The 72,089-nt window shown below is 34.6% G+C and overlaps 4 protein-coding genes and 1 long non-coding RNA gene across 8 annotated transcripts; 4 read left to right on the top strand and 1 right to left on the bottom strand.

Annotated features, from left to right (window-relative positions):
- The first annotated feature begins 25,931 nt into the window (after positions 1 to 25,931).
- LOC120077128 (putative magnesium transporter NIPA6) lies at positions 25,932 to 29,450 on the top strand. 3 transcript variants are annotated; one of them, XM_039031026.2, is made up of 11 exons: positions 25,945 to 26,442; positions 26,614 to 26,636; positions 26,743 to 26,879; positions 27,241 to 27,297; positions 27,386 to 27,476; positions 27,572 to 27,732; positions 27,819 to 27,946; positions 28,030 to 28,167; positions 28,279 to 28,371; positions 28,473 to 28,590; positions 28,982 to 29,450. In XM_039031026.2, the coding sequence occupies exons 4-11, from the start codon at positions 27,288 to 27,290 to the stop codon at positions 29,071 to 29,073; spliced, it is 831 nt and encodes a 276-aa protein (XP_038886954.1). In that variant the 5' UTR covers positions 25,945 to 26,442; positions 26,614 to 26,636; positions 26,743 to 26,879; positions 27,241 to 27,287; the 3' UTR covers positions 29,074 to 29,450. The 3 variants fall into 3 exon arrangements, with proteins under 3 accessions (XP_038886953.1, XP_038886954.1, XP_038886956.1); XM_039031028.2 differs by lacking the exon at positions 26,743 to 26,879 and having other exon boundaries at positions 25,961 to 26,442; XM_039031025.2 differs by lacking the exons at positions 26,614 to 26,636; positions 26,743 to 26,879 and having other exon boundaries at positions 25,932 to 26,442.
- Positions 29,451 to 31,010: 1,560 nt separating this feature from the next.
- LOC120077882 (eukaryotic translation initiation factor 4B3-like) lies at positions 31,011 to 33,343 on the top strand. Of its 2 annotated transcripts, none has more exons than XM_039031977.2 (2): positions 31,011 to 32,437; positions 33,091 to 33,343. In XM_039031977.2, the coding sequence occupies exons 1-2, from the start codon at positions 31,308 to 31,310 to the stop codon at positions 33,143 to 33,145; spliced, it is 1,185 nt and encodes a 394-aa protein (XP_038887905.1). In that variant the 5' UTR covers positions 31,011 to 31,307; the 3' UTR covers positions 33,146 to 33,343. The 2 variants fall into 2 exon arrangements, with proteins under 2 accessions (XP_038887905.1, XP_038887904.1); XM_039031976.2 differs by lacking the exon at positions 33,091 to 33,343 and adding an exon at positions 32,595 to 32,876.
- Positions 33,344 to 33,914: 571 nt separating this feature from the next.
- On the top strand, positions 33,915 to 37,740 carry LOC120077881 (putative amidase At4g34880). The gene is made up of 5 exons (XM_039031975.2): positions 33,915 to 34,801; positions 34,880 to 35,094; positions 36,222 to 36,467; positions 36,858 to 37,056; positions 37,235 to 37,740. Exons 1-5 carry the CDS (start codon positions 34,160 to 34,162, stop codon positions 37,604 to 37,606), a joined length of 1,674 nt encoding a protein of 557 aa, XP_038887903.1. The 5' UTR covers positions 33,915 to 34,159; the 3' UTR covers positions 37,607 to 37,740.
- Positions 37,741 to 41,429: 3,689 nt separating this feature from the next.
- On the bottom strand, positions 41,430 to 44,050 carry LOC150036311 (uncharacterized). The gene is made up of 2 exons (XR_016529612.1): positions 43,330 to 44,050; positions 41,430 to 42,783 (listed from the first exon to the last, which is right to left on the bottom strand). It is a non-coding gene; the product is annotated as an uncharacterized LOC150036311 (long non-coding RNA).
- LOC120077566 (putative amidase At4g34880) lies at positions 41,514 to 43,839 on the top strand. The gene is made up of 5 exons (XM_039031496.2): positions 41,514 to 42,444; positions 42,541 to 42,755; positions 42,833 to 43,072; positions 43,206 to 43,404; positions 43,483 to 43,839. Exons 1-5 carry the CDS (start codon positions 41,899 to 41,901, stop codon positions 43,837 to 43,839), a joined length of 1,557 nt encoding a protein of 518 aa, XP_038887424.1. The 5' UTR covers positions 41,514 to 41,898.
- Positions 44,051 to 72,089: the final 28,039 nt, after the last annotated feature.

The raw sequence follows: 72,089 nt of genomic DNA, 5'->3' as shown, positions 1-72,089 counted from the left end.
ATCAGTTATTGGTAATCTAATGTATGCGATATTATGTATTAGACCTGATATCTGTTATACAGTAGGGATAGTAAAGTAGATATTAGTCTAATCCAGGATTTGATCACTGGACCATCATTAAGAACATCCTCAAGTATCTTTAAAGAATGAGGGACTACATGCGTATGTATGGTTCTAAGGATTTGATCCTGACAAGATACACGGACTTTGATTTCCAAACTGATAAGGATTCTAGGAAATCCACATCAAGATCAGTGTTAAACCCTTAACGGAGGGACAGTAGTCTAGAGCAGGACCAAATAGGGGTGAATTGTTGACTCCATTATGAAGGCTGAGTACGTAGTGGGTTGTGAAGCTGCTAAGGAAACTGTGTGGCTTAGAAAGTTCCTGACTGATCTAAAAGTGGTTCAAGACATGTCTAGGCCCATCACCCTTTATTGTGATAATAGTGGTGTTGTGGCTAATTCCCGAGAGCCTAAGAGTCACAAGCGCGGGAAGCACATAGAGTATGAGTATCATCTTATTCAAGAGATTGTGCATCAAAGGGATGTGATCGTCATGCAGATAGCTTCAGAGCATAACATTGTTGATCCATTTACAAAGGCCCTCAGAGCTAAGGTGTTTGAGGGTCACCTGCAGAGTATGGGTTTACAGGATAGGACACATCTAGTCTAGGACAAGTGGGAGATTTTGTACTGGGTACGTATTATGCCCTAGTTTACTATTTTGTGTACTTTTATATTAATATGACTTTTATGATGTACACTTCACTAGCTTTAGGATAAGTGGAAGATTGTTAGGGTTGATGCACTAAATCTCGTGGGTCTTGTAGTTCGTAATTGTGATATACAAACAATTTATTTATTTAATAAAATATGCAATATATTCAACATTTAGTCTCATTAACCCACAAAACCAATAAACTAACATCCAAGGTCATCTTCTGTAGCTTAAACATGTAGAGACATACAGGTGGATCACTTTTAAGTGATAACCTAAATAGTCTGTAGTAGATGGATAAAATTAGATATCTTATCTTGGTGACACTACGAATATGACCTGCTTTGTAGATGTTACAATTATTGTAAAGTGCTACAAGTGATCTGATCCTGATCATTCATGTGGAGACATATGAGCGAGAGTGTTCTATGCAAAAAGGTTTGTATAAAATCGGACCACAAAATGAATAGTCTCATTATATAACGATGTTAATAATAGACTTACATTTCATCAGGATGATCATAGATGATATGACTTGAATCCTGAATGAGTTGTGAAGTCCTACCTATGAAGTGTTGGCTTTTATGCCCTAAAACTTGTAGATAGTGAATGTAATTAAATTACTGTCATTAATAAATAGTTATTAATGTTTTTATTAATAAGTGCTATTGATGTTTTATTTAATTTTGTCTTATTAACTCTAAAATCCAATAAACTAAAATCCTAGGCTATCTCATGAGTCTTGAACTGTATGTAGAGACATATAGGGATCAATGTTCAAGATACAACCTAAAGGATCTATAATATAGGGATAAGGTTGGATACCTTATCCTGGTAACACTATGGATACGACCCACTTTGTATTTGATACAAACGCAGTGATCCAACGCGTTCGTGTAGGAGACACGCAAGTAGGGGTATCCTATGCAATGAATAGGCATAACACCGGACTGCAAAATAGTAACCATTAGATATAACTCTGTTGACTAGTTAGGTTTCTATTTCAATAGGATGACCTAGGCAACTCAGTCTTACTCCTGATTATATTATGAACTCCTGTTCACGAGGGATTATCCTTTGATTTGTATGGGTAAGAATGGTTAGTTTGTCGACTCAATAAGCTTACCATTTTGGGGATAAGATCGAGTGGGTATCTAGGAATACAATCATACAAGGATTTCACTCCTTCCCGACTTTAGGGTAAATAGATGGGTGTTCCCTTAAGTGGTGTCTCCGAGACTTGAATAAAAGGTCCTATCCTACCCTCTCACTGGCCTGAAAAGGGTTTCTGTTTAATGGTTGGACCATAAGAAGGTTGTTCATTAGAGGAGCACATGTACTTAAGGATGTAAAGGTAACCTAGGGGTAAAACAATAATTTGACCCAGTTGGTGTTACGAACACTTGTGAAGGATTAACTTACTGTTATTGGTCTATATCTGTGGACATAAAAACATTTATGTAGTGAGAAAAGTGCAACTGTGAGTTTTTAGTGGAGTGTACCCACAGTTAACGAATATTGATTAATTTGGCTAATGAATTTATCCAATTAATCTCACATTGTTGGAGCTTCTAATCTGCAGGTTCATTAGGTCCCCTTCTTAGCTTGTAAAAGGTATTGAGGTAAATTGTCATTAAATTAAATTTGAAATATTCAAATTCAGAATTGGAAATTTTTTAATTTATGTTGATATGTTTAATATAAAGTTTAATTTTAGACTTTATAATTAATTTTGGATAGGATTAAAAATTAATAAATGAGAAAACGAAACATTTGAAATGAGTTCAAATATTAATTTAATATGAATAAGATTCATATTGAAAACTATAAGTTAAAAATAATGTGCATTGGATGTGCATTAAAACTATAGGTTAAATGAGAGAAATGTTTTTTAATATGATTCAAATGGGAAATTAAATTAAATATGTGATATTTAATTGGATGATTAATTAACTGAAGAATTAATTAATTTTGAATTTAATTAAATTGATTAAATCAAAATTATATGTTAAATTTAATGTACATTAGATGCACATTAAACTACAAATTATGTGAGTCGATAGGGAAATAAGTTGATAACTAACTACCTCTCATCAAATCATCAAGTCATTAAATTTAATGTACATTAGTTATCAACTTACAACTAATTACCTCGCTCTAATTTTAATGTGCATCAAATCATGTACACCTATCAACTTATCTTCCTCTTCCCAAAATACACAGAGTCCACTCTCCTGTAATTCTCATCCCCTACAGAGAATACAAAGGATTGTCTTTTTGTAATGCCCAAAGTGTTGGATGTTTGGTTCTTTGGTTCTTTGTTTGTGACCTTCAAAGGGTTCGTGATCATGGTTGTTCGTGACCAGAGAGGAGGAATTACATGAAACGAATTTGTTCTTCGAGGGTAAGTCAAATTCTAACCCTTTTCTCTTTCCCCTCTGTTTTGCATGCTGTAAATTTTATGTTTATGCATAATCCAACATTTTGTATAATTTTAATCTATGTAAAAAATGATATTGGGACGATCCCACTTTCGTAGTAGACCTCACGGTTCCTTTAATACATGTCTTACAATATACTTGATGTACATTAGATACTGGTCAAGATAGACATGATGCGAGGTAGTTTGTTGTTTGGGATTCATACAAGAGACGTTGTACTTGGCTGGAGTTGGAGTGTCATTTAGCGGTCATGTGTACAATTGTGCCCATGTTACTTCAAAAAATAAGTGTGATGTTGGCTCTCCCTAAACTACCACTAACTCCTTGAGAGGTGGAGAGAGTTGAGTATGCACCGCAACAATCAGTTAGCAGAGATTGTGGTATATTTTGTGCCAAAATGTTTGAGTATGTTGTAACTGTGGTAGTCCACTCTGACCCAATCAAATATGAATTTCTCCAGATGTCCGTTTGTTGTATACATGAACAAAGTTATTTATTAGTGCATTTGTTTATCTTCAAGGGTGTTTGTTTTCGACGCCTTCTTTTGATACTTCGCTTGAAATAATTAAATATTACACGGTCACATTAATTTAATTACAAGATGTTACACCATAAAATAACCCTATCAAATTTTAACATAAATTGGATTCAGATCATTGTCAATGGTTATCAGTAAGTTACTTGACTGTGGCCACGCATATTGCACCTAGTACATTTATGTATATGAGTGACCTCTCCTGCAAACGGTATTCTTATCTTATAGCGGCGGCCAACTTAAGCAACACGCATCGATGGCAATATCTGGATGTCTTTGTCATCCCCTTGAGGCCATTCTAAAATAGGACTTGCTGGGAAAATAGGTTCCGCATATGATCCGTAAACAGCCTAAATGTTGTAACAAGGGGAGCAACGTGTGTATGGACCATGTTTCAATAACGTGCTGCTGCAATCACATGGGAGCATGGAATGTCTTAATAATCAAAATCCTTGCACGTACATGTACGTGTATTCAAATCAACAACTCCACTAAGGTGATTATCAACGACTTTAAAAATATGTTGATTAACCAGTCTCACAAAATGTCTTCTAGATCTATACTCTGCCTTCACCATTTCACCTCCACATAATCTGAAAGCATCATTTGACGACTCGATATGTAGGTTCTTTTCCGATGAAATTAGTCTTGCAATAGACCCCTTATGTGATCACCAAATTTAGTTATTGCAGTGTTCTAGTATCCTTCAATATAACGTTCAAACTCTCGGTCACATTTCTAGTCATTTGATCAAACCTTCGTCCACTTGAAATGCCCTGGCCCACTTTTCAAATCCAATCTCCTCCAAGTATTGACCAACTCCTCTGATTGGGATAATTTTGGCCTAATGTACTTGAAAAGTAGTCTTATGGGGTGACTTTGTAGCTAGGAAGAAATCGAGGAGGGGAACTTTTTTCTCGAAATGCTTAAATAGGTTTAGACTTATATGATGAATGTAGAAAGAATGGAAGGTAGAAGGAATGCCTTATTGATTGCTTTCCAATGCTTACTTTACGATCTGATACAATGACAAGTTTAGATATAGCCCCAACCGCTTCCTTAACTTGCTTAAAAAACCTTGTCCAAGCCTCTTTCGTTTCACCATCCATAACGAAAAAATGAACTAGATGTATTTGACCATTCTTATCTATCGAATTTGTGCTTAACGTGACATCCTTAAACTTACCTCGTAAGTGTGACTTGTCAACAACCAAAACACACCATATGTAGTTTAAGAAACCTCATATCGATGGATGGACCAAAATCCATGAAGACGTACTTGAAGTACTAATGGCGGGAAATTAGATGTCAATTTACTCAACAACTAAAATTCCGTGGACACAATATGCGATGCATGTCTTAAGGAATGCGTTGATTTTCATGTGTCGATGGTCATGCATTGGAATGACTATACATTAACGAATGTATGTGATGACCATGCATCCTGTCACAAGTTTTCTTATACTCACGCCAAGTATAACGCAAAGCCTATGCCTGCCTAAACCTTCATAACCCGCTCACGTGCTCTTGCCGCATGAGCGTGCAAGTCGCATACCACTGTATCCTATTTCCTGGACGCATGCAATATCCTATCTATAGGGTGCATACGCTGTGTGATAGCAAACGACGCTTATCTCTAAGTTCCCCATTCTTGTTTATGCGTTCCAATCCATTCTCTCAAGTCTTAGATTTGGGTTTTAGACTACTCTCTCAAGTATGCCTAAATGATGAATGAAGCACTCATAAGACAAGGTAACCACATAAACTTTGCTGACATAAGATTATTCCTATCTCTAGTGAACAATAGCTTACATTGCTTAATGCGACCAACCACTTACCCTCTCGAGCTGTTAGTTGTTGTTGGCTTTACTCATAGACAAACGTTGCATCCGCCTATAAACAGATGTTGCTATAGCTTCACACTAAGCAAATAAGGTTTACTCACACACTCACGCCACGCACACCTCTTGATGGTTTGCTACATGCTTCATATCCCTAATCCACATGACTATGTATGTGATACTCTATAAATCTCACTAAGTGATGAAATGAAAGTTAAAGATGCTAAGTAAAGAAGATGGAGTTGGAGTTGAAGGAAACACAAAAATGGATTGAACACATCATGTATTAATTCCTTAATCACAAAATGTATACAATATAATATAAGAAAAAAAGAGAAAATGAAATAACCTACTAGAAGCAATGACTTGCTTCCAGCGGATATGCATCAAGGCTGTCGGTGGTTCCATGGATGGGCGAAGGAGTTGACTCTCTCAAGATCTAGCTCTGGTCGAAGGCTCCAGTCGTCACTCGTAATGGATGAAGGAAGTGAAGTACTCTCAAGCTTCTTCTCATGCATTTGTCTGGATCGTAGGGATAAACCCTGGGTTGTAAGGATAATCCCCGGACTAGTTAGAATTCTACTCATCTGCTTCTTTATATAGAGCCTGGATTGCCGATAGCATTAATGGATTGCTCTGATTCTGACATTCACGGCACCTTTAGTCCTTTCTGAATCTCTACTTCTAATGGCGTGGTAGGTTAAATGTCAACATCATTTTTTGATTTTCCCGAGATGTACATTGATGCGTTCATTCTACCAACCTTGCGTTGATCCCATTAGTATGCATTATCGTGTAGCCGCAATCATGCAGTGATCGCATTCGCTTAATACCGCAACTCTACATGATAACCGTAATCGCTTGACGAGCGCAACTCCCATGCGATGGATGCATGCGGACCGCAACACCCATGCGTTGATCGAACGCATTCGCCTTTGTGATGGAGAGTTTCTTCGCATGCGATCATCTATACGGTGTCCGGCTTCCGCGTTTGCGTCCTATTCCTGTGTTAACTACAAAAATAGAACATTGAACGCATAATATGGGTTAGCCGAGATTCTTAATGTTGAACAACGCGAGCTAATTTTCTCATGAATTCCTAACATAATTGCCACATATTCTGCTTATCAACCTTCACAATTCTAAATAAAGGCCTAAGATGACAAGCATTTCTGCATGACATCACACCTCCAAACTTAGAATCATGCTTGTCCTTAAGCATGCGTTATACTCAAGAAATTCTAACTCATCTTCTTGCTTTCCTTTGCAATGACCAGCTTCTCAGAATATAATTTATTCATACCTCTAACCATTGCCGCAATGCTCTCCTCCACTTTGGCAACTTCTTCAAAAAGATCTTTTCTAAGTTTAGATCCGATAAGCCTTTGCTCAAAAACTTTTTATTCATTCACCGTTACTTTGCGTTTAGCTTTTGAGACTTCGTTCATTCAAAACACTTCAAAACTTTGCGATTACTTATTCAAATGCGGCGTTGAACCTGGTTACGCCATTCGTTTTGGCTTACCCCCACGTGTATCATGCAAGCATCCAACTAGGTTGTGTTCCATATTCAACTCAACTCTTGTCTTGCTTGATTTGGCTTGTGCCGGACAGAGAAGTTACGCTTATTCGTTGATCCTGGCGACTTACCTTCATTTTGGTTTGCCCCCACGTGTGTCATGCGGATATCCAACTATGGGTAAGTGCCTTTCATAACTTAACTCTTATCAACATGGGTTTCCCTATTGTGTTGACAGTGGAGTTATTATTCTCAAAATTCTCACTTCTTTCTCTCTTTTTTTTTTCAAATGATCGCAATGCAATGAACGCAATTCTCCGAGACCGCTGCCACCCCCAAATTTAGAGGTTGGCAGCGTTCTCATCGCAAAACTAAAAGAAAAATTACAGAAATGCGGTAACAAACGTTTGAGTGAAGGTTTGCAAAAAATAAAACTTAAGACCTTCAAAAATTGAAGAAGCTAAAAAAGTAAGGAGTGTCTTGTGATGATTAATTAGAAGATGTGGTGAATTATACGTACCATCATAGAAATACCACAAAGCAACGCAATCGAGAAAGAAAGAATTTCAAAAGGATAATGCATAAAGGATAACAAGAAAAGAACCTTAGGCGTAACAACGCATGCGATTATGCGTTGGAATCCACGTGATCGAAGCCATGCATTGAAGGATGAAAGGAATTCTTCCGTCGTACTGCGCACTGAGGAGACTTATTTTTGCACCTACAAAGAGCAAACATACTACAACCAAGAAAGCAACCATATATCCAAAATAATAATAAAAATAACCTAAACTAGGAAAGCAAGTTAAAGATAAAGTAAAAGACGTCCCTGAAAAAAAAATAGGAGTGTTGTCACCGCAAGGAGTCTTCCATGCAGGAGATTACTCTCAACTGCTTGGGTCAAGGAGCTTACTTTGACCATTGGAACTTCCGGAAATTGTTGGGCTCATGTTAGCCACCATTGCTTAGAATTACCTTCAGCTCATGCGATTGATTGTCCTTCTACCTTGTGGTCAATATTGGCTTCCGGTGCATCGTCTACACTTCAATATTGTTTGCAACCTGGTCGCACAAGCTGCAATACTCCCAAGATAAAAAGGTTGCTTGCAGAGACACAAAACTCAACAAACAATTAGCTGCTAAGTCCTCGGCAACGGTGCCAAAAACTTGATGGTGGGAAATTAGATGTAAATTTACTCAACAACTAAAATTCCGTGGATGCATTATGCGATGCATATCTCAAGATATGTGTTGATTGTCATGCGTCGATGGTCATGCGTTGGAATGACTATGCGTTAACGAATGTATGCAATGACCATACGTCATGTCACAAGTTTTCTTATGCTCACGCCAAGTATTACGCGAACGCAAGTTTCTCGGGTGATCCGAGGTCGAACTCAGGGACTTGTAGCTAGACGAATGCGGTAATGTGCATGCGGCGGTTGAATAAAAGAATGGATGGGAGGTTGCTAAGCTAACACTACTTCTACTCCTAGCTAACAGACAACACAAAGAGAATATGAAAGAGAGGTAGATACATGACAACTCATGACATGAAATAAATGAATGGGAAAATAGATAAAATGTGGAGATGATTTCATTACAACCTTTAAGAGTGACCGCAAGGGCAACCTTAGTCAATGCAAGCCATGCAATCATGCTACACACACTTGAGCCTAACTCTAGGACGTATGTAGTGTATCTGCAATATTGCCAGAAAGCCTATGCCTGCCTAAACCTCCATAACCTGCTCACGTGCTCTCGTCGCATGAGTGTGCTAGCCGCATACCACCGTATCCTACTTCCTGGACGCATGCAATATTCTATCTGTAAGGTGCATACGCTGTGTGATAGCAAACGACACTTATCTCTAAGTTTCCCATTCTTTCTCGCTCTCTCGATTCTTAAATTTGGGTTTTAGACTACTCTCTCAAGTATTCCTAAATGATGAATGAAGCGCTCATATGACAAGGTAACCGCATAAACTTTGCTGACATAAGATTATTCCTATCTCTAGTGAACAATAGCTTACATTGCTTAATGCGACCAATCACTTACCCTCTCGAGCAGTTAGTTGTTGCTGACTTTACTCATAGACAAGTGTTGCGTCCGCCTATAGACAGGCGTTGCTATAGCTTCACACTAAGCGATTAAGGTTTACTCACACACTCACGCAACGCACACCTCTCGGTGGTTGGCTACATGCTTCATATCCCTAATCCACATGACTAAGTATGCGATACTTTAGCAATCTCACTAAGTGATGCAATGAAAGTTAAAGATGCTAAGTAAAGAAGATGGAGATGAAGTCGAAAGAAACACAGATATGCATTGAACACATCATGTATTAATTCCTTGATCACAAAATGTATACAATACAATATAAGAAAAGAAGAGAAAATGAAATGACCGGCTAGAAGCAATGACTTGCTTCTAGCGGAAGGCTGCCGGTGGTGCCATGGATGGGCGGAGGACCTGACTATCTCGAGATCTAGCTCCGGTCGAAGGCTCCGATCATCACTCGGAATGGATGAAGGAGGTGAAAAACTCTCAAGCTTCTTCTCACGCATTTGTCTGGATCGCAGGGATAAACCCTGGGTTGCAAGGATAATCCTCGGACCAGTTGGAATTTGACTTATCGACTTCTTTATATAGAGCCTGGATCGCTGATAGCATTAATGGACTGCTCTGATTCTGATATTCTCGACGTGTTTAGTCATTTCTGAATCTTTGCTGCTAACGGCGTGGTAGGTGAAATGTCAACATCATCTTTGATTTTCCCGAGATGTATGTTGATGCGTTCATTCCACCAACTTTGCATTGATCCCATTAGTATGCGTTATCATGTAGCCGCAATCATGCAGTGATCGCATTCGCTTAATACTGAAACTCTACACGATGACCGCAATCGCTTGACGAGTGTAACTCCCATGCGATGGACGCATGCGGCTGATTACCGCAACACTTATGCATTGATCGAACACGTTCGCCTTTGCGATAGAGAGTTTCTCTGCATGTGATCGTCTATGCAGTAGTCCGGCTTCCGCGTTTGTGTCCACTTCCTGCATTAGCTACAAAAATAGAACATTGAATGCATAATAACGCGTAATAATGGGTTAGCCGAGATTCTTAATGCTGAACAACACAAGCTCATTTTCTCATGAATTCCTAATATAATTGCCGCATATTCTGCTTATCAACCTTCATAATTCTAAATAAAAGGCCTAAGATGACATGCATTTCTGCATGTCATCAAGTACCTATCATCCTGAAGCTTCAATTTGTAAATAGTATGGGGGTTCGTTATCTTTAAAACTTCCAAATAAGCATGTAACTGGCCAAAAGACTCCTCCGGCCTACCTCGAACCATTACTAATGCCTCTTCTCTAGACCACCAAGATTTCGTATAACTAATACTGACAATATATCCCTCCTACATATCCTGCATGATATCCTTCAGCCTATATGTCTTACCAACGTTTATGAACTTGGACTTGAATAGATGACCAACTAACGTACTTCTAGTTTGATAGTGATCATGATCCATTAATTGCTGTGAGCATGTATGGACACCTTGATACCATATTATTTTGAACAACTCTGAATTCTTAAGATTTTGAGCTCAAATCCTCAAATGGAAGACATTATGTCTACACTTAACAACCAGTAGTGATTTCGTGAATTTGTCAACCCTATGTTCAAAATTCTGGCGTATAGCGAAGAAGGACAATCCGAATGAAAGTTCTCCTTTTGAAGGATACATTTGCCCTACCTTAATATCAATGTCCTCGTTCTCAAACATCTAACCTGACACAATCACTGCCACTTTAGGACATGCACTCGGAGGTTCCGCATGAGTATTTCCCACGTACAGGTTGGTATCTTCGCATTGACGGTTCCTACACTCACCCTTCATTCGAACGTCCCTGTCATCCTCTTCAATCAATGTTAGGGTTGATGCCTTAAATCTTGTAGGGTCCTATAGTTTGTAAACCTTGTATGAACAAACTTTTATGTGATTAATAATATTTGATATTTTATTCACTTTGTCTATGAAATATGTGATATTTTAGTTGCATTGTAACTTAAACATATATGTGGAGATATATAGGTGGATCATGTTTAATTGATAACCTAAATGGTCTGTAGTATATGGATAAGGCTGGGTACCTCATCCTGGTGACATTACGAGTATGGCTCGCTTTGTAGATGTTACAAATGTTGTAAAGTGCTACAAATGATCTGATCCTGATCACTCGTGTATTAGACATACGAGAGGGATATCTATACAAAGGAGCTTACATAAGACTGAATCACGAAATGTATAGTCTCATTATATAACACCGTTTACAATGGAGACTTTCATTTCACTAGGATGACCATAGGTAACATGACCTTAATCCTGAATGAGTTGTGAACTCCTGCCTATGAAGGCGGTCCTTTGACTTGTATGGGTGAGAGTGGCCAAATCGCCAACTCAATAAGCCTACCATTTTGGAGATTCATTTGATTGGGGAGTTGGGAACTCAGCTACACAAGATGAAATTCACTCCTTCCCCGAAGCAGGTGTAAGTAGATAATATGCTCCCTTAAGGGCTAATCCGGGTCTTAAATAATGTAACACCACACCCTCTACTGGCCCGAGAGGGGTTTAGTCATAGTAGGGCTAAGATCTATTATTCATTAGATGGATCAGTGGTACTTAAGGAGTTTGATGTAACTACAGAGATAAAAAGGTAATTTGGTTCAACTGTACTTAGAGCAATTTGTAAAGGATCATCGTACTATTGATTGGTTATATCCAATGGACACAAAAATATATTTGTAGTGTGAAGAGTGCAGCTATTGGTCTTTAGTGGAGCGCCCGACAGTTAACAGATGGTAGATAATGTAATTAAAGAGTTTAATTAATTAGTCATACACCGTTGAAGCTTCAAGCTACAGGTCCATAAGGTCCCCTTAGTACCTCAAAAGGATTTAGTTGAGAATCAATTTTTTGATTAATTTGAATTGTTCAAATTAATAAGAAGGAATATAATTATATATGATATAATTAAATTTATTTAATTATATATGATATAATTGACATAATGTATTTGATGTATTATAGTTTAATTGGAGGAATAAATATTTGAATGTGATTCAAATATATTTTTTATGAATGAGATTCATAGTTGTCAAATTTAATATAAATATGATTTATATTAAATTCCATAAAATAGAGAAAAAGAACTGTAGTTTATATTGTATATGATGCAATATTAAAACTATAGCTTATAAATATAATATGATAAGTTGGTTATCATATTTATTTATATTATTTATTATTTTGAATAACAATCCTATTTTCTCTCCAACTACTTTAGTGGGTGGTTAGTTGGTTTTTTATGAAAAAAATTGAATAAAAGATTTTATGATTAATTTCTTCAAAAAAAAAGACTACACGACATAAGAGACATTAAATGATTGAAGCAGAAACTATATGATAGTGCTTCTTCCTCAATCGTCTTCTTCCTCCAAACTCTCAAACTCCCTCCTAACCAAAATAGTCAGAGCCCATAACTCCTGGGTTCTCGCCCCGAATATACCGAGGAATCCAAGTGGTTTTGTCTACTTTTTGGTTCATGAGTTTCTTGAAGAAAGTTTTCAAGTTTGTTGTTGTGTTCAAGTTCGTGGCCGTTCGAGGAATTCACAAGAAGAAGCATTTTCAAAGGTATAATCTCTTGACCTATGTATCTTGTTTTAAAAAGCATACTGTAATTTACTTAGAATGCATAATCTGTTTGTTTTACTATAAATGTATATTTTCAATCGAAATGGAGTTTGGACAATCCGCTTCCGCTCATGGATCTCTTGTAAACAAGTTCCTTCGGTCCGATCATCAGACTCATCAGAATCATTAGACTCATCATCCAATTTCTCTGGTAATTCCCATTCGTAGTCTAAATCGTCTTCAACTATGCTCTCCTTTGGGTTCACGTTCTCCTCTCCTACACCATGCTAAAAAACCCCTTCAACACATACATTTTCAACTTCCATCTCATTCCCCTCACTTACATTATACGCAAACCCTCCGTCTACACAACCAATATCCTCATCACCATATAATGAGGATGATGGACCATTATCCTCGGGATTGTATGGATAAACCAAGAAACTGTCATCAGATAGGTTATATAGGGCAACATTATTATCTAAAGAGGTTAGTAATGTAGCATAGTTTAATGGATAACTTTGTTCGAAGGAAGGTTGGTAGGATAATAAGAAGTTGGATATTCTTGAGCTAAATTGTATGGAAAGCTTAGTTGGTATAAGTAACTGGGGTTCTTTAATTCAATGTCGCCTTAAATAGTTTTGGATTTCGTTGATAAATAGATAGAGGGCCTATATGCGTCCTCACCATTTAAAAAGAACCTAAGTTCTTGATCATTTCGTATCAAATACGTAGGAACTCTGGATCCAAAATTATATAGATATCTTAGGGTGAGATCGTGGTTGACCCACTTAGATTATACAACTCCAACAAGAAGTTTTGAAAGCAAATGTCACCTCTTACATCCAAACACCTTAGATTATCGGCTGCCTATTCTCGTTCATCTTCATTCCAAATACCACTATAGCAAACAAATACGTGAGGCATTGTACAAGTGAAGATAAAACTTACTGGCTAGAAGAAAATGTATACATAAATATTTTTTATAAAAAAAAAAAAAAAAAAAAAAAAAAAAAAAAAAAACTTAGGAGAAAGTTGACTTTACGAGAGAGTTGACCTGGTCAACTTCACGAGAAAGTTGGCATGGTCACTTCACAAGAAAGTTGACTTAGTCAATTTTACGAGACATCTCAATTGCTTCAACTGTGCAAGACAAAAGTTGAATAAAAGAGTAGTCGTAAAGTTGGACAAAGTCATCTTCACGAAAAAGACAACTTCACGAGATATTTGCTTTGAACTTCACGAGAAAAATCACAAAACACTAGCAATAACTATCCCACGTTCAATCATGTTCTAGTACTTTTCATTTGTCAATTTTCTCTTCACTCTTTCTCCTAAGAGGTAACAATACTCCTTTATAACGTATTCAAGTGAAAAAGAAGTAAGAATTTTGTTGCTTTCTGAAAACTTTCTTTAAAAAGTAAGTTTTTGGATCCATTTTCATGACTTTCTGAAAAAATAAAAAACTACTTTTCAAGGAAAGAAATTGTTCTTCTGAACCTGGACCCTCTAAACCCTCACCGTACGTAAACATTTCTATTATTGAAAACAAAATGTGAAACTGAAGATTGAAGATATGTGAGTTAGGTAAGTTAGGTGATTTTATATTCAAGGCAATTGAATGACTATTTATTGAGGAGCAAAATTGTCTTTTTACGTGGTGGGTCCCTCCACTTAAAGTCAGAAACGTTGGAGAAAGGGTTAAAAAAGTATATTTTAAAGATGAAGTTACTTTTGAATAGGGAAAAAGTTTTTGAGTCAAAATCGGTAATTTTCGTGGCTTAATTTTTAGAAACAAAAACAAAAAAAAATCAAATAGATATCAAAAGGGACCTAAATATTTGAACATTGGAATTTAGAATAGAGGTATATATGTTAGAGACCAAACCGAAACGGCACCATTATGGAAATTTTAACCTAAATGTCATTCAACTATGGCTGAATTTTATAACTTTCACTATCAATATTTGAACTTTCAAATTTGTTTCAAAATAGCTCTATCAGTTTTTTTTTATATATATATTATAAAATGTATTTATGGATGTAAAATAAACACCGACATATCTATGAATTATATATATCTGCGTCTTCTTCATTTCAATTATTGAAATAAAAAATATTGAAAAGGTAAGTGGATTATCAAAATCAGCTTAAGAGTAATTGACATTCACCTATTCTTTGAGATTAGAGATTCAATCTTCACCCTTACGATTGTTTTACTAAAAAGGTTATTGGATTTTGACTTATTTTACTCTCTAGTTTGAATGAATTGGTTAATTACACGTGCTTTTGAAATTGTTTAATTAGATCTAATTTACAATCACGTTCATCAATTGGTAATCAAAATTGGTGTAATCGTAATGAGATTTCATTGATGGATCAATCATAATAGGCCTCAATCGTAAACATAATTGGAATGCTTTGATTACATTTACTTGAAATTATGACTCTTTCATATTTATTGTTACTGTTGTCATTACCATTGTTGTTTGACCCTAATAGTAATAGTAAAAGTACGTAACAATAAACGTGACATATTCATAATTCACATATTGTTACAATAAAATTATATATTAATAGTAAAGGTAGTGAGTCTCTCATAATTTTTTAAGCACAATTTGATTGAACATCTTTTGTTCATCAATCAAGTTACGTCTTTTGGTTATTGATTTAGAAATGGATTTCATATGTTATATGTAGAATACAAGTAAACGACACCAAAATAATGTAATAGGAGTCACTTTCCATATTGCCATTAATTTATTACATTTCAAGTTGCATAATTGTTGATTAGTGCCATCTGAATAAATCTATTTCAAATTTAAAAAATTAAATCGTCTTTAAATATCAATGATAAATTGGAGAAAAAGAAAAGTAAATTCTTTTTATTGGAAGAATTGGATTCTTTTTTTAAAAAAAAAAAATAAATTGGATTGACAGGATACCAATAGGATGAGATACCAAAAAGATTAGATAGTGATATCTTTTGAAGAAGTTGGATTTATAGGAACAAGTACTTGTTTGGAGGAAAAAAACCAATTCATTAGGAAAGTTTGATAACCATTTGATTTTTTATTTTTGTTTCTGAAAATTAAGACCGTTTTCATTTATATTTCTTGCAATACTTTGCATATTTTTTAAGTACAATGATTAAATTCTTAGCCAAATTTCAAAAACAAAAACAACATTTTGAAAACTAATCTTTTTGTTTTCAAAATTTGGCTTGGTTTTTTAAACCATTAGTGAAAAAGTAGACAATAAAGAAAGAAATTTGAATGTGAAAAATAGTGTTAATAGACTTACTTTTCAAAAATAAAAATTAAAAAATGGTTACCAAACAGGACTATTTTTTGTATTTTCAAATTTGTAATAAGTTTAGTTTCATATATCAATTTAAACTCTAAACTAATAATTGTATCAATTTAAACCTTGAACTTAGGAATTGTATCCATTTAAACCCTAAACTAATAATTGTATCAATTTAAATCATGAATATTAATTTAAACTATGAACTTTCACAATTGTATTAACTTAAACCCTCCATTATGTTTCATTTAGATACACTTATGAATGTTCAGTGTTTAAATTAATATATTTATGAAAGTTCATGATTTAAAATTGATATAATTATTAATTTGGGGTTTAAATCGATACAAATCTCAAAATTTAGGGTTTAAATTGATACAACTCAAAATTTAAAATTTAAATTGATACAATTTCCAAAAGTTAGAAATATAAATTGATATTTGTCCTGAACTTTATCAGTAAACCATTCTCTCTTAGTTGTCTATAAACACATTTGATCCCAAAATCAAAATATTTTTCATGATGGGCTAAAATATTATAAATTTTATAGTGCTGACATGATAAGTAGATACTAAAGTGTTATAATATAAAATATATATAAACTAGGTTATTCTCATTATAAACTAAAATTCATAGATGAAATTGTTATTTCCTGAAATTACAAAAACTGAAAAGTTGCTGGGTTATCACAGATTAAACATTCCTTAAAGAAAATTATAAGGTAAAGAATAATGTATGTTTGCCTAAAAATATGGTATTTTCAACAATTATCCTTTTTTTCTATTGTTTTCACTTTTGTTAGACTTTAGAATTAAGTAAAGGATATATTAAAAACTTAGGCCTCACTTAATAATAAATTATTGTTATTATTATTTAGAAGTTGATAACTAATTCATGTTTTAGTTTTAAGGTTTTTTTTTTTTTTAAAAAAAAGAATACAGTGGGATTGATAACATTTTTATTTTTCTTTTTCTTTTTTTTTTTTTAACTTTTTAGAAGTGAAAAAACTTTTTAAAAGATCTTTTGTGGTACTATTTGATAACGATTTGATTTTTAGTTTTTTTAATTTTGAAAAATTAATCTTGTAAACATCACCTCATCCATGATTTCCTTGTTTTAAAATCTATATTATATGAATGTTTTAAAAATAAGCTAAAATTTTAAAAGTAAGATCTTGTTTAATAATTATTTTGGTTTTTTTATTTAAAAATTAAATCTATAAATATAAATTCCATCTATTAACTTATATGTTTTGTTACTATCTTTAGGAAATATTTACAAAATCAAAACCAAAATTTGGAAAACTAAGAAAAAATGACTTTCAAAGTTTTTTTTTTAAAAAAAAAAAATTCAAATGTTTACGAAAATATAAAAACTGTGATTAAGAAATTGTGTGAAAACAATGACCGTTTTTAAAAACTAAAAAGAAAAAGAAAAATAAAATAGGTATCAACAAAAAAAAAAAAAAAGTTTTTCAAAACTCATTTTTATTTTTTAAATTTAGCTAAGAATTCCAATATAGTTAGAAAAGAGGAAATCCCTATCCCTATGTTTATTAACTAATTTCTTTATTTCTTTATTTTTTTATTATTTGGAAAAGACTTTACCATTTATTTTTTAACATCGACTCATTAACTTGTTTAAACATATATTCTCAACAAAATGGCAAAATGTTAAAACGAAAACAAAAAAAACAAAAAAACATCAACAACAATTTTCTTTTGCTTAAAAACAACATATTTTACTAAATTTTTAAATTTTTAAAATTTTGCAAGAATTCTAAAAACATTTTTATATATCGTTTATAACGATTTGCGAATGCAATTTAATTCAATAAAACAAACTATACAAAAGTGGACAAAAATAAAAATAAAGATTCCATAAAATAAAATTAAAAAAGAAAAAGAGAATTATGTTCATTTATCCTCTTATTGTTCTTACTTTTCTAGTAATCATTCCGTTGTTGTTACTATTCTTATTATTGTTATTATTATTATCATTATTTGGAAAATACACATTTTCATTGTATTTTGTTTTCGTTTGAATTTAATTTCATCAAATCAATTAAAATTTTCCCTTTTTATCTAAATTTTCTTATATAATAGTACTATTTTGGGTCAGTTGAGTCTCATAGGAAGGAATATGAATCTTTTTTTTAGATACATATTCAAATTGTTTCTGAGATTAAATTGATTGTTTTTTATGGTTTAATTCGTGACATCATAATTTTTATCTTAATTATTATCTTAATATATTTTTGCATGATTTAATAGTTGGTTTGAATTCAAATGGATGAAAGAATTGTTTAAATGTGGTGGAGATTATAAAAATTAGCCCATTGGTAAAATTTTGTTTTTATTTATAATGAAGTCAAGAGGAAGAATTTCAATGAGATGGCTACATATTTTATTTAGTCCCTGACCATTGAAAATTTGTGAAGCAATTCAAACGTTTTGATTTTGTTTTAAATAATCAATTCTTAAAATGTAATTGAAACTGCCAAAGAAACTAAATAGAGATTAGAAGAAAATTCAAACATTAGAATTAAAATAAATATTTGGCCTAATTTTGCTCAAAATAGGGACAAAAAAAACTAATTCATACCCATAACTTTGGTGTTGTATTAATAATTAATTAAAACTCAAAATAATAATTATATCAATTTTGAACCTAAAATTTTTAGGAATGATTCACTCTAGACCATTTGTTGGTTAATATAAATATCTCCAAATTTAAAATGGGAAATTGGTACTGATGATCCTATTTAGAGTCATCTCAAAATTTGACCTCACTTTTTAAGTTACTCGATTTTTTTCCTTCTGCTAATGTCGTTACTCTGTAAATTTACCAACTCTTCTTTCTTCTTCCTTCTCTTTTTTGCAGAAATTTTGTCACCTTTTTTTATGCCTTTTTTCTTCTTCTTTTTTTCCTTTTTTTTTTTCTTTTTTAGTGATTTCTTCTATTTATGACTCGCTTTGTTTTTCAGGTTTCTTTTTCGAAAATTTATGTTTATGTCGCTCTTTTTTTGTTTTGTTTTTCTTACGAGATTTATTTTCTACCCTCTTTTCCTCATTTTCCGATGATTTCTTCCGTTTATGTAAACGTCTTCTTCTTCTCGAATCAAAGATGTAAGTTGAAGCATGAATCAGAACGAGAGGTAGAAACGAAAGTGAGACCAAGAAACGAGATGAAGAAGCAAGAGTGAAAATTCAAATGAAGGCAAAAAAACTCAAAAGAAAAAACTACAAAATTGACGAGAAAGAGGCTAGAGGGAGTAACGAGAAGAAGAAGCGAGAGGAAGAATTCAAAAGAGAGGAAAAAATCAAGGAAAAAAATGAAGGAGAGCAATGTGAATTGGGGAATGATATGAAGGAGCAAGAGGAATGAAATGATGGAACGAGAGGAAAGAGCGAGAAATCTGGGTTGCGCTTGGCCTGGCACGCGTTTTGGGATTAAAACGATACTTTCACACGTGATTAACAGAAGGTCAAATTTCGAGTGTTTTTTAAGATGAGACCAAATTTCGAATGGCCCTTAAATAGGAGACATTCTAATAAAATTATGATTTAATTACAAATAGTTCTTGGACTTTCCAATTTGTGTCTATTTGGTTTATAACTTTCAAAAATATCAAATAGGCTCAAATTAAAATTTTTTTGTTTAATAGAATCCTAGACTTTCACTTTTATGTTTAATTTGTAGACTTGTGAATTTAAAAAATTTGAAAGTTCAATACTAATTTTTTAACTTTGAAAGTTTAAAAACAAGATAAACTTAAAACTCTAAGGGGTGTTTGACTCTTCAACATAAGTTCGAGTTGAGTTGGTATGATATATCAATTCATTGTTTGGTCGACCAACTTTGAATGTTGGTGGAATTGAGTTGGTATATTTTGCCAACTCACCTCAACTCTCTCTTCTTCCCATGTTTTCGATGGTTCCACTCATCGGCCACTGTCAAACTCCGAAAACTAACTCCAGACTTCGACAACCACCTTCGATGACAACTCTGGCAACCACCTTCATTGAAAACTCCGGTGACTAACTCCGGGCTCCAACAACCATCTCCGGTGACAATTCCGACGACAAAATCTGGACCTGACAACCACCTCCGATAATAGCTCTGGCAAGTTGGCAACCAACTCCGACACCAATTCTGGCCTCCTATAACCATCTTCGTGCTACCAACTCCAAGGACTAATTAGCTCTGACAACAAACTCTGATCACCAACTCCGACAATCACCTTCGTAGGCTCCGACAACTACCTCCGACTACAAACTCCAATAAAAACCACCTTTGAGCAAGCAACTTCGACGACCAACTTGAGGTTTCGACAACCACCTTCGACGACAAACTTCGCAATCAACTCTAATATCACCTTCATGCGATTAACTTTGGGCTCCGACAGTCACCTCCGACTACAATCTCTAGCGAAAATCATCTTTGATGATCGACTTCGACGACTACTTTTTACCGACCAACTCCGAGATTCAAAAACTACCTTTGATGACAACCTTTGACAATCAACTCCAATACACCTTCATGTGACCAACTTCAGGCTCCGACAACTACCTCTAACTATAAACTCCAACAAAAATCATCTTCGATAATCAACTTCGACCCACTTCCGACTACTATAAGACTGATGATTGTTAAAGTATGTTATAGGGTTGTTGATTATATAAAAATATTATTTTACCTACATTAAATGCAATATTTATACGTAATGAATTCGCATAATATTTAGACAAAAAAATATGTATATAGTTGAAAAGTATGCAACATATAACAAAAAAACCATAAAATGAATTTTTATTTCCTAAAACATTTTCCAGCAAGAATTAATGAAAATTAGAGATTTGTTCTCTAATGATCCTCCAAATTTAGAGGAAATGAAAGTGAGACTGTTGAAGAAATGTGGTGCCATTCCATCGGTTGTTACGATGATGAAGGAGATTTAATTAGAAAAATCACGGCATAGTAAAAATATAGAGTAACAATAGGAAGAAGAAGATATGAAGTTCATGTAGAAAAAAATAGCTAGAATCAAAGGTTTTGATTTCGCTTTACTTTTTCATTTTATTTAATCATATTTCTATAAGAAATGTAATGGGTTAATCGTTGTTCATTGCCAAAAAAAAAAAAAAAAAGAAAGAAAGGAAGGAAGAAAGAAAGAAAAGTTTTAAAAATTAAAATTTTAAAAATTAAAATTAAAAGAAAAAAATGCAATCCATATTTTATTCAAACAAAGATTGGTAGAATTATTGAATAAAAAAGTATATCAGATACCCAAACATATGAACTTAACTTCTGATACGGCCCCATGCTTTTTTTTTAGAAGTGAAAGTTGTCCCCATAAATCAACACAGGTCCTTTCAGCATGCTTTGTCCTCACTCACATTTTGGAGTCCTTATGATTGAGCCACCGAAAAGAAAGGTACACCTTATTGGTATAAGTAGTAACTTTCAATTCTTTAAGTCTTTCTTAACCTTACTTTCATGTCCTCAGGATCCCTCTCGTTTAGATGTGATACCGGTTCATTCATGTACCTCTCCTGAACTCGGGTCGTTACACATAAACATATGAAATCAGACTAAATAACTTTGCATCTTAAACACAGACATATGAACTCTTAAGACGTATGAACTTCATACATCCTATCTCAATTAGTGCTCCAAACAACCCCTAAGTTAAAACTAAACTTGTATATGAACCTGATTTTTTTTCTCCCAATTTTTTACTAAAGTAGCAAAAGATTGTGAAATAATTCTTCCTAAATAAGCTGAGAAAAATATAGGAATTTGAGAAAATAAAAAACCATTGATATTGAAAAAAAATAAATTGTCACAATCCTTTTGATTTCATTATTTATTTCTAATATTACATTAATCTTAATAGTTAACGAAATATTTATAACAAAATTTCTGGTTTAAACTTTAAATTGAGTCACTTTAGAATTTCAAGTGATGTATTTATTAGTTTGAATTCGTACAATGGGTTTAAGGCTCCGTTTGAGATTGTGTTTATAATAGTAGGAAGTTACTTTGAGAAAATCTTAACCATCGTTATTATTTGGTGAATCAAATGATTAAATAATTTGAGAAAATCATTTTTAAAATTATAACTAACATGTGAAAGTTATAGTAGTAGCTTTTAGATTAAGCTTTTCTAAAAATTGACTAATTTTTTAATATTTAAATAAATATATTATAATAATATTTCTCCATATTAATATATTTTTTTATCTATATATTTTAAAATTTTAATCAATTCATTTTTTACAGTTATTTTTCTCAAACTTTTATCAAATAATTTATAAACAAAATTAGTTGAAATTCAAATTATATATATATATATATATATTACTAGTATCCATGCAATCCACTCCTATTTGCCAAATTTGGGTTTTGGAAGACACATTGGATAAATCCATGAAAATTGGAGAAAGTAGAGATTTTAGATAAATTTCTTATTTCATATTTTGTTAAGGAAAATTTTTATAAACAAAAGAATCCAAAAAAATATTTACATTTAGCAAAAAGTTTCAAAAGTACAAGTACTTGTGGAACTTTTTGTTATAAAGTGTAAATATTTTTTTTATATTTAAAAAGACTCTATTTTATTTTATTTATTTTATTATATATTATTATTATATTATATTTTTTCAATATCTGTATTCTCATTGTGTACTTCTGTGCTCCTCAAATTTACAAGCCTCCTATCGTTTTTTCCGCTAAAGGTAGGTCTTAAGGTAGGTTGATTTTTCTCTCTCTTTGTTATAATTAATAAATTAAATGTTGGTTTACATATTTGATATATATCATATCTAATATAAATATAATATGTCGTAATAATGTTACCACGAAAAATATTACAAAATTAAAATTTGTAGCATTTGATATTAATGATAATAATTATTTGTCATTAGTGTGTATCTTATCATAAATATTCACTATTACAATTAGCTTATGACCATGGGCCAAATATTTTTCATCTTAGAATTTTTGGATATGCAGTATATGTTTCATTGCTCCATCACAACATACTAAGATGGGTCCTCAAAGAAAGTTAGGAATATATATTGGATATGATTCTTCATCAATTATCAAATATCAGAGGATGAATTAAGAAGTTGGAAAAATAAATTACATGGAATATATCGTTATTGTCTGAATTAGATCCCCGTACAGATCAATGTGAATTTGAAGTTTATAAGATAATTCATTTGCAGAATGTAGAAAATCAGTTACTCAGATGCATTTATAGATGCAAAGAAAGTAACTAAATCACATATACCAGTTGCAAATGTTCCATCGAAAATTGATATCCCAACATAGCAAGTTGTCACTAACGAGTCTAAAGCACGTCAAAAGTATGGTAGACTATCGAGTCCTGAAAATAAAAAATCCTCGAAAAAGAAAATTAATAAATAGTCAAGAATACTTGGTTGAGGGTATCAATACCTATGAATAAATCTTTGACATGACTAATAAAGAAGGTGAAATACCTAAAGATAATAATGAGATTTCAATAAACTATGTCATGACAGAAAAAAAAAATCGAACTAATATAGTTATTGCGTATAATGTTGCTCTTGATATTATATATGAAAGTGAGGATCCTGAACTAAAATCTGTTGAAGAATGTCGACATAGAAAATATTGACTTCGGTGGAAAAAAGCAATTGAGACATAACTAAACCCACTCTAAAAAAGTTAGATTTTTTTTTACCCGTAGAACACCAATAGGTGTCAAACCTGTGGGATACAAATGAGTACGTGTGAGAGAAAGAAATAAAAATAATGTGGCCACAAGTTATAAAGTAAGACTAATTGCACGAGTTTTTTCACAAATACCTAGTATTGATTATGAGGAGACGTAATCTCCGGTGGTGGATGCAATTATATTATATTTAATTGGTCTAGCTGTGTATGAAAATCTGGACATGCATCTTATGGATGTAGTCACAACATATCTCTTGATAATGATATTTATATAAGAATCCTATAAAGATTTAAGGTACCTGACATATAAATCAAATTCCCAAGAATTGTATTTAATAAAGTTATAGAGATCGCTATATAGATTGAAACAATCAGGATGAATGTGGTACAATCACCTGAATAGATATTTGTTGAAAGAATGATATCAAAACAATCAAATATATCCATGTGTTTTGATAAAGAAATCACAGTCAGGATTTGCTATTATAACTGTATATGTTGATGACTTAAATAATTAGGATTCCTGAACAGCTTTCAAAGGCAATAGAATATCTTAATAAATAATTTGAGATCAAATATCTTAGAAGAAAATTTTTTTACCTTGGCTTGCAAATACATTTAGCATATCAGATATTTGTTCATCAGTCAACCTATACAAGAAAAAATTTGAAAAGATTCTATATGGACAAAGCACATCCATTGAACATTCCAATGGAAGTTCGTTCACTAGATGTGAAGAAAGATCATTCACCAGATGCGAAGAAAGATATATTACGACCTCGAGATGATAATGAATTACTTCTTGGTTCTAAGTACCATATATTAGTACAATTGGTTCACTTATGTATCTTGCTAATAATACAAGATCATAATCAACAAGATATAATTCTCCTCCAACAAAAAGACATTAGAACGGAATTAAGCATATACTCCATTATCTTCGAGGAACGATTGATATGAGTTTGTTTTATTCAAATAAATCGAATTTTGATACGGTTGGTTATCCAAATTCTAAATATTTATCTGATCCACACAAAGCTAGATATCAACACATGTTATCTAAAAGCATATTTCATCAAAAATTTTCTACACTCATGATCTTGAGGAAATTAAAATGATGACATCACTATACAACAAATTTGTTTGAAAGATAACCTAGACTTATTTACAAAAGCATTACCTAGCGTAATCTTTGAAAATTTGGTGTATAACATTGGAAGGCGGCAACTCAGAGATCCCAAGTGATGTTTCTATGATAGGGAGTAAATATACTTTGTAAGAGTATAAATTATATGAAATATATAGTCTTTTCCCTTCATTAAGATTTTTTCCCATTGGGTTTTTCCCAGTAAGATTTTAACGATGCATATTTCATACATAAAATGAGCATCTAAGATAATAGATACCCATTAAATGCTGAAAGAGGGAGTATTATAAATACTATGATAATAGATACCCCTGATGCTTAGTGTTTCATTGACCATGTACCATACCCTCATTTCCTAAATGTTGTTTATGTGTCTCAACATTACACATCAGTATCTATGTAATTCACCTTATACTTGCTAGCTTGCCTATAAATTGTGGTATTTGTGGGTTTTGGAAGATGCATATTGGGTCAAATTCATGAAAATTAGAAAAAGTGGTTATTTTAGAGAAATTACTTATTTCATATTTGGTTAACTTATTTTATTTATATATTATGTTTTATTTGTTTTAATATCTATTTATTTTATTATATTTTTTCCATATTCATGTTGTCATTGTGTTTGAATTTTTTGTTTTGATAATTTTCTAGAAATATATATCATTTTCGGTACTTTTAGTGATATTTCCATGTCAACATTTCCACGTCAATATTTTTAACCTCGAACTAATACAATTTAATTTAAGGGTTTAAATTGATTTTTAGTGAAAAAAAAAATCTCTGCCGACAAACATCAAGCAAAATGAACTGGCTGGCCCCACAAAAAAAAATCCTAATACGTTAATTAATTTTCAACCTTCTAAAAAAAAACAAACGCGTACTTTTTATTTTATTTATTTATCAGTGGCATTACAATATATCCACTAGATAGCCGACACGTATTGCAAAATTTATTTTAAAACCAAAAAATAAAAATTAATAATTAAAGGAAAACCATAGAGCCTTTCTTTCCCATCAGAAAAATTACGGCAATACGACGAACGACGAAGGGAGTGCGTTGCATCGAGAAATTCTTTTCAGATCTCTTTTCTCGTCGGACTTTCCTTTCTCCGGCGACCCCATTGCCTTTCTTCTTCCATTTCTTGGAACTCGTGATCTTCTTTTGGCGGAAACTTGGTTATTGGTAGTGGTGGCCCCATTATTCCCAATTTTCATTGGGCAATCAGATTTATGATTGATTCTTGCTGTTTTTGTTTTCTATTGCCGCTCGTTTGAATTTTGGATTGCAACCCAATTCGGGCGGGAGTTTGTGGGAACCCTTTGATTTAATCCGAGCGAACCTATTGTCTGCGGTGTGTTTGCGAGGTAGAAATGACGATTTCGGAGAATACGAAGGGTCTGGTTCTAGCTATGGCGTCCAGTGCGTTTATTGGGTCGAGTTTTATCTTGAAGAAGAAGGGACTTAAGCGTGCCGGAGCTACAGGGGCCAGAGCAGGTCTGTGATTACGACTCACGAATTAATTTTTATATTTATTTCTTGGTTTTGGTTTCGCCTTCTTGTGGAATTGAAATGCTTGATTTCTGATTGTCCAATGTATTTGTTGGTTGGATGCAATCTGATTCATTTTGAATTTTTCTTTCTGTATTGTGTTTTATGCCCTGTTAGGAAGCAAGGGGAGTTTCTTTCAGGTAAATTTATGTCAAAACTTTTGGGTTAGTTAGTTCCGTGTGGACTTTTCTTCTTGATTTGTCTATCATTGGTGCCACTTATTCAACAATGGATCCTGGCACACAGGGCAATTGAGCTTTTAAACGTATGGAAGCTTTGGCTTTAAGGGTTGGGATTGGGCTCTCCAATAAGATCTTGGATTCAGAACACCATGAGCCATCTTTTGGATGTCAGATGGAAGCTTTAGGGGGCTGGGATATGAGGTGTTTTTTTTTTCTTTTTTCTTTTTTGATATCCACGAGTATCTGGATCAGCTTATGCACACCTTAACTAATAATCTCAAGGGATAACCTGTCCGACCATACAACATTTGAATGTCAAGAAACTCGTAGGATATTAAATCCTAGGTAGGTGGTCACTATAGATTTAAGGTACTTTGTAAGCTGGTCTAAGCTGTAAATAGAGTTGTTATCCTCTTGATGAACCGAAAGATCTTTAATTAATGAATTTATTTGTTCATCTGCTTTGTTATTACTTCTTATGGATGTTCAGTTCAAGAGTTTTCTAGGCAATGTTCATGCTCTTTTATACTGGTTGATGCTTATAGTCTCTTTCTTAAAACAGGTGTTGGCGGTTATACATACCTGTTAGAGCCACTTTGGTGGGCAGGCATGATCACAAGTATGTATAATAATATGTCTGATCCTTATTGTCAAAAATATGAAGTTGATCCTGATCCTGATTCTGATTTTTCTTTCTTTCTAAATAGTGATTATCGGAGAGATTGCAAACTTTGTAGCATATATTTATGCCCCAGCAGTTTTAGTCACACCCCTTGGTGCACTGAGTATTATTGTCAGGTGAGTCCCTATTGAGATTCTTGTACTATTTGTGTAAAACAAAAAATGTAAATCAGGTGGATCTCACAATTTTTTTTTCCTGATGATTTGTGCAGTGCTGTTTTAGCCCATTTCTTATTGAGGGAGAGGCTACAGAAAATGGGTGTTGTAGGGTGTTTATCTTGTATTGTAGGATCAGTTATAATAGTTATCCATGCACCACAGGAACGTACTCCTGATTCTGTTGAAGAGATTTGGGATTTAGCAACTCAACCAGGTAAGAATTGATTCTTATGAATTTCATTTAATGAAACATCATCAAACCTCGTACTTAATATCTCTTTTTTCTTAATCCCTGAACAGCTTTTCTAGTCTACATTGCTGCTATAGCTTCGTTAGTTTTGGCTCTTATGTTGTATTTCGAACCTCGTTATGGGCATGTAAACATACTGGTCTACTTGGGAATCTGTTCTCTAATGGGCTCATTGACGGTAGCTATGCATTTCTGCTAGATCAAACTATTTTACAACTTTTATTTGAATTGAAATTTTCTAAACGTTTGTGATTAACTCAGGTTATGAGTATTAAAGCTATTGGAATAGCGATAAGGCTTACGCTTGACGGGGTAAGCCAAGTAGCTTACCCTCAAACTTGGCTTTTTGTCACAGTTGCAGTAGTCTGTGTCATCACACAACTAAATTACTTAAATAAGGTTGGTGTCATATTAATATGGAGGGCACAGTTGTTTCCTATTCCTTTCTTAACCAAATGCTTGAACAGGATTGTGTATTTATGTTGACTGATATGGTCTTTTTCGTTTCAGGCATTGGATACATTCAATGCAGCCCTTGTATCTCCCGTATATTATGCCATGTTCACGACATTGACTATTATTGCTAGTGCTATCATGTTTAAGGTAAATTTCTTAACCACATAGCTCCTCAGATCTCGGGTATTACATCCGTTCAGGTGTAGAACAGCCAATATAAATCGGTTACGTCTGTTTATGCTCTGCAGGACTGGTCAGGCCAGAATGCGAGCACCATAGTCTCTGAATTATGCGGATTCATTACCGTCCTTTCTGGAACTATTATTCTTCACTCAACCAGAGAACAGCAACCGGTCTCCTCACAAGGTATTTCATATAAACATCCCTTTTACTTATCCCCGTTGTCCATCAATTGAGAAATCTTTGTATGGTTTGATATCTAATTAATTATCGCGTGATACCGTATATTGCAAAATGACTGTGTATGCGGTGCCCGTATAAACCACATAGCATCAAGAAGGGTGGTTGAGACATCTGTTTAGTGTATCAGAATCTCTGATCTGTTCTTCAACATTGTTTTGTATAGTATCATTTGTCAAAAATATGGTCCTATACAGAGCCTTACCTAAATAAAAAGGGGTTAAATGTGGCAATGGTTAATGTTTCATAGAGCAAATGTATATATATTACTATATTGGAAATGGGCAATAAAACTTGCACAAGGCTACTAACACATAAGTTATACCCGTGTTTGCAGGATCTGTGGCATGGTATATTAGCGGGGATTCAATGAAAGGTATTGAAGAACATTTGATCACCATAAGCAATTCACATTACACTGAAGAATGAGCATTCTGTTGTGATCGTTATTTGGAAGGCAATGGAATGGTCTTAAATGCAACTTTAAAGGATACTCATACTGGAAGAATGAGTACATTGCCCGATTTTATATCGGGACATTGGCATGTCGGTCATGGTCTTGTCAAGACTCGAGCGGTCCTGTCCCCTCCACTGCTGCCAAAAGGTTTAGTGTTGAAACTCGAGCTGCTCGATCTGGTAAGGATCTTTATTGATAGAATGGTGTGTTGGGGCGGGGGGCGGGGTTGTATTCCCATGCTGGTTCCAGCATGAATAGTATAGCCTGTGCCATATGTAAATTATAGGTTATAACATTCATTCATTTGAGACCTCTAATTTATCCTTTTATAAAAGGAAATCTTTAGTCATTTCTCCTTTTCCCTCATGGTGTAGATCCATCTATAGTTCGGATGACTCATGATTTAGAGGGGAACCTTAGTTAAGTGAGAAAACAGTCTGGTAGATGGATACATAATTATACTATAATCTTAGGCTGCTTATTTGATATTGTTGAATGAGAAATTTTGACAAATCACAAATTGTGATGTTATTCTTCAAATTAGTCATAAAATTACAAAAGGTTGAATTTGGATATAATTACAAATTGACATGTGTCCTAAATTAAGATTAAAATTCAAAAAATGACATTTAAAATAATGACACGCTTCTTCATCATGCTCCTTTGATCTTGATTTAAAACTAAACACCTATACTTTAGGACTAGATAAATATTTTTTCCTTTAAATATTTATTTTCTCTTACTAATTATTTACAAATACTTGAAGACTTTCCATTATAAAAAAAATTGTCAAAAATAAACTCTTCAAGTTTTCACTTTTTAAAACTAGCATTTTTAAAAAGAAAAAACTTTCTCGATTCATCCCGGACAAGATTGACTGCTAAGACTTAGTTAAAAAGTTGATTTTTTTTACTTATTGATTGATTTGGTTCTTCTTAGTACATTGAAGATTCTGCTAATTTTTTTTAAATATTATATAATTTTCCAAAATCTTATACCAAATCTTATATATATGGAAATTTCTACAAATTCAACCAAATCTTATATATATTTAAAATTTTTACAAATTCAACCAAATATTATATCAAATATTTTTGTAACTTTTAAAATCTTTAGCCTAAATTATGTTCCACAATTATAATGAATTTTCAAATTATATCAAATTTTCATAATTTTTTCAAATCTTACCATTTTATTTTTTTGCAAAATTTAATCTTTCCCAATATTTTAAAAATTAAAATGCAATCACTTGAGATCCATTTGTATGATTGGTAAGTTCATTTGAAAGTTCGGAAATTCATATAATTGTAGAAACATAATGAACTAAATATTTGAAAAATTACTTTATAATATTTGGTAATGATAGGTTAATTAAGAGAAAATTTAAAAGTATAAGATTTGGGAAGATTACATGAAATTTGAAAAAAATAACCGCTCAATCTTGACCCAAATCAATTGATAAATTAGAAAAAGCTAAATCTCGATGACCAATCTTATTTCAGATGATCAAAAAGAAAACTAACGAGTTTTAAAAAAGTGTACTAGTTTTATAAGACTATTTATATCGATATGTCAAAGTATTAGCGTATGACAACCAGTAATTACATAATATTATAAGCGTAACTACTTAAAAAACTTTCTTAATTCAAAAGAGGAAAAAGGGAAAGGAAAAAAACTTTCTTCCTTTTTCAAAAAAATCAAAAAGGATATATAATAGACAAATTCTTTGGATTAAAATATTATCTTGGTCTTTTTTTAATTTGAAATTAATTTAATTTTATTTATTGAACTTTTAAATATTTAATTTTAATCGTTATATTTTAATAAAGCTTAAATTTATTCTTTAAAATAATTTAATTAGCTAGTTGTTAATAGTAATAATATTTATGATAAAAATAAAAGAGGTGAATATGTTTTCAAAATTTATTGCGAAAACTTTTTATTACCGAGAGTACAAAGAGGAAAATGTTGTTAAAAAAATAATAATAAATAAAGAGAAAAATGATATTTTGACAATTATGCTCGATAAGCAAATGGGAGAATCTCATCATCCGCCGTTGATTCCCATACGGGTCATTCCTCAACCGTCCGATAAGAATCTGTCATTTCCCCATTTTATAACGTTTGAGACGCATCTCCGGCCACTCATTCTGCTGCCAACAAACGCAAACCCCAAATTCTCACAGAATCTCAAAGCAAAGCAACAATGGCGGCAATGGTTTCTCCATGGGGAAAACCAGGCGCTTGGGCCCTCGATTCTGAGGAACACGAAGCTCAACTCCTTAAAGAACAGGAACTGCAGAAACAAGCCGAACTCAGCCTGGATTTTCCCTCCCTCAATGACGCCTTGGCCACCAAGCAGAAGAAGAAAGGGCAAACTCTCTCATTGGCCGAGTTCAACACCTATGGAAGTACCGGGTCGAGATCTTCTTCCCAGAGCCTCAGACATGAAGATTTGATGGTACTACCCACCGGCCCTCGCCAACGGACGGCGGAGGAGCTCGACCGGAACAGGCTTGGTGGTGGATTCAGGAATTATGGTTCGAATGGTTCGTATGAAAGGAATAATAGGTATTCTAATGGGGACGATTCGTCTAATTCCAAGTGGGGTTCGTCTAGGGTTTCTGATGAGAATCGGAGGAATGGTAATGGGTCTAATAGGGCGGATTCGAGTAAGGAATTTACATCTTCTAGGGCTGACGAAGTCGATAATTGGGCTTTAACTAAGAAACCGATGGCTGGAAATGGATTTGAGAGGAGGGAGAGAGGAGTAGGGTTTTCGGATTCGCAATCGTCAAAAGCCGACGAATCTGAGAGTTGGGTTTCTAATAAGACCAATGTTCCGTCGGATGGAAGGAGATTTGGGGCTAACGGTGGATTTGACAGAGAGCGACGAGGAGGGTTCACGGCGAGCGGCGGCGGTGCAGATTCAGACAATTGGGGGAGAAAGAAAGAGGAAGGTAATACTGGTGGCGTCATTGGTAGTCGGCCAAAGCTTAATCTGCAGCCACGGACACTGCCGGTTAGCGACGGGAAATCGTCGGAGATATCAGGGACGGCGGCGAGGTCCAAGAGTTCGAATCCATTTGGAGCGGCGAGACCGAGGGAAGAGGTTCTAGCCGAGAAGGGACATGACTGGAAAAAGCTTGACGAGCAGCTAGAGTCCAAGATTAAGGAGGTGTCGGTGGAGGAGAAGACAGAAAAATCCAACGCCATTTCCTTTGGGAAAAAGAGCTTTGGCAATGGGAAGAGCCGGGCTGGTGAGGATAGAACAGAGAAAAGCTGGAGAAAACCGGAGTCGCCACTGCAGGAGTCACTAGAATCTCGTCCCGACAGGTTTGTTCAATGATCAACTGAAATTGGATTGAACCATTTCTATGTTTCTTCCCTGTTGTAGCGTATCATCACATTATCTAACTACCTATCTCTGTGTATATCAATGGTGAAGCCTTGTATGTTTCTGATGTGATCTCAGCTGATTATTTCTTTACAGTGGGGAAGAAAATGAAATTCGAGATTGCGAAGGTGAACGCGACGGGGACGAAAATGGAGCTTGAGGGATGTGATTTAAAACTGAGAGATTGAAAGACAGATATGGAAGTTAGAGAAAGTTTTGGAATGATGACAACATTCTCTAATGTTGTTTTCTTTATAGTTTTGCCAGTGAGAAACAGTTTTGATGTGTTTATTGTACTGTTTTGTAGCCAAACTTCTACTTTGTTAACATTATTGTTCTAATCTTAAGTCCCATTTCCTCTGCAGAGTTTATTATTAATATTGCAGTGTTGTTTCTGTTTGGGTTACTTTGATTGGAAACTGGATTTCATTTTGTTTAGAACCTTGTTACGACTTTACTTGAACAGGATTGGTTCTATGGTTCTATAGAGTGTACAGCTGCAAATGTTTTGTAGAGGATTTTGGTATAGGAAAGGAATTTGGTGTGCCTTCCTTTCTGAATCTGAATTTATTGGTTGTTTGTTTTCTTGTAGCTTTATTGCAGCAAAGCAAAGACAAGCAAGCAGCCATGAAAGCAGGGAGGGATAAGGCAGAGTTGTCACTTCTTGTTCTGTTCCCTCTTTCAAATGTGAGTTTTAATTCAAGACTTTGTGTGGAACTCATTCCTCTTAGTATTTGTTGTAGTTTATTAAATAATATGGTTGTTAGTCAATTTGTAGATCAACATAACATATACAAGAACAAGAAGTTTTTAAATTTTAACAATATTGCTTTTAATGTGGACTAGATTGTTGTACATGAACTTCAAAATATGCTAAAGGTTAAATTTCAAAATATACTAAAGATTAAAGAATATGTTTTATTTGGATGTGATGCAACTTTAATTTTTGAAACTAAAAAGATTATGTATTTCTATTATTGGGTCAAATGTTTAATTTTCTAACCTGTCATATTATCATAAAATAATAATAATCAATAACAAAATGGAATTCGTTTTCATTTGAAATAATATTTTGTACTACTTTTTTATTTTAATAATTTATTAAATAATGTTTTTGTTAAAAGAATATGGGCTTATTTGTTTATGTTGTCCATTACAAATATTTTATTTTAATAAAATAATAACAATTAAATATTTAACAAACTAAATAGGAAGTTTTAATTTTGTAAAAGGATTGATGCAAGTTTACACTTGAAAACTCAATTACGAAATTGATGGTGTTTGATATGTCAAGAAAATGACCGAGAATTTGTGGAGGAGATGAATACGTGTGTATCTAACTTTGATATTTCCTTGGTATCTATGATCTCATTGCAAAAAACTCTAAAGTTCATTTGTACGGTTGAGCTCTTAACAAAATTATTATAATTGATCAACATATTGATGACATTCGAACTTGACATTGTTTTAGGCTTCTCTTTCTATCGTGTAGCACAATGAAACTAACGTATCTAGTGTTGGACTTAAGACCAACTCCATAGATAGATGTTAATATGCCCAGTGTTCTGATAACTCAGTTTCTTGTTCTTCGTCATAGTACTAAATTACGAAATATACACCCAAAAAAACTCATAATTAACAGTTGAAAGATTATCACTACCATGTGCAAGTGCATTAAACTAAAAGAAATTCGAGAGTGGAGATTTGAAAATGTCAACTATCCATGGCCTCTCCATTACAAAATCCGAATACTATTCCACCGAATCTCCGACCAAACGCACCCAACGGAAAGAATGAACATCGTCTTCTTCCTCTCAGCTTTCTTACTCTTCACCGGCGATGCCAGCTCCTCCGACTTCCCCATCGACGAAGCCACCATCGCCGAAATCCAAAATGCCTTTTCCCAAAACAAACTCACCACCACACAACTTCTCGAACATTATCTCAACAAGATCCACTTCCTCAATCCAGTCCTCAAAAGCGTTCTCGAAGTGAACCCAGATGCAAGAGCTCAAGCGGAAGCCGCCGATCGAGAGAGGCTCCTCGCCGGGGGAAAAGCCCTAGGCGAACTCCATGGAATTCCAATTCTGCTCAAGGACGCCATTGCGACCAAGGATCGCCTCAATACAACCGCCGGATCCTTCGCGTTGCTGGGTTCGGTGGTGCCTCGAGATGCGACGGTGGTTAGTCGCCTGAGGAACGCCGGCGCGGTGATTTTGGGGAAAACTTCGCTTACAGAGTGGTATGGGTCTCGTTCTTTGAAGATTCCCAATGGATGGTGTGCCCGTGGTGGTCAAGCGGTGGTTAGTATATTTTTCTAAGACTTTTGCCCTAATCTTCCATGATTTCTTGAATTGAATTGAATGGAATGAAATACACAGAACCCATATGGAAAAGGAGGGGATCCATGTGGGTCAAGCAGTGGGTCTGCAATATCGGTCGCGGCGAACATGGTGACCGTGTCTTTGGGAACGGAAACTGATGGGTCAATTCTGTGTCCGGCCGATTACAACTCGGTGGTTGGCATCAAACCCACCGTCGGTCTCACGAGCCGGGCCGGCGTTATCCCTATCTCTCCTCGCCAAGACACAATTGGGTAGGGTATACACAAACTTGACTGAACCCTTCAAATTTGGAATATTTTGGTTTTGACATTTTAACCTAAAAAATTGTACCAATGGCTAAGTGGTTAGAGAGTTTTTTTTTTCCCTCTCCTGGATGACCTTGGGACCATGATTTTGAAATCAATGAAGGCTAGGTGACTAACTTTTTGATGATGTTACAGTCCACTTGCAAACGGATGAATTATCTACGGTGCCCTTTCGTGATTTGTCTTAAAAATTTCTCAAAATATGCTCATGCTCTCGTGTTATTTCGACTCGCAAATTTAAAAAGTTTTTCAGGAGATGCACGTTGCACTATTCAGTCACATTCAAGATCTAATGTGATTTTTTTTTTCGGATGACCTAAAGTTCACCCATAAATGTGGTTGACCTTGATTTTGAAATCAATGAAAATTAGGTGATTAACCTTTTGATGATGTTACAAACCACTTGCAAATGGCGAATTATCTATTGTGTTCCTTCGCGATTTATTTTAATTTCTCAAAATACGCTCATGCTCTCGTGTTATTTCGACTCATGAATTTTAAAAGTTTTTCTAGCGATTCACAATGCACTATTTAGTCACATTCAAGATCTAATGTGAATGTGATGTGTAACTAACATGAACGCAAAAAAACTCGAGGTCAAAGGTTCCACGGGGATATTTTTTTAAACTGAAAAATCTCAAAAAGTTGTAACCAAATCAAATTGGACCCAATTTAACAAAATAAGTCTCTCATTCCCTATTTTTCCTCTCGCTCCCTCTCCCTACATTGCCTCTTAACTCTTTCCCTCTTGTCCTCTCTCACTCTTGCTTCTTCTTTTTCTGCCTTGGCTACCAAGCGAGAGTAGAGTGAACATAGGCAACGAGAGGAAAAATAAGAAGTGAGAGATTGAGAGTTAAAGTACATGGACCCAGAAAAGCATTAGAAAAACGTATTTTAAAAAATCAGGTCAAATATCATTTTCTTGTCAACTGTTTTGAGGAAGTATATTATGAACATGGGGATACTTTTTAATTGGTCCATGGGGAAAAAAGTCTTGCTTTCTGTGTTTTTTTACAATCTTTCTTTACAAGTTTGATAAAGAAGGTGCAATTGAATTGATGGGGAGTTGACAGGCCCATATGTAGGACAGTTTCAGATGCTGTTTATGTTCTTGAAGCTATTGTGGGATTTGACCCAATGGACTGTGAGGCAACCAAGGAAGCATCTCAGTTCATACCTTCAGGTGGTTACAAACAGTTTCTGAGGAAAGATGGGCTTAAAGGAAAGAGATTGGGCATTGTTAGGCATCCCTTTTTTGACTTGTATCCCAATGACTCCATGGCCATTCCAACCTTTGAGCAACATCTCAATCTGTTAAGGTATATTTGCAAAATGACCTCTTTTTTTTTTCTCTTTTGGCCCACATAAGATTTGATTAGATTCTTTACTGTTGAGAATTTTGATTAGAGTTATCATACCATGAGTTCTTTTTTCATGCTAAATTACAAAAAGTACCAATGGACTTTACCTTTTGCTTAAGACATTCCTATTGTTTCAAAAGTTGCAATATTATCTTTGACAGCGTTTCAAAACTATAGTTGTTGCAGTAGAAATTTATTAGAATGTTGGATGAAAGTTGAATACTTTTTAAACAAAAAGAAAAGTCCAAAGGTTGTACGAACGGTTTGGGATTGTATCTATTAGTTTTCAAGGTGTATTTAGTGTAGTGTACTAATTGCTGAGAGTTTTTCCCTTGGCTGAAACTGAAGGAAAAGTGGAGCAACCATTGTAGATAACCTTCAAATAACAAATGTAGATGTCATTTTGAATCCTTTTGGAAGTGGTGAATTTATTGCAACCATAGCTGAGTTCAAGCTTGGCATAAATGATTACCTCAAGAAACTGATCCAAAGTCCAGTTAGATCTCTAGCTGACATTATTGCCTTCAACAATAACCACCCCGAACTGGTAAGACTTTGTTGTTAAGTTTTAGATCTTCATTCTTGATAATGGGTTACTTGACATTTAGAGAACCGCCGAATCTATTATAACTTAACATTCCAAAAACGTCAAGTAACACAGTTTGTGTTTGTGTAGTAGTCTCTCCTAAGGGATAAGCTATTGATATTTCCTGTTGGCATTACAGGAGAACATGAAAGAGTATGGTCAAGATGCCTTTCTTTTATCTGAACAAACCGATGGCATCGGAGAGACGGAGAAGGAGGCAATTAGTAGGATGATGAACTTATCGCTATATGGGTTCGAAGAAATAATGAAAGGCAACAGTCTGGATGCAATGATAACATTAGGGACAGGAGCAGAAGGTGTCCTAGCAATTGGGGGATACCCTGCAATTAGTGTCCCTGCTGGATATGAGGGAAATGGAGAGCCATTTGGTATTCTGTTGGGAGGTCTCAAAGGGACTGAACCAAAGCTAATTGAGATTGCTTATGCATATGAACAAGCCACCATGGTACGAAGGCCACCTCCTCTTCTTTCTCAATTATCAAGTTTGTGAAAGTTATCTGTATCAAGTTTCAAAATAGAAGATTTTCTGCAACTTTAGGAAAAATAACTTCTTTGCTGGGAAAGCAATGCTCTATCAGACAGTATATGAATGGATCCAGAAAGTTTAAAAAAAGTATACATAAATGGTTTTTTTTTTTTTTTTTTTTTTTTAATGATGGGTTTTTAACTTCGTGTTTTCTTTTTACGATGAGGATAAAAAGGGTAAAATAAAAGGTTAAAAAGTTTTTGCTTTCCAGGTCCATTCTAGAGAATTGTACGGATCTAAAATTTAGGTTCAAAATGAAATCTGTCCCACTTTCTAGAACTTATTTTTTAATCTTTTGCTTATGTCATATTAGTAAAATTACCATAGTGCACGTAGGTTAGGAACTCCCTCTTGCTACTCATTCTTGCTCTTGCTTCTTGTTCTTATTTTTCTATTACCTTTTTTGTGATGATTAAATGTCAATACTCTTTTCTCTTCCTGTTGTACAACAGGAGTGAGAGTGAGAAACTAAGGAAACAAGAACGAAACTAACAAAAAGAAGAAAAACAAAAACAAAAGTGAGAGCGAGAAACTATAACTGGTAATCAAGAAGTGAGAGTATAAGTTTAAAATGTCAATGGGATAATACGGAAATCTGCTCTAACGTCGACATTGGCAAAAGGTTATATAACATTGGTTTATAGGAATGAGTGATCTCATTTTGCCCATCCTTTTAGGCAACCAATCCCAAAGTGCCTCCATTATAGCCTTTTCCACATATATATTTCTTTTAGATAATATCTCATGTGTTTCTTAATTTTCCTCCAAATGGCAATGTGGATGGGGAATATCTCTTAACCCCCTTTGGAAAAAGAATTATACCAAGTTTTGACTTCAATTGCAAAAAGATAGATCAACCATTTGTTTTCTCTTCTATAAATGCTATTGTGCTTTTAAAGTTTTGAAACAAACTATTAATTTAAAGAGTTCAAGCTAATTATGTTAAGTTGCCATCACATTTTCAAATTTAAAATATTAGGTTTTGATAATTTTGATTATTTAACACATTTTAAACTTTTTTAAAAAAATAATATTATCATTTTCATAAAGCCAGATATTATGTAAACTATATGATTAATTGTGTATGGAAATCTTCATTTAAATAATTAAATCCCCCACAAGTAATCCTCATGTAAAGGAAAATCTTCACCTTCCTAATAAAACCATTTAAAATATTTATAAATATGGAAGTGTTGGACAATCAACTTTTGAATTTTTTTTCAACTTTTAATTTCGTCCTCCCTTATTTCTTCTTCTTCTTCTTCTAATCTTTTTTTAATTTTTTAATTTTCTTTCTTTTCTCCGATTTATTTTTATTTTTATTTTCTTTCCTTTTTCTAGTTTTTCTTCCATCTCCCTAGTCTCCTCATACATCCAAACATTATATAGTACATAAATACTATCACTGATATCCTTTACATTGATAGCAATAAAAAATATCATTAACAGTAGCTATCAATGATATCCTTTATGAATATCAATGTAGAAGAATATCATTCTATACCTATATGCATCAATAACGACATACAAACACAAATATGTATCAACAAATTAATTAAAAGACCTAAATTATTTACAAACAAGTATAACATGATATCAAATTCAAACAACAAAAAGTATCAAAATATTACCATTGATAGAAACATATAAGTAATAGCCACTATTTGACTATCATTTATAGAAACATATCAGTGATAGCAACTGATACCCATTTTTCAAATTGAAAGTTATAACTAATAGTAGCATCACTAATAACAGCTATCAACGATAGCAATTGATAGCACATTTCTCGAATTGAAAGTTATCACTAATAGCAACTATTAGTGATTTCAGCGATAGACTGATAGCAACTCTTTGTCATAGCAACTGATAGCACATTTCTTAAATTGGAAGTTATCACTAGTTGCAGTTATCAGCGATAGCAACTAATAACATACTTCTCAAATGGAAAGCTATCACTGATAACAGCTGCCAGCGAAAGCTTTCGATTTGAGAAAATCGGGAAGCAGCGTGCAAAATGGTAGATGGGTGTGGGTTTTTGATCTTTTACCAGTTTCTGTTCTATATATGCAATTATTTTATCCTTGTTCTACATATCCTATTATTTTGGACTTGAATTCTATTCCCCCGAGAAAAAAAAAAAACACATTTGGTGTCTGAAGTTTGGAAAAGATAACTTTTTGGTCTCTGAATTTTTAAACCGGACATTTTATCCCCTAATGCAAGTTGACATGACATCGTTTTCTCCCTTTTTCTCGACTTTCTCCCTCCATTCATCCATAGTCATCATTAGGAATGTTAAAAAAATCCTATGACCCGAAAAGACCGACCAACCAAATTCAATCCGTACGGTTTGGGTTGGGTTAACTCTTTTGGGATGGATTGGGTTCAAATAAATAAAAATTTTATGGGTTGGGTTCAAAAAATAAAAATCTTATGGGTTGGGTTGGTTCATGGATCATCTAAAATAACCTAAACCAACCCGAATCAACCTTATTAACTTTAAAATGTATATTTTTTGCTTGTGATACAATTAGATATACATATATTTATTTTAGTTTTATTTAATTTCATTAGTTTTTTGGATAATTTATTCTCTAACAACTTTTAAAAATATTTTTTTTTAGTATTTTGGAAAGAGATTTTACATTATCTAAATTGAAATTGAGTTATTAATCTTAATTCAATATATGAAAATAGTTAAATCAAATTTTTACTTATTAACATTTTACTTCTTTTAGAACAAAATTTTAAATCAATGACCTGAATAACCCAACCCAACCTAACCCAAATATTTAATGGTTAGGTTGGGTTGGGTTCATTTTTTAATGAGGATTATTTGGATTGAAGAAATTTACAATCTGGTTGATCTTAAAAGTCCTTTTTAACTCAACCAACTCAACCCAACCCATGAACACTCTTTTATTGTTGCCTCTTTTATTTTTCTCTCCTTTCTACTTTTTTTTTTCTCTTCTTCCTCCTTCCTCCCTTTCTTCCCACGTGTAAGATATACACATACACGAATGGGAAAGAGAAGAAGAGTATAAAGAAGAGGAAGAACAGAGAAAAAATGAAAAAGAAAAAAAAGAAAGAGAAGGTGGCAGTGGCGGTGGCACCGTACAACAATGATAAGTACCGATGGTGATGGCAACAATCGCGGTTGGGTTGAGAGGAGAGGAAAAAGAAGGAGAAATGAGAGAGAGGAAATATATTAATTTAATAAAAGAAAAATGTGTCATGCCAACTTCTGTTAGCTGTAGTATGAGTGATATGGTCTAAAATGATACCAAACTCAAATCTCATGAGTTAAAATATGCTTAAAAATTGAGAAGTCAAAATGTTACTAAATTCAAATTTTAGAAACAAAAGTGTAATTTTTTATTCAAATAAACTAAAATGCATAAGTGGTAAATATGGTAACTAATTTCTAAAATGTAAACCTATTGCAACAAGGTCAATATGTTTGGTTTAGAGTTGTATATATATGTTAAAAGAAAATGGGGTAAAGATCATATTTCCTATTCCCTTTGAACTTACTCTAAATTATTAATTTTACATTTTTAAAAGTATACACTTTTTTTTTCTTTTTCTTTTTTTTTTTACAAAATTATCTCAAACACGCATTTCGATTTTATTAAGAATGATGATTACAAAATTTATACAATTACATAAATAATTACAAACATTTTAAATGATCTAACTAATTCAAATAAAAACGAGGTTAGAATTTACCATGTCAATTCGAACATACCTTAATAGAAAAGATACAAATTACGGCCCCAAAAAATAATGAATAGTCCAATCCTCCACCTGGTTGAATTTGAAAACTTATTAAAACTTCACCATCAAATTACATCAGCTATAATTTTGCACATCAATTTGCATATTCCTTGAAAAGCATTTAAAAATTTCTTCAAGTTCATCAATCAACCAAACATTGGGTTTAGATCCCATGAACAAAACAAACATAACATAAGAACTTAAGCTACAAACAAATAAATCTACCGGACATGGACGGCAATACCCTCCTCTTTAGCTTTGGACTTCATCAAATCTTCATATTTTTAATGTTCTTATCTGCAAACCCATCCTTTTGTAATCTTTCTATTGCCATAAACCAGAACCTGGTCAGAAGCTCAGAACATGTACAAGAAAACAATGCTAAAACCAAACCTTCCATTGAAGCTTCTATATAATATGATGATGCCATGGCCTAAAATTTAGAACTTCCATCGAAACTCCAACTTCAAACCTCCATGGCCTACTCTTCACCACTTAGTTCTGTAGCCTTCTCATTGCTTCTGATTCTTGTGGCCTTTTGTTTGACTGCGCCACATTCTGCAACGGTTCGAGGATTGTCAATCAGAGAAGCCACAGTGCAAGACCTGCAGTTAGCTTTCAAGCAAAACCAGCTCACTTCAAGGAGACTTGTCGAGTTCTACATTGGAGAAATTCACAGACTCAACCCAGTTGTCCATGGAGTCATAGAAATCAACCCAGATGCATTGCTGCAAGCTTACAAGGCTGACAGAGAACGTGCGGCTAAGAAGCCTGGATCGCTTTGTGGGCTGCATGGAATTCCAGTTTTACTCAAGGATAACATTGGGACTAAGGATAAGTTGAACACTACTGCTGGATCATTTGCATTGCTTGGCTCGATCGTACCTCATGATGCAGGCATAGTGAAGAGACTAAGGAGGGCTGGAGCCATCATCCTGGGAAAGGCTAGCTTGAGTGAATGGGCTGATTTTAGGTCCCTCACTGCTCCAGCTGGTTTGAGCGCTAGAGGTGGTCAGGGAAAGGTGTGTTACTTTGAATTGGCTCCAAAGACAATTTCCCCACATTTAATGTTTTTCAAGTACAACTAAAAACCATTTGATTTCTACAATTCTTTTCAGAATCCATATGTTTTATCAGCATCACCCTGTGGATCCAGCAGTGGACCCGCCATATCAGTTGCAGCAAACATAGCAGCAGTGTCAATAGGAACTGAGACCGATGGTTCTATCCTCTGTCCAGCTAGTTTCAACTCGGTTGTCGGCATCAAACCAACGGTTGGCCTCACTAGTAGAGCAGGTGTTATTCCAGTCTCCCCGAGACAAGACACTATTGGGTGAGCAATCTTGCATCAGCAAAACATTCTACAAAGATATAAAACTAAAAGCATGTAACCTTCACATGTGAAAACAGGCCAATTGGCAGGACAGTAACAGATGCTGTAATAGTTCTTGACACCATTGTAGGATTTGATTACAATGATGCAGCCACTAGAACAACCTCCAAGTACATTCCAAATGGTGGCTACAAACAATTCCTCAATCCAATTGGGTTGAAAGGGAAAAGATTAGGAATTGTGAGAAACCCCTTTTTCAGCTTCTTCAATGATTCAGCCATCACAGAAGCTTTTGAGGATCATTTCAACACTCTAAAGTAAGAAAGCCAACATTCTTAACTATCCATACAAAATCCCTAAATCTTTCCATCATATTCATTTAAACAAACAATTCAATACGAACATACATAACAAATCTACACAAGGAATCTAACATTGTTGAAATTGAAGGCAAGGTGGAGCTATTTTGATAGACAATCTAGAGATAGAAAATATAGATATCATCTTAAACGTGACTGCAAGTGGAGAAGCAGTGGCATTACTTGCTGAATTCAAACAATCTTTAAATGAGTACCTGAAAGAGCTCGTGGCTTCCCCTGTTCGAAGTTTGGCTGATATAATCGCCTTCAATAACGCAAACCCAGATCAGGTAACACAATATTAAATCCGTTTTTCATCGCACAATGATCGTATTCATTCGTAATCGATTCGAATCACGGCTGTGCAGGAACTGCTCAACGTTTTCGGCCAGGAGATTTTTCTGGCGGCCGAAGCCACAAATGGGATCGGCGATGTGCAGACGGCGGCTCTGTTGAACTTAGCAAAGCTGACGGAAGATGGGTTTGAGAAGGTAGTGAAGAAGAAGCGGCTGGATGCGGTGGTGACGCCAGGTTCCGGCATAGCTACAGTTCTTGCAATTGGGGGTTTTCCAGGGATCAATGTTCCGGCAGGATACGACGGCGGAGGAGTTCCATTTGGGATTAACTTTGGAGGGTTGAAGGGATCAGAGGCGAAGCTGATTGAGGTTGCTTATGGGTTTGAGCAAGCCACTCTGATAAGAAAGCCTCCTTCCTTCAAGCCTTGAAGTGAATCAAATGATGGTTTCTTAATCAATTGAGCTATGAATTAGCTTTCCAAATTAATTGGCATTTTGATTGTTAAGCAATGAGTATAAGAAGTGAAGCTACTTTGTGTTGCAATTCCATAACTCAATTCTCCTACATGTGAATAGAATTCTTGTTGTCTCATTTTATGCGACCAACATCCTTTGCCACTATTCATATTCCTAATTTCCTCAAGGTTGTGACAGAATGGTGAGTTTTACTTTTCCTTTTTTTTTTTTTTTTTTTTTTTTTTGAAAAAATCGCAACTCGAGTGAATTGTACTCATGTCACATTCATACTCGTTCAAGGTGTGTTACCTATAAACACATACGTATGTGAGCTACTTTTTATATTTTTTCACTATATGTATTTACTTTCATTTGTTAGTTTAGTTTTCTTGCATTTTTACTAGTGTATGTCCTCTCACCATCTTTCATGTGCAAAATGTCACTTTGTATTTGGCTAATAAGGGATAAGACTATGTTAACCTCCAATCATACACTTATAAAAGGAAGGATAAAAGAGAAATTACACCTAGGATTCTGGGAGGAAGTAGTGACCGTGAGGGAAATGGAATCCAAAAGGGGGACCACGAGGCTTGGTTATAAATAGAATGAAGGGAGGTTGGAAGGGCAGGAATCATTTTTGGAAAACTTCCGTGGCTTGAAGGAGAGAATTCTAGCCCTCTCGTATTGGCTAGATTGTTATGTTTCTTATCTTTTCTATTTTCTTTGTTATTCCTCTTTTGTATTCTTGTTTTCTTTTTCAGTATAAGTTCCTTGAACATTCTCTGGAAATAATACACTCTGAGGCAGAGGATATTATTGTGTTTTGCTAGTTATTCTTTGTGGTTGTTGTGTTGTTGGGTTTTCTGAGTGCAGGAAGGGAAAGATACCTAACAAATTGGTATTAGAGTTGTTACAATCCTGGGACGAACAAGAAAAATGGGAAAGAAATAGATTGAAGAATGGTTAGAAGCTATTGAGAAGAAGCTTTCCGCGATGAAGGACTTGATCTTGGGCCTCTGCAAAAGTGTGGAAAAACTTTCCAAGGATGTTAGAGAAAGCAATGCAACAAAGAAGAACAGTGACTCAGGCGCGGTGGGCGGAACACGAACCAAGCTGAAAGGAAAAATGGAAGAAGAGTGGAATTAACTCATAGCATGGGAAGCAGAAGGATGAATAAGAGTAAATACAAACGTTTAGAGATGCCGATTTTTAGTGGAGAAAATCTGGAATCGTGGGTCTATAGAGCCGAGCATATTTTGAAATCCATGAACTCAATGATATGGAGAAAGTCAAGGTTGTTGTGGTGAGTTTCACGTCCGACAAGGTGGAATGGTTCAGATGGAGCCATAATAGGAAAGCTATCGTTACCTGGGAAGAGCTGAAACAGAGGATGTTCGAACACTACAGGCCTTCAACTGAGGGGAGCCTCGGCGCTCGACTAGTAAGGATCAAGCAAGAAGGCAACTATGCAGACTACGTAAAAAAAATTCGTTACCTATTTTGTGCCATTACTGGAGATGGCAGAGGAAGTCCTCATCGATGCCTTCCTGAATGGGCTAGAGCCATCAATATGAGCAAAGGTGATCAATTGGCATCCAGTGGGCTTGGACGCCAATATGCGTGAAGCCCAACTCATCAATGATCATAACATGGCCCTTAAGTTAGCCCTTACAGACCTAGATGTTAATGGGCTAGAGAAAAAGAAGGCCCAAGCGGGAAGTAAAAGTAGCAGTGGACCGGTAAAAACTAACGTTAAGGGCACATAAATGGAGGCAACTAGACGGGTAACTATCCCCATAAAAGGGAACGTCGGGAAGAAGGATCCTCCAGTCAGACGTCGGTCCGACAACGAGTACAGAGAACGATTGGAGAAAGGGCTTTGTTTCTGATGCAATGAGAAGTACTCGACCAGTCATCGTTGCAAGAGCCGAGAGAATCGCGAGCTAATGCTCTTTATTACAAATGAAGATGACTAAGAAGACAAATCGGGAAAGGAGGAGATAAAAGAAAATCATGAGTTGAACTCGATTGAAGTAATGGGAGATACAGAAGTTTCACTACGATCGATGATGGGGTTCTCAAAGCGTGGGACAATGAAGTTGAAGAGGGACGTTAAAAAAAAAGGAAGTGATCATTCTAATCGACTATGGGGCAACGCATAACTTCATTCACTAGAAATTGATCGATGAAATGAAGCTGACTATAACACCTACTAGGAAGTATGGGATGGTGATAGGAAATGGTGACACGCTACGAGGGAAGGGGGTGTGCAAGTCAGTCACCTTAGAACTCCAAGGATTAGTCATCATAGCTGATTTTCTTCCGATAGACCTAGGAAAGATGGATGTCGTTTTGGGGTTGCAATGGCTCTACATTACAGGGTTTATGGGGGTGCACTGGCCATCACTAACAATGAGTTTCTTGGAGGAAGACCGAATAGTGACTCTGAAAGGAGATCCTACATTAACCCATTCAGAAATATTGTTGAAGGCTTTAGCTAAGGTTTGGGAGGAAAAAGACCCCAGATTCTTGATTGAGTTCCAAAATGTTGAGATCACAGATAATCAGAATGTGACTAAAGAGGATGGAAATAGTGAGGAAGAGAGACTGCCTGTGATGATTCAATATTTATTGGAGAAGAATGAAGATATTTTTGGAACACCAACATAACTTCCACCAAGGAAGGAGATAGATCATCAAATCATCACCCAAGAAGGACAATCCCCAATTAACGTAAGGCCTTACAAGTATGGGCACAATCAGAAAGAGGAAATTAAGAAACTTGTAGGGGAAATGTTAAACGCGGGAATTATCAGGCCAAGTCGAAGCCCCTACTCATGCCTTGTCATATTAGTAAAGAAGAAGGATAGGAGTTGGAGATTTTGTGTTGACTACCGAAAATTAAACCAGATTACTATTGCTGACAAATTCCTAATTCCAGTGATTGAGGAACTTCTATATGAGCTCCATGGTTTAGCCGTTTCCTCCAAATTAGATCTAAAGTCTGGGTATCATTAACTCCAAATGAAGGAAATATATGTAGAGAAAACAGCATTCCGAACTTATGAAGTCCATTACGAGTTTCTAGTTATGCCCTTCGGGCTGACGAATGCCCCAGCTGTGGGAAATGTCCTAAAACTCGCAGTTCGTAAATATTGTTAACATATTCTATTTATCAATAAAAGTATTATTGAGTATTTTATTCAATAAATTATTATTGATATTGCATAGTGTTATAAAAATCAAATAAACGATATGAATACTTTAACTTTATGTGGTGACATAAAAGAGGATCAAGTTTTAGTATATAGTCAAAATGGTCTATAAGCATATGGTTGAGATTAGGTACCTCATCCTGGTGACATTATTGGATGCAGCCTATTTTGTATACTGATACAAATGATGTGATTCCAAAATCATTCATGTGGAGACATGTAAATTGGGTCATCCTATGCAATGAGTTTGCATAAGACCGAACATCGAAATAGTCACTTTTCTTTATAACGACCGTTTATTGTTAAAACTAACTATTTCAAATTCAATGACTTAGGGTAACCTGATCTTAATTTTGAGCTAACTATGAACTCCGGTTTATTCGGGATTATCCTTTAATCTGCATAGGTGAGAGTAGTCCAACAACACTGCTCAATAAGCCTCGCATTTTGTGGATAAGACTGGATAGATAGCTGAGGGCATAGTTCTGCAAGATGGAATTCAATCCTACCTGACTTAAGGTTAGTAGATAGATTGTTCTCTTAAGTGTTGATTCCTGGTCTTGGACAATTAGGCCCAGCCCTCTTATAATCGAGAGGGTCATGGTTTACAAGTTCGACTATGAACCAATTATTCAATGGAGGATCAGTGGGAGCTTAAGGAACAAGATATATTTAGAGGGGTAAAATGGTAATTTTGACCTAGCTGTAAATATGAACGACCTCTGAAGGATCGACTTACTGTTTATGATTAAAATTGACAGAAATATATCTACAGTGAGGAGAGTGCAACTATTGAGCTATAATGGTGTGTCTCGATAGTTAACGAATACTGATTTATTCGGCCTAGAGTGTTTAGCCAATTAATCTCAAATCGTTGGAGTTCATGATCTGAAGATCCATAAGATCCCTCTAGTAGCTCGTAAAATTATCTTGGATTAGCTAATAGAATGGATTTGAAATGATGAGATTCGAAATTAGGGTTTTGAATTTGAATTATTCAAATTCAATTAGGGTTTTCATTAACTGTATTCGATACAATTAAAACATTTAATTTAATTGAAATTAAACGAAATTGGAGAAATTAATATATTTAAATAATGATTTAAATATTGAATTACATGAATAAGATTCATGTATTAATTAGGTGTTTAATTGATTTAATATTTGATATTAAATTATTAGTATTTAAATTAATTAATTAAATTTCTTTAATTAATTATTTAAATAAATCATTTTTCAAAATTAGAAATTCGATATTGAATTGAAATTGATTTTATGAAAATCAATTTTGATTTATTATTTTGAAAATGATTTTTTAATTTAAAAATTAGATAGTGGATTGGTCCAACTTTTGTTGGATTAATCCACTAATTTGAACACCTAAGCATTAACATTAATGCAATTTGAAGTGTCAAATTGCATTAATGCTAAGTACTTGCATGAATTGAACATATAAAATGTGTTGGGGTTGATGCCCTAAATCTCATAGGGTCTTATAGTTTGTAAACATTATTGAACAAGCTCATTGTGTATTTAATAAAATATATGATATTTTCATTGCATTAACCACAAACCAATAAACTAACATTCAAGGTTATCTTTGTAACTCAAACATGTATGTAGAGACATATGGGTGAATCATATTTAAGTGATAGCCTAAATGGTCTGTAATAGATGGATAAGGTTGGATATCTTATCCTAGTGACACTACGAGTATGACCCGCTTTGTAGGTGTTACAAATTGTTGTAAAGTGCTACAAAGGATCTGATCTTGATCATTCATGTATAGACATGTGAGTGGGGATATTTTATACAAAGAAGTTTTAGATCAGACCACGAAATAATTAGTCTCTTTATATAACGCCGTTAATAATAGAGACTTACATTTCACTAGGATGACCATAGGTAGCATGACCTGAATCCTAAGTGAGTTGTGAACTCCTGCCTATGAAGGTGGTCCTTTGATTTGTATGGATGAGAGTGGCCAGATCGGCAACTCAACAAGCCTACCATTTTGGGGATTCGTCTGATTGGGGAGCTGGGAACATAATTACACAAGATGGAATTCACTCCTTCCCCGAGACATGGGTAAGTAGATAAATTACTCTCCTAAGAACTGATTCCGGATCTTGAATAATGAATAATGTGGCGCCACACCCTCTCCTGGTCTGAGAGAAGTTTAGTCATAGTTGGACTATGATCTATTGTTCATTAGAGAGATCAGTGGTACATAAGCAGTTAGATGTAACTACAGAGCCAAAATGGTAATTTGGCCTAGCTATACTTATGAGCAATTTGTGAAGGGTCATCGTACTGTTGATTGATTATATCCAATGGACATAGAAATATATCTGTAGTGCAAAGAGTGCAGCTATCAGTCTTTAGTGGAGTGTCCGACAGTTAACAGATGGTGAATAATTTAATTAAAGAGTTTAATTAATTATTCATGTACCATTGGAGCTTCAAGCTACAGGTCCATAAGGTCCCCTTGGTAACTCAATAGGATTAATTAAGAATCAGTTTTTGGATTAATTTTAATTGTTCAAATGAATAAAGGGATTTAATTATATATAATATAATTAAGCTGTTTCATTTATATGTGATATAATTATTATAATGTATTTGATACATTATAGTTTAATGAGAGGAAATAAATATTTGAATGGGATTCAAATATAGTTTCTATGAATTGGATTCATAGTTGTTAAATTTAATATAAATATGATTTATATTAAATCTCATATAAGAGAAAAGAAACTATAGTTTATATTGTATGTGATACAATATTAAAACTGTAGGTTATATGTTATATTTGATATATATATATATAATATGATAAGTTGGTTATCATATTTATATTTATATTATTATTATTTTAATAATAAGGGAGGGAGTTACAACTCCCTTCCCCTTCTTTTCTCTCCACCCACATAAGTGGGTGGTGGTTATATTTGGCATGTAGAAAAAGAAAAGTTCTACTTCTTCTTGGTTAGAAGATTGTTTTGTGATATAGAGAGACAAGACAGAACTGTTCTATGAGTGTGAATTGAATTTTGTTTGTGAACATTTATCAATTCCTTCTTCCTCTCCATAAAAATTCCCTTAAATTCAAAATAGCCAGAACCCACCACGCTAGGGTTCTCACATTGAAAATACCGAGGAAACCTTTGTGGTTGTGTTCAAACTTATTCAAGTTATTTCTTGGAGAAAGTTTTCAAGTGGTTCGTATTTTGTTCGAGGGAAATCTTGAAGAAAAGTCTTCAAAGGTGAGGTTTCTAAAACCTTTTCATTAGCGTGCTGTAATTTATAAATAAATGTATATCTTGTTTCTTGTTTACTGTAAAATTTATATTCAATGAAAAATGGTTTTTGGTTGATCTTGCTTCTGCTCAAGGTTCTCTTCTCACAGAGTTCCTTCAGTTGGTATCAGAGACAGGTTGTAGGTTTTTTATTCCAAAATCCATTCTTTTATTGAATCGTTTTTACAATAATGGTGGGTTTTATTTTCTGCATTCTATTTCATGTGATGAATGATTGTGAATGTGGCTTTGTTGATGATGTTTTCGGGATAAAACTCTCTTTTTTAAGGCTTACTTTGTTTACAAATTTGGTTTGTAAAGGCTCTTGTGTTTTTGGACATTAATCTTGCTATAGACTTTGTAATTCGTAAGTTTGAGTCACTCTACTATTCCCAGGAAGCTTCAAAGAAGGGTTCCAGAGCACTGTTTTGATGGAGAAGATGAAGTAGATAGACGAGATTGTGTAGCTCTTGCTAAGCAATCTTGTAGCTTTTTCTACATGATCGTGTAGCATTTGCTAAACGATTGTGTAGTAATGCATCAAGATCGTGTAGAAAGTCTATACAATCATGTAGCTTTTGCTACAAGATCGCACAATCAATTGCTACACGATCACTGCAAGATGGTTTGTTGAAGGGTGGTTTGGTTCGAGCGGCTCAAGATCTGGTTCACTTGTTTCGAACCGGATGACTCAAGATTATGTAATAGATACCCTTTTATTTTATTTTATTTTATTTTTTGGAGGTTCTATCCTAGTCCATCAACTGTTAATGTAAATATACATGTGATGTATGTTTTATGTCATAATGTATGTCATATAGTTTTAAAACCCACCATAGGTTATGCATTTATATTCATTCAATATTTTATATTATAAGTGTTATAATATATAAATATGCATTATTTAAATTACATAAAGCATGCTCATACATCATATAGTATAAATGTTATAGTATAAATGTTATAGTATATGTATGCATGCATTATAGCATATCCATGCATTATTTATATTATAATTATTATAATACATGGTTGAATGAATGTATGGAAATTATGCTATAGCATGATTTATTACTTAGTTATATAATTGTTATATATTAGTAATGAATGGAGATTGCATGAAGCATGACATTACCTTAGGTTAATTTATGGAGTATGTCAAGCACGCAATGGTTATTTTTAATTGTTTCATTTGTTTATAATTGTTATAACTAAATGAATTAGAATTAAAATCAATAATTAAGAGTTGCATGCAAACCTTAGGCAATAATCATTTTTTAAAATTGTTTTAAAATATGATTGAGATAGCCTAAGATCACATTTCTAATGAGATTAGAAATCTAAGTTTAATCTTTTAATCGGTTTAGTAGGATTAAATTGATTTTTAATAAAAGATTAAATATGTAACAAATGTATCTATAAGGGACCTTTTGGCTAAGGCGGGTTCTGACTAGGCTGTGGTACTTAAGTTGATAGAAACATTGCACCCCTACCTGGGAACCTACCTGGAAAGGTGAATTAGATAGATTTATTACATGCATGCAAGTTTGATCAAATTCTATTAAAGAGTTTAATGAGACTTCATCAAAATTGTTTAATCATCAAAGACAGTAGTTGGTTTTTAGCAAATTAAACAAACACTTAGACAAAATCAGTAGTCAAATTTTTCCTAAGTAAATTAACCCTAGGTAGAACACCGAGTGGGAGAAAAATGGGGTATATAATACTTCATTTTAGCCTCTACACGTTTCTCCTTATAAGTTCACATCGTGAGATCTACATTCGACCTCGAGGCACCATGGGTGTCTCTCTACAGGTGGCATTTGGGTAGGTCAATAACAAGGTGAATGGAGAGAGTGTTTATAGTAAGTGGGAGCAAAACGTGTGGCAACACATCCCTCAGTCTCCCTCATTAGGTTAAATAAAGTTTCATGCATCACCTCGTGGCATTGTAGGTGTCCCCCTAAAAGATGACTGTATTGCATGATACTTTATTTGATCTGCAGAAATGGATAGGGTTGTTTTAGTTTCATATCCCAATCGGTTTTCCCTACGGTTGGGTCATTGGGGTGGAACTCTAAAACCTAAAATGAGGGGTTACACTCATACAAAATTGTTAAGGATGTTAACAAATTCTGGACCGAACAATGGTGACTGTTAGCAACAGCGAATAGGTGTTGTTTCTATCTAATTGTTGAGAATTTCTCATTTCAGTGAAAGGACACTTGATCACCCTACGGTGACTTTTATTTTGCCTCACTGAAACATCATTGCAAAATAGATGTTACTTAGGATACACTAGACTATTTTGCTAAAAACTTATTGGTTTTCTTAAGTGGTTCAATGTAAGTAGACTAAAATAGTTTGTTCTTTTTCAGCAAATTCTTTAAATGGCTACCACTACTTTAAGTTTACTCGTCGCGGATAAGTTAACGGGAGATAATTACGCTAGTTGGAAAAACACAATCAATACTATATTGATTATCGATGATCTTCTATTTGTCCTGATGGAGGATTGTCCTCCCATTCCAGCTATCAATGGTCATCGAAATGTTCATGAAGCATATGACCGTTGGACACATGCAAACGAAAAGGCCCGAGCGTACATCTTGACAAGCCTTAATGAAGTCTTGGCCAAGAAACATGAGCCCATGCTCACAGCTCGTGAGACCATGGAGTCCTTGAGGGGAATGTTCGGACAACCGTTTGTACAGCTCAGGCATGACGTTCTTGTTGGAGTTTATGCCCTAAATTTCATAAACATTGTATGAACAAACTCTTTATGTGATTAATAAAATATATGATATTTTATTCACTTTGTCTATAAAACTTGTGATATTTTAGTTGCATTAACCACAAACCAATAAACTAACATCCAAGGTTATCATTGTAACTTAAACATGTATGTGGAGACATGCAGGTGGATCATGTTTAAGTGGTAACCTAAATGGTCTGTAGTAGATGGATAAGGCTGGGTATCTTATCCTGGTGACATTATGAATATGACCTGCTTTGTAGGTGTCACAATTGTTGTAAAGTGCTACAAATGATCTAATCCTGATCATTCATGTATTAGACATGCGAGCAGAGATATTCTATACAAAGGAGTTTGTATAAGACTGGACCACAAAATGTTTAGTCTCATTATATAATGTCATTGGTAATAGAGACTTTCATTTCATCAGGATGACCATAGGTAACATGACCTGAATCTTAAGTGAGTTGTGAACTCTTGCCTATGAAATCTGTCCTTTGATTTGTATGGGTGAGAGTGGCCAGATCGCCGACTCAACAAGCCTACCATTTTGGGGATTCGCCTGATTGGGGAGTTGGGAACACAACTACACAAGATGGAATTCACTTCTTCCTCGAAGCAGGGGTAAGTAAATAAATTGCTCCCTTAAGGGCTGATTTCTGGTCTTGAACAATGTGGCGCCACACCCCCTCCTGGCCCGAGGGGGTTTAGTCATACTAGGACTATGATATATTGTTCATTAGAGGAATCAGTGGTACTTAAGGAGTTAGATATAACTATTGGGGCAAAACGGTAATTTGGCTCAGTTGTACTTACGAGCAATTTGTGAAAGGTCATTGTACTGTTGATTGATTATATTCAATGGACACAGAAATATATCTATTGTGCAAAGAGTGCAGCTGTCGGTCTTTAGTGGAGTGCCCGACAGTTAACGGATGGTGAATAATGTAATTAAAGAGTTTAATTAATTATTCATGTACCATTGGAGCTTCAAGCTACATGTCCATAAGGTCCCCTTGATAGCTCAAAAGGATTTAGTTGAGAATCAGTTTTTGGATTATTTGAATTGTTCAAATTGATAGAAGGATTTAATTATATATGATATAATTAAATTCTTTCAATTATATATGGTATAATTGTCATAATGTATTTGATACATTATAGATTAAAGGGAGAAAATAAATATTTGAATGAGATTAAAATATATTCTATGAATGTGATTCATAATTGTTAAATTTAATATAAATATGATTTATATATTATATGTCATAAAATAGAGAAAAGAAACTATAGTTTATATTGTATGTGATACAATATTAAAAGTATAGGTTTTATGTTATATTTGATATAACATATAATTTAATATAAATATAATATGATAAGTTAGTTATCATATTTATTTATATTATTTTATTATTATTTGATAATAACTTCCCCATCTTTTCTCTCTAACCACCTTAGTGGGTGGTTATTAATTTTATGGCAAAAGAAATAAAAGAAAATTTTGTTTTTCTTCTTCCTTGAAAGTTGTAATTTGCTAAACGATTGAGAAGTGTTTTGTGTTCTTGATTTCTTGAGAGCTTTCTCAATCTTCTTCCTCCACCTAAACTATTCATCTTAACCAAAATAGTTAGAACCCACCACTCTTGGGTTCTCACCCCGAGAATACCAAGGTCTCTTGTGGTTGTGTCCAATTTGTTTGGTACAAGAAAATCTTGAAAAGGGTCTTTAAGAAGTTGTTGGTTCGTGATTGTTCGAGGGAGGTTACGTGAAGGAAAAGGTCTTCAAAGGTAATGTATCTTGAAACACTTTTTCTTGTAAAAGAAGCATGTTGTAATTTATTTTGAATGCACATCTCTTGTATGTTTACTGTAAATTATGTTTTCAATAATCAATAGAATTTGGACATTTCACTTCCGCTCAAAGTTCTCATCAGTCGAGTTCCTTCAGCTCTAAAACACATCTTCAATGCGCGTATGTAAGAAGAGACATCTGTTCGAGAACATGTTTTTAGCATGATGATCCACTTCAATGTGGCGGAGATGAATAAGTCAAGCATCGATGAAGCCAGTCAGGTTAGCATCATACTGGAATCTTTACCTGAAAGTTTCCTACATTTCCATAGCAATACTGTTTTGAACAGAATTAACTACAACCTGACCACTCTGCTCAATGAGCTACAGACCTTCCAATATTTATTGAAAAGCAAGGAGCAGAAGGGTGAAACAAATGTTGCTTCATCTTCTAAAAAGTTTCATAAAGGTTCGACCTCTAGAACTAAGTGTGTACCTTCTTCCTCCAGCACCAAAAAGTGGAAGAAGAAGAAGGATGTAAAGGGGAAGGCTAACCCCATAGTTACTACTCATAGGGGTAGAAAACCTATCAAGGCTGAGAAAGAAAATGTTTTCATTGGAAGAAGAAGAAGGATGTAAAGGGGAAGGCTAACCCCGTAGTTACTACTCATAGGGGTAGAAAACCTATCAAGGCTGAGAAAGAAAATGTTTTCATTGCAACCAAGATGGTTATTGGAAAGGAACTGCCCCAAATATTTGGTAGAAAAGAAGAAGGCGAAACAAGATAAACTTGATTTGCTTGTATTGGAAACCTGTTTAATGGAGAATGATGATTCTATCTGGATTATTGACTCTGGGGTCATTAAATATGTTTGTTCTTCGTTTCAGGGAATTAGTTCTTGGCGGCAACTTGATGCTAGTGAGATAATGATGCGAGTTGGAACTGGACACGTCGTCTCGGTTGTGGCAGTGGGAGGTCTCTGGTTGACTTTACAGAACAAATTTCTTATTTTAAAAGATGTATATGTAGTTCCTAATTTAAAAAGGAACTTAGTTTCTGTAAAGTGTTTGCTTGAACAATGTTATAATATCAACTTTCTTTCTAATAAAGCGTTTATTTCTAAGAATGGTGTTGATATTTGTTCTGCAAAACTGGAAAATAATCTTTATATGCTAAGAACTTTAGCAACTAATGCCCTCCATAACACTGAGTTGTTTAAAATTACAGTAACTCAACATAAAAGACTTAAAATTTCTCCTAAAGAAAATGCCCAACTTTAGTACCTAAAACTAGGACACATCAATCTCAATAGGATTGAAAGATTGATGAAGAATAGACTTCTAAGCGAGTTAGAAGAAAAATCTTTACATGTATGTGAGTCATGCCTTAAATGCAAAATGACTAATAGACCTTTTTACTGGAAAAGGTCACAGGGCCAAAGAACCTTTAGAGCTAATACATTCAGACCTTTGTGGTCCGATGAATATAAAAGCTAGGGGAGATTATGAATATTTCATCACTTTTACTGATGATTATTCAAGATATGGGTATGTTTATTTAACGCAACATAAGTCTGAATCTTTTGAAAAGTTCAAAGAATTCAAGGCTGAAGTTGAAAATGAATTAAACAGAACGATTAAAACATTTTAATCTGATCAAGGTGGAGAGTTTATGGAGTTAACATTCCAGAACTATATGATAGATCATGAAATTGTATCCCAACTCTCGGCACCTGGTACACCTCAGCAAAATAGAGTATCAGAAAAGAGAAATCAAACCTTGTTGGACATGGTTCGATCTATGATGAGTTACGCTTCCTTACCTGACTCGTTTTGTTGTTATGCAGTAGAGACTACAGTGTACATCCTGAACTGCGTTCCTTCCAAGAGTGTTGCCAAAACACCTTTGGAGTTATGGAATGGTTGTAAAGCTAGTTTATGTCATTTCAGAATCTAGGTTTGCCTAGCACATGTGCTTGAGGCTAATCCTAAGAAGTTAGAATCACGTTCAAGATTGTGCCTATTTGTAGGCTACCCCAAAGGAATGAGAGGTGGTTACTTCTTTGATCCTAAAGAAAACAAAGTATTTGTATCAACAAATGCTGCTTTTCTTGAAAGAAAAAAAAAACCAAATAAAGGAGCACAGACCCTGAAGTAAGATTGTGTTGAATGAGATTTCCAAATAAACTACTAAATCTTCAACAAGAGTTGTTGAAGAACCTAATACCTCAACAAGAGTTGTTGAAGTAGGATCATCTACTAGGTCAAATCCACCTCAAATGTGGAGAGAACCTCGACGTAGTGGAAGGGTTGCGAACCCACCTATTCGCTATATGGGTTTAACTAAAATCCTGGCTATGGTAGTTGATGGTGAAGTTAAGGATTCATTGTCTTACAAGAAGGCGATGGAGGATATTGACAAAGATGAATGGATCAAAGCGATGGATCTCGAAATGGAGTCTATGTACTTCAATTTCATATGGGATCTTGTAGATCAACTTGATGGGGTTAAACCTATAGGTTGTAGATGGATCTACAAGAAAAAATGGGGTGCTGATAAGAAGGTGCAAACCTTCAAGGCTAGACTGGTGGCAAAGGGTTATACCCAGGTAGAGGAAGTTGACTATGAGGAGACTTTCTCGCTTGTTGCCATGCTTAACTCTATCCGGATCCCTCTATCCATTGCCTTATATTATGACTATGAGATTTGGTAAATGTATGTCAAGACTGCTTTTCTGAGTGGCAATCTTGAGGAGACCATTTATATAGTACAACCCGAAGGATTCATAACCCAAGGTCAAGAGCAAAAGGTTTGCAAGCTTAATCGATCCATTTACGGATTGAAGAAAGCTTCTCAATCTTAGAACATAAGGTTTGATATTGCGATCAAATCTTATGACTTTAATCAAAACGTTGATGAGTCGTGTATCTACAAAAAAATCATCAACAGTTCAGTAGTTTTTCTAGTGTTATATGTAGATGATATCCTACTCATTGGGAATGATGTAGGTTTACTGACTGTAGTTAAGAATTGGCTAGTGACCCAACTCCAAACAAAAGATTTGGGAGAGGCTCAGTTTTTTCTAGATATTAAAATCTTTAGAGATCGAAAGAACAAAATGCTAGCTCTGTCTCAGACATCGTATATTGACAAGATGCTTGTCAAATATTCGATGCAGAATTCTAAGACGGGTTTATTTCCTTTCAGGCACGGAGTTACATTGTCTAAGGAACAGTGTCCTAAGACACCTCAAGTTGTTAAGGAGATGGGATGGATCCCTTATGCATATGTTGTAGGCAGCTTGATATATGCGATGTTATGTACTAAACCTGACATCTACTATGCATTTGGGATAGTCAGTAGATATCAATCTAATCTAGGATTCGATCACTTGACCGCCATTAAAAACATCATCACATATCTACGGAACGAAGGACTACATGCTTGTATATGGTTCTAAGGATTTGATCCTTACAGGATACACAGACTTTGATTTTTAGACTGATAAGGATTCTAGGAAATCCACATCAAGATTAGTGTTCACTCTTAACGGAGGAGCAGTAGTATAGCAAACCACCAAGCAAGGGTGCATCGCTGACTCCACCATGGAAGTTGAGTATGTAACGGCTTGTGAAGCTGCTAAGGAAGCCATTTGGCTCGAAAAATTCTTGACTAATCTAGAAGTTGTTTCAGACATGTCAAAGCCTATCACACTTTATTATGATAACAGTGGTGTTGTTGTTAATTCCCGAGAGCCTAGGAGGCATAAACGCGACAAGCTTATATAGCGAAAGTATCATCTCATCCGAGAGACTGCGCATTGAGGGGACGTGATTGTCACACAGATAGCTTCAAAGTATAACGTTGTTGATCCGTTTACAAAGGCCTTCACGGCTACGGTTTGTTAGAGTTGATGCCCTAAAGTCTCGTGTCCTGTAGTTCGTAAACAGTTTGTACTAACGCTTGTGTTGTATAATATATGATATTTACTTCACATTTTGATTTTGCTCAATTGTTGTTTTATTTGCTTTACCACAAACCAATAAAAATAAAATCCCTGGTTATCTATATGTAACTTAAGCATGTATGTGGTGACATACAAGTGGATCATGTCTTAAGTGATAACTAAAATGATCTATAGTATATGGATAAAATAGGGAAACCTTATTCTAGTAATGCTACGGATGCGGCCCCTTTGTGGAATGGTCACAAGTGTTGTGACTTGTCATAGATGATTTGATCCTGATCATTCGTGTAGAAGACATGCGAACGGGGGCATCCTATACAAAGAGTTTGTATAAGACCTGACCACGAAGTGTTAACGTCATGTTATATAACACGTTCATGACAGAGACTTCACTTCACTAGGATGACCATAGGTAACATGACCTCAATCCTGAGTGAGTTGGGAACTCTTGCCATTGAGGGCGGTCCTTTGATTTGTATGGGTGTGAGTGGCCAGGTTGTCAACTCAAACCTACCATTTTGGGAATTCGTCTAATTTAGGAGTTCGGAACTCAGCTACATAAGATGGAATTCACTCATTCCCCGAGGTAGGGGCAAGTAGATAGATAGCTCCCTTAAGGGTTGATTCCAGGGCTTGAATGATGTAGCGCCACACACCTTCTCTTGGCCCGAGAGGTGTTCACACATAGTTGGACTATGTTGTATTGTTCGTTAGAGGAATCAATGGTACTTAAGGAGTGATATGTAACTACAGGGGCAAAACGATAAATTGGCCCAACTGTACTTACGAGCATCTGTGAAAGGTCATCATACTCGTGATTGGTTATATCCGATGGACATGAAAATATATCTGAGTGGGAAGAGTTCAGCTGTTGGTCTTTAATGGAATGCCTGACAGTTAACGGATGGTGGATCTCGTGACTAAAAAGTTTAATCAACTATTCACGTACTGTTGGAGCTTCAAGCCATAGGTCTATAAGGTTCCCTAGGTAGCTTGGAAAAGTCGATAATCAATTTTTGGGTTACGTCCTCTACTTGATATAATTGAACTGGTTTATTATATATGATATAATTGACTAAATGTATGAGATACATTATTTTGGAGGAAACTAGATATAAATATGATTTATATCAAGTAGAGGAGAAAATACTATAATAGATATATGATATCAAACTATAGGTTAAGAATATAATATGATTATATTCATTTATTAATTAATTGGTTAATTATATGATAATTGGCCAGAAATATCTCCTCAATCCCGTTAGTGGGAAAATGAAATTCGGTTATTGTAACTGAAGAATAAAATGAAAATTGTTTTCATTTTGCAAAGGATTCGAAAAAATCGCAAAAGGTGTGAAAACGTATCGATCGCTTAGCTGAGAGCCTATACGATAGCACCCTATCGCTTAAACGATCGCACACCCGCGTTTAAACGATCGCACACATTCTCTAAACGATCGCTCAGCTTTTCTAAACATCGCTTAGCATGCCAAGTTTTTTAAACGATCGCTTACTAAATACTAGACGATCATTTAGTAAAACCTACACGATCGTGTAGCTTTCTCTAAACGATAAGCATCCACTATACGATAGTCTTCTCCCACTTGTTTATCGTTCTACACGATCATCTCGTTCCTCCTTCCTCTACTAAATTCAACAAAGACCATGCTTTGGATTCTCACTCCAAGAATACCAAGGGCTCTAAGCGGTGGTGTCATCCCCGCTCTTGCTTGTTCGTGCTCTACCGTTCGTGTAGACAATCATGTTGCTGGTAGCCGATTGATTGTTGGGCGATAAAGAACGTAGAGAGTTGCTTCCGCTGGGTTGAGTTCGAAATGAAGAGAGTCTTCAACTGGTGCGTATACTCAACCTCTTTTTTTATTTATCAAAGCATTCGTTAATTAGTATAAAATTTCATACTTGTTTGTTAGAATGTGTATGTGGTAATTTCGGTCACAATTAAATAGGAAAGATCCGAACACACTCATGGATACTCTTGTTTAAGAGTTCCTATAATTTGAGGGTCACCTGCAGAGTATGGGTCTATGGGACAGGCCACGTCTAGACTAGGGCAAGTGAGAGATTTATATTGGGCCCGTGTTATGCCCTAGTTTATTATTTATGTACTTTGTATTTTGACTATATTATACACCCCACTAGCTTTAGGTCAAGTAGGAGATTGTTGGGTTGATGCTCTAAATCTCGTAGGGTCCTATAGTTGTAAACATTATTGAACAAACTCATTGTGTATTTAATAAAATATATGATATTATATTCAATGTCTATAAAATATATGATATTATATTCATTGTCTATAAAATATATGATATTATATTCATTGTCTATAAAATATATGATATTATATTCATTGTCTATAAAATATATGATATTTTAGTTGCATTAACCACAAACCAATAAACTAACATCCAAGATTATCTTTGTAACTTAGACATGTATGTAGAAATATACGGGTGGATCATGTTTAAGTGATAACCTAAATGATCTGTAGTAGATGGATAAGGTTGGGTACCTTATCCTGGTGACACTACGAGTATGGCTCGCTTTGTAGGTATTACAAATTATTGTAAAGTACTACAAATGATCTGATTCTAATCATTCATGTATAGACATGTGAGCAGGGATATTCTATACAAAAAGAGTTTGTATAAGGCCAGACCACGAAATAATTAGTCTCTTTATATAATGTCGTTAATAATAAAGACTTACATTTCACTAGAATGACCATAGGTAACATGACCTGAATCCTAAGTGAGTTGTGAAATCCTGCCTATGAGGACAGTCCTTTGATTTGAATGGGTGAGATTGGTTAGATCGCTGACTCAACAAATGATTCGTCTGATTAGGTAGTTGGGAACACAGCTACACAAGATGGAATTCATTCCTTCTTTGAGGTAGGGATAAGTAGATAAATTGCTCCCTTAAGGGCTGATTTCGGGTCTTGAACAATGTGGCGCCACATTCTCTCCTAGCTCGAGAGGGGTTTAGTCATAGTTGGATTATGATCTATTATTCATTAGAGAGATCAGTGGTACTTAAGGAGTTAGATGTAACTACAGTGGAAAACTGGTAATTTGGCCTAGTTGTACTTACGAGCAATTTGTGAAAGGTCATCGTATTGTTGATTGGTTATATCCAATTTTCACAGATATATTTATAGTGCGAAGAGTGCAGCTATCGGTCTTTAGTAGAGTGCCCAATAGTTAACAGATGGTGAATAATTTAATTAAAGAGTTTAATTAATTATTCATTTACTGTAGGAGCTCAAGCTACAGGTCCATGAGGTCCCCTTGGTAGCTCAATAGGATTACTTAAGAATCAGTTTTTGGATTAATTCGAATTGTTCAAATTAATAAAGGGATTTAATTATATATGATATAATTAAGTTGTTTCATTTATATGTGATATAATTATTATAATGTATTTGATACATTATAGTTTAATGAGAGGAAATAAATATTTGAATGGGATTCAAATATAGTTTCTATGAATTGGATTCATAGTTGTTAAATTTAATATAAATATGATTTATATTAAATCTCATATAAGAGAATAGAAACTATAGTTATATTGTATGTGATACAATATTAAAACTATAGGTTATACGTTATATTTGATATCACATATAATTTAATATATATATTTGACATGTAGAAAAAGAAAAGTTCTACTTCTTCTTGGTTAGAAAATTGTTTTGTGATATAGAGAGAAAAGACAGAACTGTTCTGTGAGTGTGAATTGAATTTTGTTGGTGAACATTTTTCAATTCCTTCTTCCTCTCCACATAAATTCCCTCAAATCCAAAAATAGCCAAAGCCCACCACTCCTGGATTCTCACCCTAAGAATACTCGTGGTCGTGTTCGAACTTGTTTGAGTTAGTTCTTGGAGAAAGTTTTCAAGTGGTCGTATTCTATTCTAGGGAAATATTGAAGAAAAGTCTTCAAAGGTGAGGTTTCTAAAACTCTTTCATTAACATGCTGTAATTTATAAATAAATGCATATCTTGTTTCTTGTTTACTGTAAAATTTATATTCAATGAAAAATGATTTTTGGTCGATCTTGCTTTTGCTCAAGGTTCTCTTCTCATAGAGTTCCTTCAAAATGTTCAATTTTTTAGATTAATAAGCATGCAAACTCAATTTTTCTAAAGATTTTGGAGGGAAAGGGAGAGAGGAAAAAACTCTCCAGCTCAAACCCTCTCTTGAACTCGCTCAAACCCAACTCAAATTCAGATATTCCACCTCTCAATTCAAGTTAGAGAATAATAGAGAAGGTCTCTATGGTAGTCCTCTGTTGTTTTGAAGACCTAATTCGTGGAGAGAAATTGAAATACAAGAGATTCATCAAAGGTTATATTTCTTGAAACCCTTCTCTTTGAAATATTTTTTCAATGCATGCTTTAAACTCAAATTAAGTGTAATTAGAGTGCTTATTGATTCTGATTTTTCCACTGCATGTTAATTTACTCTATCACTAGTGACCTTCCAATCATTGATGAACCAAATTGTTAGGCCCCTCCTCAGGAAGTTTGTTTTGGTTCTCTTTGATGACATTTTGATCTACAACCCCAATATCACCACCCATAAAACGCGTATAGTCATGGTTTTCAATATCCTGAGAGACCATAAGTTGTTTGCAAACAAAGAGAAATGCATCTTTTGCCAGTCTAGAATTCAATACCTTGGCCATTGGGTTTCGTAGGAAGGGGTGGAGGCAAACGAGGATAAGGTAAAGGCAATGGTTCACTAGCCCCGACCCACCAATGTGACAAAATTAATAGGTTTCTTAGGCCTCACAAGGTACTATAGAAGGTTTGTGCAGAAATATGGGCAGATAGCAGCTCCCTTGACACAATTACTCCAGAAAAACGCTTTTCATTGGAATGAGCAGCCAATCAAGTGTTTAAGGAACTAAAACAAGCCATGTCAACCATACCTATGCTCGCTCTGCCAGATTTTTCGATCCCCTTTCTAATAGAAACAGATGCATCTAGAATTGGCTTGGGAGTTATGCTGACTCAAAACTCAAGGCCTATTACTTACTTCAGTCAGAAACCCTCTCCACGAGCACAGGAGAAGTCGATTTATGAGCATGAATTAATGGTGTCCGTGTTAGCGGTTCAAAACTAGAGACATTATCTACTGGGAAACAAATTTACAATGGTGTCGAACCAAAAGGCGTTGAAGTTCTTAATTGAGCAATGGGAGGTGCAACTGCAATTTCAGAAGTGGTTGACCAAACTGTTGGGGTATGATTTTGAGATCATGTATCAACCGGGCCTAGCGAACAAAGCTGCTAATGCATTATCCAGATTACCTCCCATTGAAAAGTTGTTAGGATTAACTGCTCTAGCACTATTAGATGTTGACCTAGTTTTGAAGGAGGTTCAAGAAGATGATGACTTGCAAACCATTATAGCCAAGCTATAAGAAGATCCCGAAGGGAAACCGCATTACCATTGGATCCATGGGAAGTTGTTGTATAAAGGAAGGTTGGTTCTCTCTAGAAAATCCACTTTAATACCTACACTCTTACACACTTTTCATGACTTTGTGCTGGGAGGACACTCTGGATTTCTTCGGACCTATAAAAGAATGTCTGGGGAAACATTCTGACGGATGTCAATAAATATGTGGAACAATGTGTAACGTGCCAACGAAACAATGATGGGATAAACTAGCAAGCAACGGAAGTAAACAGAATCAATAAGCACTCTAATTACATGTAATTTGAGTTCTGAAGCATGCATTTTCATAAAAAACATAAGTGGGTTTCATGTTACATACCTCTTGATGAATTCTTTAATTCCAAGATGTTCTTCACATGAATTCAGCTCCAAATACACCGTGAACCACCAAGAGATCTTCTCTACTATTCTCAGCTTGAATTTGAGTGGTGGAACTCAGATCTTGAGTAAATTTAGTAAAGGAAAATGTGGGTTTATGTGAGGAGGAAGATGAGTACAACTGAAACATTTTCAGCAATTAATCCCCTCTTCATCAGTCAAATTGATCAAGTTTTTATCCTCTTCAACATGCAGGCTATCTTGATACAGAATCCACCTCAACCTTGAAGCTTAAGTGGGATATGTGTGCTGATTTAGAAGGAAACACCTCCTACTATAAGAAAAGTGGGGTGTTTCCACTAAATCAACTATTTTCCATTTTTTTCTTTAATTAATTTAGAATTAATTTAAAAACAAAATCTTAATTTCAATTTCTGAAATTGAAAATTAATTTAATTTTTAATTAATTAAACAGAAATTTAATATCAAATATTAAATTAATCACACACCTAACATGAATCTTATTCATGTAATTAATATTTAAATATTATAAACTCTCCAATTTCGTTTAATTTTAACAAATTAAACGTCAATTATATCGAATATAATTAAACAAACCCTAATTTGATTTTGAATTTATTCAAACTCAAAACCCTAATTTCAATTTGAACATTTTCAAATTTAAAATTTAATTTGAACAATTCAAATTGATATGATTTCAAATTCATTCAATTTAAAAATTCAAGATGTTCAGTTTTATAAGCTAGTAGAGGGACCTTATGAACCTACAGATCATGAGCTCCAACGATTAAGGTTAATTGGCTAAACTCTTTAGACCGAATTAATCAATACTCGTTAACTATCAAGTCATGCCACTTGTTAAAAGCCATTTGCAAAATATTCAGATATTTAAATGGCTAGATCAAAGTATAGAAAGTTTAAAGATTTCTAGATTTAACTGTTAACAAAGAGTTGTTAAGGTAGGTTAGACACATCTTACTCAAAGAGTTGAGAGTACCTCAATGTAGTAGGAGGAAAGTGTGATTCCTAGCCATTATTGAGAATAAGATGCAATCCCATATAGTTTATTCAAAAGTCTATTGTATACTAAACATGTTTACAATGATTCTCTCGACTAAAGTATTTGAGAATCACCTAGTAGGTCTAGGAATATCATATTAATAACCTAAGGCAAGTGGGAGAAATATCGGGTATGGGATACTGAATGGTAAAAGATGGGTATATGATGCCTTAGTTTATTGTATTTCTCTATAAAACTCAGAAACTCGGTCTTATATATCAGATATATAAGTTACCACTGGAGTTTTAGGCCAAGTGGGAGTTTGTTGGGTTTTATGTCCTAAAACTCGTTTGTAAACAATAGAACTTATTCTAAAAATTCAATAAGGTGTTATTGAATAGATGTTTTGCTTGATAGAAATCCAATAAACCTAAAAGTCCATTGACTATTGGATGAGTACTTGAACTTTATGTGGAGACATAAAGGTGGATCAGGTTCGAGTAAATAGTCAAAATGATCTATAGTATATGAATAAGGTTGGGTACCTTATTCTAGTAACACTATTGGATGCGGCCTGCTCTATAGTTGTTACAAAGAGTCGTAAAGTTCCTCAAACGAAATGATCCTAATTCGTTCATGTTGAGACATTAGGAGTGGGGGTGTTCTTGTGCAAAAGGGTTTGTACAAGATCGGACCACGAAATCAGTCACTCTTACTTTATAACGTTGTTTACTGTTTAAGACTGACTATTTCAAATCGATGACCTAGGTAACTTGACCTTAATCCTGAGCTAACTATGAACTCCTGTCTATTTGGAATTATCCTTAGATTTTCATAGGTGAGGGTTGGTTCAATAACGTTGGCTCAATAAACTCCCATTTCAGGGGTAAGATTGGATAGATAGCTGGGGACATAGGGTGCAAGACAGAATTCACTCCTGCCCGTTTTTAGGGATAGTAGAGAGGTTGTTCCCTTAAGTGTCGATTCTGGGTCTTGAACAAGGGGCACCGTCCTCTCACTAGCTCGAAAAGAACTCGGTTTTGTTGATTGGATCACTAAACAATTGGTCATTAGGGGATCAGTGGGGACTTAAGGAACAAAAGGTAATTTCAAGGGAAAAACAGAGATTCGACCTAGCCATTGTTACGAACAACCTGTGAAGGTTGACTTACTAATCATGGTTATATCGAGTAGACATAATATATCTATAGTGAGAGGAGTTCAACTATGGACTTTAGTGGAGTGAACCATTAGTTAATGAATGGGGGTTAAATCGGTCTAATGAGTTTGGCTGATTAATCTCGAATCGTTGGAGCCCATGATCTGTAGGTCTATGAGGTCCCTCTACTATCTCGAAAATTGATTATCTCTAGAGTAGCGTGATAAGTTAATTTGAAACGTTCAAATTAGAATCAAACAAAATTGGAAAATATATATTTAAATATGATTTAAATATATGAAGATAAATTTGTGTAAAATTAATTTAATATTGGATATTAAATTAATTAGAATTTTAAATTGTTTAAATAATTATTTATTAATTTTATAAGAAAATTAATTTGTAAAATTAATAAATTTTGATTTTAGAAATCAAAATGATTTTAAAATCAATTTTGGATTTTGGAAATAGAAAATATACAAAATGGAAAAATATTTTTTCCAACTTCATCTTCAATTAACTCACAAAGAACCCACCATTTTCAAGCTTCAATTACTCCAAGCATGAGCTGCATCCCATGCAGCAAATCTCTTTGCATGATGGTCTGCAATATATTGAAAAGATTTAAGTGATTTTGGAGTTATGCAACTATAGAATTTTAACTAAAAATTCGGTTGAAGAAGGTGTTCTTCATTTGGGTTGCTGCTATGAGCATTCTCCAAGTTTTCTTTGATTCTAGCTTATTTTGAGTCCCACAACTCAATCTAGAGCACCAAGAGAATAGTAGGGAAGATCTTGTGGTGGTCTGCATAAAGATTTGGAGGAATTAGCAGCTGAAAAACGAGATTTCAGAGGTTCTTCAAAGGTATGTCTTGAAACCCATTAAATTCTGCTTGAGCATGCTTTCATTTATGTCAAAATTAATCAATTAGAGTACTTATCGATCCTCGTCACTTCTGCTGCGTGCTGGTACCATTCCAACTTTTTGAGTCGGTGTTGTTGAGTTAACCCTCACCCATGCAAATCTAAGGATAATCCCGAATAGATAAGAGTTCATAGTTAGCTCAAGATTAAGATCGAGTTACCTAGATCATCTAAGCGAAATAGTCAGTCCTAAATAGTAAACATCATTATATATTAAGAGTGACTTATTTCTTGGTCTGATCTTATGTAAACTCATTGCATAGGACACCCTCACTCCTCATGTCAATACATGAACGAATTTGGAACACTTTGTTTGTAGTATCTTTACAACTACTTGTAATAGCTACAGAGTAGGTCTATAATGACCCCGACCTTTTTGAGTACTCTGACAAGGGTCGTTACCCATAATTACACATTTACATTCAAAAAATTTCGACCATTGAGGAAAATAAATTTCATTAAAATAATAAAGACAGTTTTCCAAAATAAATAACAAATAAGTAAAACCTTTGTTCGTGGCCCCTAAAATAATGAAGAAAAAAAACAACTTAAAAAAATAAAATTTTGTCCAACATTGAGTTTCAAATCAAAACTTTTAAATAGCTTGAAAACGTAAATTGAGCGGAAGCGATTTACATGTCCCATATGGCACGATCACAGGTCCCTATCGTCACCCGTCGGTCCGTTCCTATCATTACCTGAAAATCATAAATTAAAAAAGGTTGAGTATAAAATACTCAGTAAGTGATCCCATCACCGGGATCAGGCTATGCATCCACGGGCAAAGAAAGATAGCTCATGGCTCATACAGCTACATCGATTTTTTATGATGAAAGAAAAATCAAAAGACGTACTATCTTGCCTTGAAACGCATGTCTAGCGGCCCGTAGGCTTGCAATCAAAACATGAAACATGAAAATAAAAGTAACATGAACGTAAACCTGTCGGCTCACGCATGTCTAGCGGCCCGTAGGCACACCGTCAAACATGATAATAACATGAACGTAAACCTGCCGGTTCACGCATGTCTAGCGGCCTGTAGGCACACCGTCAAACATGATAATAACATGAACGTAAGCCTGTTGGTTCACGCATGTCTAGCAGGCCGTAGGCACACAGTCAAATATGATAATAACATGAACGTAAACTTGTCGGTTCACGCATGTCTAGCGGCCCGTAGGCGCACCGTCAAACATGAAACTAGACCCGTAGGTCTTCTGAAATAAAACATGCGTCAAGGCGAGACAATAAACTGCTCTAATGGTCTATTCATGCATCACATACATAATATCAATACTGATTAGAAATTCGAACTTGCTCATAATACTTGTAACTGCCCTGCAACATGCAAAACATAATGACAAACAAAATCATGCTTCAAGAGTCCATTAGTTAACTTTATAGGTCTAGTCTAGGCCGCCTTGCACGAAGGCGCCGGTAATAGTACCACTTACCTTAAATTGGTCACAAAAGTCCACGCAAATAATTCTTTAAAACCTTTGGAAAACTTGAATCAACCCAAAGTTGTGGCTTGGTCCAAGACAAATTCCAAAACTTGATTCAATTAGCCAATCTGATCAAGAATTAAATCTAAATTCAATAACTTAATTTTTCTACTATTACTCTCAATCCAAAAGAATAACCAACCAACAACTTACCTAAAACTTACCGATCTTTACTAATTTTCTGCAAAACGAAAAATGGTCTATAGCTTGATGGTCAATGCTTCAAAACTTCCAAATCTTGAATCCAAGAATTTTTTCAAGATTCTGGCAAAGATCAGACAATGGCGGCCGATGGTGCGTCGGCTCGTGCCTACCATAGATAGGCAACAGGTGTTGCTGTCGGACGACATAAATTGTTTAGGCTCGCGACTAGTAGTGATGGTCTTGCATGAGGAGGGTTTGCGAGAGTGAGAGAGAAGGGTTTTATAGATTTTATTCAGCAGTGATTACGAACAAATCAAAGGATCAAACAATGATCCAACCGTTCAAAATGAAACTCTATATGTCTCGAACAGATTGACCAAATTTGAGTACGATTCAACGGTTCAAACTCCAATAATCGACAATTTTGTGAAAGCTGCTACTAGAAAACCGAATTGCTCTCTCCCCAATTTTTTGCCTCTTTTCACCCTCATTTAATTTCGAAAAAAATCTCAATCCTTTTATTTTTTTTCAAATTTTGAAAAGATAAATAAAATATTTTATCACAATATCTCCAAAATCTCCAAAGATTCTATTAAATTTATAAATCAATTAACCTTCAAAAACCAAAATTAAAGGGCAGATTCATCAATTTGATACAAATTAAATCCTTCCAAATATTTAAATCAATTCAAAATCACATGAAATTAATTATCTCTTTTACTTTTTTTTTTTTTAAGTTGGCCCTAAAATCAAATATCAAAGGGAAGCAAAATTCAATATTTTCAAGATAATCAGTTCGAATATCTAATCAATTAAATTCAATTTAACCAATAAAAGATTTCAATTATTTCAATTTAGTCTCAATTTTTCAAATGAAAAGGAAATTTAAACTCAATAATTTTAGATAATTAACTTAGATTTTCTTGAAATTCGGGATGTTATAAGGTCGCATCCAATAGTGTTGCCAGAATAAGGTATCCTTAATCATATACTATAGACCATTTTGGTTATTTACTCGAACTTGATCCATCTTTATGTCTCTACATAAAGTTCAAGTATTCATATAATATCCATGGATCTTAGTTTATTGGATTTAGACTTTATAAATGCAATTTAAAAATCCAATAACAAGTTTAATGAAAAAATGTTGAATAACATCTTTATTGATAATAGAATATATTTAACTTTACAAATTACGAGTTTTAGGACATAAAACCCAACAAGCTTTAAAACCAGTTGGGTTATTGTAGCAATTGCCTATACCAGAATAAATCTGGGATGATTTAACTATGGATTTCATAGAGGGATTACCCAAATCGGAAGGGTACGATGCAATCATGGTGGTGGTGAATAAGTTAAGCAAATATACACACTTTGTGTGATTGAAACATCTTTTCTCAGCTAAGCAAGTGGCAAAAGTTTTTATTTAGGAGGTGGTACGACATCATGGAGTACCTAAATCGATAGTGACTAATCGGTATAAGATCTTTCTCAGCCATTTTTGGAAGGAGCTATTTTCCATGATGGGAACAGTGTTGAAGAGGAGCACAACTTTTCACCCTCAAACAGGCGACCGGACTGAACAAGTGAATCGATGTGTAGAGATGTATTTAAGGTGTTTTTATAATGAGCAACCAACGAAATGGAGTAGGTGGATTCCTTGGGCTAAACTTTGGTGTAACATTACTTTTCCTTCCTCAATTAAATCTAGCCCTTACTAAGAAGTGTTTGAAAGAAAACCCCCATCCTTGATATCATACGGAGAGAAAAAGACTTTAAATGATATGGTGGAGCAACAATTGATGGCATTAAAGGCCTTGAAGGAACACATGGTGTTGGCAAGGAACAGAATGAAAAAGCAAGTCGATCTGGATAGGAGGGAGCTATACTTTGAGATAGGAGATGAAGTGTTTTTGAAACTCCGCCCCTATAGACAACGCTCTTTAGCAAGGAAACATTGTAAAAAGTCGGCTCCAAAATTCTGTGGCCCTTATCAAGTATTGGAACGAATTGGTGAGGTGACATATAAACTAGAGTTACCTCCAGAGCCAAACATCCATAATGTGTTCCATATTTCTCAGTTGAAGAAAAAGTTGGGTGAGCAAATCAAGATGCAACACCACCCGCCAGCATTAACCAAGGAATTTGAATTACAAGTAGTTCTATTATTCATCGTGGGGATTCGTTGGAATAGGGAATTGGCAAATGAATGGCTAGTAAAATGGAAAGGCTTACCAAAGAGTGAAGCATCATGGAAGTTGGTTTACTTGATGAAAGAACGGTTTCCTTAGCTCCAACTTGAGGACAAGGTGCATTTCGAGGTGGGTGGTATTGTTAAACCTCCAATCATACACACTTATAAGAGGAGGGGTAGAAGAGGAATTACACCTAGGATTATGGGAAGAGGTAGTAATCGTGAGGGAAATGGAATCCAAAAGGGGGACCATGAGGCTGGGCTATAAATAGAACGAAGGGAGACTGGAAGGGCAGGAATCATTTTGGGAAAAGCTTCCTGGTTTGAAGGAGAGAATTCTAGCCCTCTCGAATTGGCTAGATTGTTACATTTCTTATCTTTTCTATTTTCTTTGTTATTCCTCTTTCATGTTTTTGTTTTCTTTTTCAGTGTAAGTTCC

Source organism: Benincasa hispida, chromosome 5, assembly GCF_027475165.1.
Source record: "Benincasa hispida cultivar pf3 chromosome 5, pf3_genome.v1.1, whole genome shotgun sequence".
NCBI classification, from domain to species: Eukaryota; Viridiplantae; Streptophyta; class Magnoliopsida; order Cucurbitales; family Cucurbitaceae; genus Benincasa; species Benincasa hispida.
This window is presented reverse-complemented; position numbering and strand designations above follow the sequence as displayed.

Excerpts from the sequence above, each read along its gene's own strand:
- LOC120077128 (XM_039031025.2), top strand. The coding sequence starts at position 26,319 with ATGACGATTTCGGAGAATACGAAGGGTCTGGTTCTAGCTATGGCGTCC. Across the intron at positions 27,298-27,385 it reads GTGGGCAGGCATGATCACAA|TGATTATCGGAGAGATTGCA; the intron begins GTATGTATAATA and ends CTTTCTAAATAG. Across the intron at positions 28,168-28,278 it reads AACTAAATTACTTAAATAAG|GCATTGGATACATTCAATGC; the intron begins GTTGGTGTCATA and ends TTTTCGTTTCAG.
- LOC120077882 (XM_039031976.2), top strand. The coding sequence starts at position 31,308 with ATGGCGGCAATGGTTTCTCCATGGGGAAAACCAGGCGCTTGGGCCCTC. Across the intron at positions 32,438-32,594 it reads CTAGAATCTCGTCCCGACAG|TGGGGAAGAAAATGAAATTC; the intron begins GTTTGTTCAATG and ends ATTTCTTTACAG.
- LOC120077881 (XM_039031975.2), top strand. The coding sequence starts at position 34,160 with ATGTGCAAGTGCATTAAACTAAAAGAAATTCGAGAGTGGAGATTTGAA. Across the intron at positions 34,802-34,879 it reads CCCGTGGTGGTCAAGCGGTG|AACCCATATGGAAAAGGAGG; the intron begins GTTAGTATATTT and ends TGAAATACACAG. Across the intron at positions 36,468-36,857 it reads CAACATCTCAATCTGTTAAG|GAAAAGTGGAGCAACCATTG; the intron begins GTATATTTGCAA and ends CTGAAACTGAAG.
- LOC120077566 (XM_039031496.2), top strand. The coding sequence starts at position 41,899 with ATGGCCTACTCTTCACCACTTAGTTCTGTAGCCTTCTCATTGCTTCTG. Across the intron at positions 42,445-42,540 it reads CTAGAGGTGGTCAGGGAAAG|AATCCATATGTTTTATCAGC; the intron begins GTGTGTTACTTT and ends AATTCTTTTCAG. Across the intron at positions 42,756-42,832 it reads CCGAGACAAGACACTATTGG|GCCAATTGGCAGGACAGTAA; the intron begins GTGAGCAATCTT and ends ATGTGAAAACAG.